At 43.7% G+C, this 71,812-nt stretch overlaps 2 protein-coding genes, 2 long non-coding RNA genes, 1 other non-coding gene and 1 pseudogene across 5 annotated transcripts; 4 read left to right on the top strand and 2 right to left on the bottom strand.

Moving 5' to 3' along the window:
• The first annotated feature begins 7,773 nt into the window (after positions 1 to 7,773).
• On the top strand, positions 7,774 to 7,880 carry LOC120687040. Its single transcript, XR_005680543.1, has one exon. It is a non-coding gene; the product is annotated as a small nucleolar RNA R71 (small nucleolar RNA).
• A 7,892-nt stretch (positions 7,881 to 15,772) lies between these two features.
• Positions 15,773 to 20,659, bottom strand: LOC120685270. Its single transcript, XR_005679429.1, has 4 exons — positions 20,544 to 20,659; positions 20,255 to 20,391; positions 19,040 to 19,349; positions 15,773 to 18,764 (listed from the first exon to the last, which is right to left on the bottom strand). It is a non-coding gene; the product is annotated as an uncharacterized LOC120685270 (long non-coding RNA).
• Positions 20,660 to 20,671: 12 nt separating this feature from the next.
• On the top strand, positions 20,672 to 22,428 carry LOC120685269. Its single transcript, XR_005679428.1, has 4 exons — positions 20,672 to 20,992; positions 21,116 to 21,556; positions 21,634 to 21,944; positions 22,068 to 22,428. It is a non-coding gene; the product is annotated as an uncharacterized LOC120685269 (long non-coding RNA).
• Positions 22,429 to 23,213: 785 nt separating this feature from the next.
• LOC120685268 (flavin mononucleotide hydrolase 1, chloroplatic-like) lies at positions 23,214 to 28,028 on the top strand. The gene is made up of 8 exons (XM_039967086.1): positions 23,214 to 23,538; positions 24,012 to 24,087; positions 24,853 to 24,904; positions 25,109 to 25,223; positions 25,287 to 25,357; positions 26,636 to 26,723; positions 26,805 to 26,926; positions 27,540 to 28,028. Exons 1-8 carry the CDS (start codon positions 23,327 to 23,329, stop codon positions 27,752 to 27,754), a joined length of 951 nt encoding a protein of 316 aa, XP_039823020.1. The 5' UTR covers positions 23,214 to 23,326; the 3' UTR covers positions 27,755 to 28,028.
• Positions 28,029 to 34,214: 6,186 nt separating this feature from the next.
• On the top strand, positions 34,215 to 42,701 carry LOC120686069 (receptor protein kinase-like protein ZAR1). Its single transcript, XM_039968229.1, has 2 exons — positions 34,215 to 36,019; positions 41,822 to 42,701. The coding sequence occupies exons 1-2, from the start codon at positions 34,447 to 34,449 to the stop codon at positions 42,475 to 42,477; spliced, it is 2,229 nt and encodes a 742-aa protein (XP_039824163.1). The 5' UTR covers positions 34,215 to 34,446; the 3' UTR covers positions 42,478 to 42,701.
• Positions 42,702 to 45,271: 2,570 nt separating this feature from the next.
• LOC120685371 lies at positions 45,272 to 53,447 on the bottom strand (annotated as a pseudogene).
• Positions 53,448 to 71,812: the final 18,365 nt, after the last annotated feature.

Genomic DNA, 71,812 nt, shown 5'->3' with positions numbered 1-71,812 from the left:
CTTGAAGTCAATCTTTTTGTATGCCTTTGCACATGTCCACCATTCTAAATCTTCTTACCCTTGAACCCTTTACATTATGGAGAAACTCTCATGATCATTGGCTCGGAAGGTAAGCAATCATTAGAAGGTTTTCTTAATTTGACAATATATGTATATACTTTGCTAAGCCTCACCTATAGCCCCACTGTATACTTGAGAGACTTTTGGGAGATGAGAGTTTGCAAATAATAATAGGATAGCCACTTATATTGAGAGACATGAAAGGACTTGTGCAAGAATTTTTGGTCTAACCTTTGTTGCAGGGGATTTTGCTTCTAAAAACTAAAAAAAAGAAAAACCTCCAAGGATGGCAAGAAAAGCAAGTGTTGTCGATATTCAAGTTGCCGGCTAAAGGTAAGAGTCGTGGAGTAATATTGGATGTTTTTAAACGCCCATGATATGATTATCCTCGCTGCTCCTCTGACCTTTGTTTGAAGAAATATTGTTAGACTTGTTTGCATAAGTAAATTTTGCAGTTTGAGAACTCTCGAGCAACCCATGGAAGGACTTGATGATTTGATTTGCTCGAGGACGAGCAAAAGCTAAGCATGGGGGAATGTTGGCGCTCCTTAAGTACCCATTTTATTATATGATTAGGAGTGGTTTTGATAAATTCTTCGGGATGATTCTTGTACTAACCCGCCACTTGGCACCCGAACTTGACCGTTTTCAATTTTGTCCTGGATTTTGGAGCATGTTGTGTTTTGGCAGAAAATTGGACATTTTCGGAGATGTTTTGACGCATGGTCACAACTGGGCTAAGATGAGGAATAAGGAGAAGAGGCCACACGAGAAAGATGGGACCGAGAGGGGCCAGAAAGGGCCCAGGCCGGCCGGCCTGGGGCCCTTTGAGCAACGCCGCCAAGGAAATGCCGGGTTGGTATGTCTTAACGTTTACAGAAAGGTCCGCAAGCGCACGGATATACCGTTGTAGCATTTCACCCGGAAGTATTCAGGGTATCGTTATTTATATCTTCCCAAGGGATGGCGAGGTTGTGTAAAGATGTTTACTAGTTACATAACCATGACATTATGAAATAAGGTGCAAACTGCTGATTATACATGGGTAAGTGATAAACAAAGGATAATCAGGGGTAATGTGACACACACAGAACAACCAACTCTTATGAATAAAGAATAAACAAGCACACCTAAGGTTAGTGGGAGCATAAGCAAACAGGTCCTAATATACTATTCATGTTAGCAGATAAGTTACGTTAGCCACATGCTTAGAACTGCAGGTGCCGGGAAATTAGGAACATCGGGGAGAATGACTCGCACTGAGAACATCCAGTCCTGTTTCACCTCTGCATGAACTCCTACACGATACCCGAATGTCGGGGAGTGTGCTAACCGAGAAGCAGCTTCCCGGCGGACCGACAGGGCTGTCACCTCCTGCGGTCTACCCTAGTCAAACCATGGAGCACCGTCATATCTGAGGGATCCCGCATACCCGGGCACCATGCCCGCATATGAGGTCACTACCATAGCACCCCCGGGTCCCCCACCCTTCGGATGGACAGGTAAGATGCTAAGGCAAGCTCGAAAGCACAACGAACCGATATCCTTACCCAGATCATCTGGTCTAAGCAAGCAACTAGTACAGTTTGATAAAGCACAGATCAAGGCTAAGCAAGCTAAGAACATACCAAGATAACCAAGAACGAACTCAGAATGAATAGCATAACGAAAGTCGCAATACAAAGCCATATGGCCGAGGATTGCTCGCTGACCCCGAGGACGACTGGATTCGCTAAGAGAAATGAAAAACTAGCCTAGCTCCACTACCCTAAAGAGTACAAGTCACAAGAGAGTGTGAGAGAAAGGCCTTCAAGTGGTGTGTGTGGAGGGATGCCCCTTATATAGTGCCTTGAGGTCGGTTCCCGCCAAAACTATACATGGAAACACTGAGAACCGCCTTCAGAATGATCAACACCGCCTTCCCGCCAAAATGCACCTGGACGGGAGCCAGGGCAGGTTCGGCCGAACCATGGGTTTGGCCGGTCCCACCTTGGCACCCTTGGCCACCGACTTCCTTCATGTGTGGGCCCTGATGTCGGTACGTCAGTGCCGGGGTCCAGTTGGTCGGTTTGGTTTGTGGGCCTCTTTTGCATGTGTTACGCAGGACGCGATCTTCTGCGACTTTGTCTACGTATTCTTCGTGTTTTCTTCTTATTTCGGACTTGTGCTCTTGAAAACATAAATCTTCGAAAACAACTGTGGAGCTAGGTTAGTGATACAAATATGTGAGTAAGTGGTATGGTTTTCCTTCTTTTATGAGTATAGTTGACGGTCATATTTCGCACTTAACGACCGTCAACACACCCCCAAACTAGCCTTTTGCTCATCCCGAGCAAAACCAGGCACTCGTTGTTGATCACGAGTTGATACGATGTCGAATTTCCAACTTATACTTAGGCACAACCAAATGCTTCTTACCTTGATTTTGAATAAGTTGGCCTTTGCTCTTACCTCTTACCTTACTCCTGTGGAGCTTATAGCTTCACCTCATCTTTAGCGGTTGAGAGTCAGAACGGTATCATAGAGTGCTCATTTTTCTTTCTCTTTAGTTCAACCGTCAAACCGGAGGTTTTGTAAAGTTTTTCAAAAGAAATTTATAAAGTTCCTCAGATGATCTCTCGGATCACTCAATGTGTATAATTCCTTATCAAGGCTTTTTATTGTGCCTTTCTTGCTCAACCTATCTCTAATGGATGTTTTTGTGGAGCTGTAGGTATGGAGGATTCAAAGGCATACCTTCTTCTCATATTTTTGCTAAGTCAAAGACTGGATCCAAAGGAAAAACAAGTCATAAACCTTGATCAAGATGTGCAAGTGTGTGGATATTTTTGGTGGATGGTGTATGAACTCCTTTGTATGAACCATCTCTCTTTTTCTTTCTTTTTGGATAAGGGGCTATCTTTTCTCTTCTTCTTTTTTTGACATGCCTAAGCATGTGGCATACCTTCTTTGGGTATGCATCTTTTTCTTCCTTTTCTTTTCTTTTTTTTTGACATGCCGAAGCATGTGGCATACCTTTGGGTATGCATCTTTTATTTTCCTTTTTGCATAGCCCCATAGCCTTGATATGTTTTTGAGAGAGAGGTGCCATACATAGACATAGAGTTTTATTTTGTGGATGGATGGGTATGTTGCTTACTTCTAGTGTAGAAGCATAGCATGTGGTGAAAATATGTATGTGATCTTGATCATGGGAGTATGAAATGAATCTCACTAAGGGTCACAACAATTTGACAAAACTCAATGAGATAGCAAGTTGCATATGTGGAAGGTTTTGCAATGAAAACAACATATGGCTTTGGATAGGAATTTCATATCATCGAGGAACTTTATTATATTTTTTTGTTTTCAAAATTAAATACTCCAGATGTCAAGTATCACATAAGAGAATATCATAGCAACTCTACTTAATCATATCATAGCTCACAACAACTTAGATTCGGATCATGCTTTTTGCTACCCACAAGTTTCAAGTTTAAGGTTTGAACTTTTAAGCCCAAAACTAGGTAGTGCATAAAGTTGTAACTAAGCATATGAAGGAAATTAACAGAGCAACTATTCAACATCTCAACAAGCAAAACTTACACCATGCTTACTACACATATTAAAGAAATATTTTTGGTGTTTTCTAAGTTTTGTAAATTTTTATTTGTTTTTAGTTATGCAAAAAAAATTGAATTTTCTAGATTTTGCAAATTTTTATAGGTTTCATGCAAGGTTATGAAAGCAGTAAAGATAAATGATATAAGTTACCTCTCATGGGGGTCCTCCCCCAAGCTAGCTTCAGGCTCACTACAGCTTGTCGGGGTTGAAACCCGTCCAGCGGCAGTAGGCCCTCCACTCCTCTTGTCGCTACAACTGCAACTGCTCCATGTTGTGGAGTCTCTCGCCTGTGTGACGCTGCCATGCTTGGGATGTATCGATGTGCTGGGGCTGCATTTCTTGTATGTTGTCACCCTGCACAAGCAGCTTACCTAGCTGCTGGGTGATGGCACCGAAACCTCGAGACGAGGCCGTCTGTCTAATGACATTCGGGGCTCCGCTGGAGCTGGAACTGGTGGACCGGCAGTCTGGTGCCTTCCATGCCCACTCCTCAGTGCTGGCACTGTGCCATGACGAACCACTGGCCTCATGCTGATGTGAGTGCTGTGGCTGCTGAGGCGGTGGTGTCGGTTCTACTTCCCTTCTGGTCCTGTTCCTTGTCATCCTGCCAGGCAAACCAGAAGATCTATGCCTACGAGCCCTTTCTCGTGGAACGAGAGGGATGGTTAGCAAATTGCAATTATACAAATGAAACTCCGCATTGGGCAGCGGAATCTCATTTGTAAAGCCAAGTAGAAGAAAATCAAAGAGTCATCCGGGCCTTTCTTGAATGTGTGACCTTGGATCAGATAAGCCTCATCGATATATGCACGGTTGCCCTCAATGAAAGGAATGAAATCCCCCTCTAAGGCACCGACACGTGTAGCAATATGAGTAATCAAAGAAGTGCACTCAATAGGACCCATCATCTTGAAATTCGGAAGCCATTGTTTAACCAAAACTTGCGCGGGGGAGATTTTGATCTTGTTGACCATGGCATATAATATGAGCAACTCATCGTTGCGCATGGGTCGGACACCATCTCTAGGAAAGAGAGTGATGGCTAGCCATTTGTGCATCAACTGAAGAGTTGGATTATGAATATCGTTGCACCGAGGTGCAAACTTGCCATGGACAACTTGACCCGAAATCTGGCCCCAAAATTCATAACGATTAAAACCGCGGCAAGCTTGCTCAAGAGAAATTGGCCAGCGTTTGTTGAAATCGAGGTTGCCGGCAAAAGTTTTCCAAGAAAGCAAATATTCTTTCCCGAAAAGTCGAAAATAAACCATGTTTGCCACCTCCCGAAGAGTGCAAAGAAATTGGATGGTGAGGAGTCGAGAACCATACTCCTCAACGGAAACGAAGTTATCCCATCCAATTGCATGCCAAACGTTAGAGAAGTCTTCGTACATACCTTTTTTGATGAGGAGATCCGGATCGAATGCTCGGGTGTGGACGAAGCTTCGGTTTTTGAGGAGGGCGTAGCCTTGTCATTCATGATCATCTCGCAAGTCGAGGTAGGGGCATCTTCTGTGTCAATTCCTATGGCCTCAGCTTGCAGTTCGGCTTGCATCTCTTCGTATTGTTCTTCTTCCTCATAGTCCATCGTGCTTGGTGTAGGCGTAGGTTCGGGAGTGTACGAGCTTGAGCCACCCCGAGAACGGGATGAACTTCCACCCGTCATCTTCTTCAATGCGCCGGAAACCTTCCGTCCTATGCCTTCCATGATGGAGCAAAACAAACACGCACAACTCAAAACGGGTTATGTTAGTGAAATCAGAATGAACGTTCTTACCCGCAGGTTGCTCCTTCTTTTCTTGCAGCAAAGAAATGAGAGAGAGAGGTCTCTTGAAATCAAATTTGAGCAAAAATCCAATGAAAACCCGAGAGCAAAGTTTGAGAGAGTTTGAGAGGGAGTGAGTGAATGGGAGTTGAGTGTGAGAGCTCAAAACTCACCCCTCGGCCTCTATTTAAAGAGAGAATGTCCGGACACCGTTGGAAGAGACATGCCTCAACGGCTAGTGACCGTTGGAGAAGGATGGGCCCACTAGCCGTTGGCAAGGGGCCGGCCGACCCTAGGGTTCGGCCGAACCCTAGGTGGCCCACCCTACTGACAGCCAGGGCCCACTGGCCTTCTAACGGTCATATGCTTTTTAAACTTTGGTGCTGGACAAACTTTGCTTCGAAAAGATGCTCAAATTTATTTTTGAAAGTATTTTAATGCTCGGAAATATTTTTGGATTTTTGTGAAAAATAGAAAAAGGTGCCAGAAAAGTTTCTAGAATGCATGAGTGTTTTGAAAATTCAAATATGCAGTGGGAAAAATCGAAAAAGTCGAAAAAGGCAAAATGGTGAAAAGAAAATATGAGATGCATATCGATTTACCTTCGGCAAGGGCTTGTCGTTTTGAGTCTGACAAGCGGGACCTTTCTCCTCCTTTGGTTACCACTGTTCGGCTCGTCCTAGAGAATTGGACGAGGATGAACTCGCGACCTTGTGCCACACCTTCTTGATTGTCTTTGTGGATCGTGTGGTCGTAGGATTTTGATTAAGAGACATCACTTCGGCTTATTCTTGTGTTCTTGGCCTGGATTTGATGTTGATCATTGAGCATTATTCCTTCTTGGGCTAGAATGGGAATTTTTCTTCTTTCCCATTGATGTTGAAGCGGATTTCTGCAACCCCCACATCGATGTGTGCTCCAGCAGTGCTCAGGAATGGCCGCCCAAGGATGAGCAGTGTTTCTTTTGATATTTCCATGTCGAGCACTACGAAGTCAACTGGGATGAAGTAGTGTCGAACTCTGACTGGAACGTCTTCAGCGATTCCTTCTGGATAGCGGACTGAAGAGTCTGCTAGCTGGAGGTGCATCGGTGTTGGCGTCAGATGCGTGAAGTTGAGCTTGTCGAAGACGACCTTGGGCATTACATTGACGCTAGCTCCAAGGTCACGCAAGGCATTTCCGAAGTGTTGAGTGCTAATCGAACAATTGATCGTTGGGCATCCTGGGCCTTTTTTCTTCTTTGGAGGTTGGTTGAGTATAGCAGCGCTACATTCTTCCTTAAGCTTGACAACTTCCATTGTGGGAAGCGGTCGCTTGTTGTTGATGATGTCCTTGATGTAGTGGGCGTAAGTTGGTACATGCATTACGTCCAGCAATGGGGTGTTAACATGTATCTTCTGGATCATCTCAACAAAACGAGTGAACTGCTCGTCCATGGTGGTCTTTTGTTTCTAGGAGGCAAACGGGAGGAAGCTTATATCAAAAGATTTCTATGGATTTTCTTCCTCGGGATCTTCAGAGTCATCATGTTTTGGAGATTCTTCCTCCTCCACTTGTGGCCTTGCTGCTTTCTCTCCATGGTTAGGATGCGGTGGATCACGAGTGGACTTACGACCCCTCGTGGTCAGCGCATTTATCTTTTCTGAAAAGGGAACAGCAGCAGCTACCTGCGCAAGTTGTGTTTCTATCATTTTGTTGAAACTTAATTGGTTTTTAAGAGCAGAAGAAAGAGTTTCAACTTTTGCATTTATACTTTCCAAAATTTTATCATTGGCAGCAAGCTTTTTGTTTAAAGATTCATTTATTTTAGCTTGGTCAAAGACTAGATCTCTCAAGGAGGGTTGGTTCAAATTAAAATTCGAATTGAAATTTGAGTTAAAGTTGTTACCTCCTCCTTAGAATGGTGGGCGTGCTTGGCCCCACCCCTGGCCTTCTTGTGGACGGAACCCGGTGTTGTTGTTGTTGATGTAGGCTGCGTCTTCTCGGCTCTCGGGGCAATCATTCCCCGAGTGTCTACCGTCACCACAAACTTCGCATGTTGAGTATGAGTTCATGGCATGGATGGGAACAGGCATCTGTTTCCAATTCCCTTCATCGAGTTTCTTTAGTAGGAGGTCCAGCATGGCGGCGAGCATGTCCGTCTCCTTGACGGTATGCATTCCACCCTTGGTTCTGGGCTGGGAATGTCCTCGTGTCAGCCCTGGTTGGAGACCATCTTTTCAATTAAGGCCGTAGCCTTGGCAATTGTGAGGTCCAGATAGGCTCCTCCAGCAGCGGCATCAAGATGGGCTCTGGATGTAGTCGTTAGCCCATTGTAGAAACTTTAGAGCACGAGCCACTCATCCATCCCATGATGAGCACAGGCAAGTATGTATTCTTGGAGTCTCTCCCAAGCTTCTGGGATGGATTCCATCCCCGTCTGCTAGAAACTTGGAATTCTACCACGCAGGGCATTTGTTTTACCAAACGGGAAGAATTTTGCGAGGAACGCCAAGGAAAATTTGTCCCACATGGTGACGACTTCCTTGTTCTGATAAAACCACTGTTTCGCTTTTCCCAGGAGAGAGAAAGGAAACAGGCGGAGCCTGAGAGCGTCAGCCGTAATGCCCCGTATGGTTACGGTCTTGCATAACTCTAGGATGTTTTGGAGATGGGCGTTGGCGTCCTCATTTGGCTTGCCACGGAATGGGCTAGCCTACACCGTATTTATGAGGCTAGACTTCAGCTCAATGTTCACGTCCCCAACATCAACGTTCGGTCCAGTTGCCACATTGGCAGCTGAGGGGACGGAGAAATCCCGGAGAGTCTTCTCAGCCATGGGTTCGGTTGTTGTTGATGGTGCTTGAGAATCTTGCTCGCTTGTCGACTGCGAGAGTGGAGGAGGGACGACGCGAAGTTGGACCCTTCTCACGAGCTTCTTGGGATTTTCAACAAAGTTTGTCGGCAAGGAGAAACCAGACATACACTACCCTATTTTCATCCAATCAGGAGAAAATAAAAAGATAAACACATTAGCCTGTATAAGCAGTAGCTACCTCTTACTCATATTGCCAGGTTTATGTGCTTAGTAAAATCTTTACACCTAGTGCCATCCCCGGCAACGGCGCCAGAAATGCTTGTTGGCATTTCTTAACGCAATCACTAGGAACGGGGTTGTTAAGCTCGTCCCTGGTAACAGCGCTAGAAATGCTGGGTTGGTATGTCTTAACGTTTACAGAAAAATCCGCAATCGTATGGATATACCGTTGTAGCATTTCACCCGGAAGTATTCAGGGTATCATTATTTATATTTTCCCAAGGGATGGCGAGATAGTGTAAAGATGTTTACTAGTTACATAACCATGACATTAAGAAATAAGGTGCAGAATTCTGGTTATATAGGGGTAAGTGATAAATAAAGGATAATTAGGGGTAATGTGACACACACAGAACAGCCAACTCTCATGAATAAAGAATAAACAAGCACACCAAAGGTTAGTGGGAGCATAGGCACAGATCCTAGTATATTATTCATGTTAGCATATAGTTATGTTAGTCACATGCTTAGAACTGCAGGTGCCGGGGAATTAGGGACATCGGGGAGAATGACCCGCACTGGAGAACATCCAGTCCCGTTTCATCTTTGCATGAACTCCTACACGATACCTGAATGTCGGGGAGTACGCTAACCGAGAAGCAGCTTCCCGACGGACTGACAGGGTTGTCACCACCTGCGGTCTACCCCAGTCAAACCGTGGAGCACCGTCATATCCGAGGGATCCAGCATACCCGGGCACCATGCCCGTATATGCCCGCATAAGATGCTAAGGTAAGCCCGAAAGAACAACGAACCGATATCCTTACCCAGATCATCTGGTTTAAGCAAGCAACTAGTATAAATTGATAAAGCACATATCAAGGCTAAGCAAGCTAAGAATATAGCAAGATAACCAAGAACAAGCTCAATATGAATAGCATAACGAGAGTCGGAATACAAAGCCATACCAGAGGCCGAGGATTACTCGCCGACCCCGAGGACGACTGGATTCGCTAAACAAATGAACTACTAGCCTAGCTCCACTACCCTAAGGAGTACAAGTCACAAGAGAGTGTGAGATAGAGGCCTTCAAGTGGTGTGTGTGGAATGTGTGGAGGGAGGCCCCTTATATAGCTTGGATAGGTCGGTTCCCACCAAAACTATACAAGGAAACACTGAGAACCGCCTTCAAGAGGATCAACACCGCCTTCCCGCCAAAGTGCACCTGGAGGGAACGAGGGCAGGTTCGTCGGTGACGTGGTCCAGTTGGTCGGTTTGGTCTGGTTTGTGGGCCTCTTTTGCATGTGTTATGCAGGACGCGATCTTCTGCGACTTTGTCTGCGTATTCTTTGTGTTTTCTTCTTATTTCGGACTTGTGCTCCTGAAAACATAAATCGTCAAAAACAACTGTGGAGCTAGATTAGTAATACAAATATGCGAGTAAGAGGTATGATTTTCCTTCTTTTATGAGTATAGTTGACGGTCATATTTCGCACTTAACGACCGTCAACATTAAGTCTATGAAATACCTATATAAATACGTGTATAAAGGGCACGACTGCGAATCTTTTGCAGTCCAAGATGCCGAAGGGAATGGGCCTATTAAAATCAATGAGATCAAGCAATATAGAAAAGCGAGGTGTATAACTGCAATTGAAGCTATTTATAGATTGTATCGTTTTCCAATGTACTCAATGTCACCTCCCATCCTGCAAATGCAAGTCACCTACTTGGCATGCACATGGTCCCGTTCAATGACACTGATAACCTTGAGGATGTAGCTCGAAGGACAAGGTCACAAAAGTCCATGCTTACTGAGTTCTTTAGGATGAACAGAGAAGATCCCAATGCCAATAGATATTTATATAGAGAATTCCCAGAGCATTATACATGGAATAAGGCTCAAAAATGTTGGAATCCTAGGAAGAGACGGTTCCACAAAGGTAGGCTTGTGTACACCAATCATGCAGAAGGGGAGAGGTATTATTTGTGTGTTCTCTTAAATCACGTCAGGGGTCCAACTTCTTTTACTTCACTGCATACTGTTCGTGGCGTAGTCCAACCAATATTCAGGCGAGCTTGTGAGATTCTTGGTCTGGTTGAAACTGGCAAATCGCTCGATGATGCACTGAGCGAAGCAACAATGTTTAAAATGCCTTGTGCTTTGAGAAAGATGTTTGCTACAATCATGGTGTTTTGTGAGTTTACCAACATTCGACATTTATGGGATAATCATTTTGATGCAATGGCCGAGGACTATCGCCACACCCATGCCAATGATGCAGGAGTGCTTCAATTAGTGCTGAAGGACATTGCAAATATTGTGAAATCTATGGGCAAGGATATAACAAACTATGGCCTCCCAGAACTGCACGAATCAGGTATTAGTCTAATGGTTTTTGAGAACATTGTATCAGTACCATCTATTTTGTTTATAATGTAGGTGTCTCCATAATATATGTTATGTATTGAAAGCAGCAGATAGCCTTGTTATTTAATTTAATATAATATTCGTTATACAAATTCAGTTTTTTGAGTAACCAGTGCAATGCTATATGCAACTTGTCAGTAGCTGTACGCATATCTATTCTAGGTGATTAAACACGTGTGTGTGTGTGTGTTCTGTGTGTACTTGGTTATACTTACGATATTTTATTGTTTTGTTGTTCATAAACACAGATGATCCATCAAGAGACTGTTATAGAGAGCTAACCGAAGAGAGGAAGATTGGGTACGACAAGGAGGATCTGAAACTCATAGAAACACTAAATAGTGAGCAGTCTCGTGGTTTTAGTGAAATATTAGATCATGTGGTTAAAAAAAAGAAAGGATTTCTTTGTTGATGGCCCTGGTGGTACTGGCAAAACTTACTTATACAAGGCATTATTGGCCAAGGTTCGTTCTCTCGGTGAAATTGCTATTGCTACAGCAACTTCTGGTATTGCAGCGTCCATAATTCCAGGAGGTCGAACAGCACACTCTAGGTTCAAAATACTGATAAAGTTAGGAGATAATTATATATGCAATTTCACCAAGCAGAGTGGAACAGCAGTTTAATTAAAGATAACTTCTCTAATCATATGGGATGAAGTCGCAATGACACAGAGACAAGCAATAGAGATATTGGATAGAACATTGCAGGATATAATGGGTTGCATCGAACCATTCGGAGGGAAGGTAATAGCATTTGGAGGTGATTTCAGACAAGTACTTCCAGTAGTTCCCTGTGGAACTAGCAGGGTTTTTTACCGACCGGTGGGACAAAACCGCCGCCCACCGGTAGCGGTAAACCGGACCGGTTTGACCGGTTACCGGAAAAAAACCGGCCAAATTCAAAATCCAAACCAAAAACTCATGTTCAACCGGTTCCTATCGGCTAGCCGACCGGTTTACCGGTTACCGGTCGGTTTGAGTGGTAACTAGCCAAATTCAATTTTTTTTCTTTTCTGGTTTAAATTCAAATGCCCGCAAATTATACTAAATGAATGTTTGTATAACATGTTTTAGCCTAAACGAACCCTCCAACACTCTTTTGTACTACTTTTACATTGTATTTGTATACTTTTGTATGCACGTTTTTTTGTTTAAGTTCAAATGCTCGCAAAGTACACTAAATGAACGAATATTTGAAAAAAATTTGACACCATTAGATTCGTCGCAACTTGAAGTATTTTTAGGAATTTTTTGAGAATTTTTCATTTTTTTAAATTCAAATTTGAATTTTGAAACCGGCCGGAACCGGAACCGGTCCGGACCGGTTTGACCGGTAACCGCAGTTTCCAGACCGGTTCCGGTCGATAAATTTAACCCTGGAAACTAGAGCTCAAATAACAGATGCTAAACTGCAACGTTCATACATATGGGAACACATGCATAAGATAAACCTGTTCAAAACATGAGAGCTCAGAGTGATACATGGTACTCAATTTTTTATTGAGAATTGGCAACAGAACAGAAGAAACATACACCAATGATTATGTGCAGCTCCCAGAAGATATTGTGATCGAGTATGAATCGGATCGGAGCAATGATAAGCTTATTGATCTCGTGTATCCAGATCTCAAAGGTAACTTTTCATCAGCGAAATACATGCGCGAGCGTGCAATTCTTTCAATCCGAAATGAGCATGTTGATGGAATGAACACTATGATGATTGATAGATTTCCTGATAAAGAGAAAAAATTTATAGTCACGACTGTTGAATATGATTCTCATAACGATTACCCTCTTGATTTTCTCAACTCAATCACGCCAAATGGATTACCACCTCATGAGCTCAAGATAAAAAAAAAATTGTCCCGTGATTCTCCTTAGAAATCTGGACCCTCACAGTGGGCTTTGCAATGGTACACGTTTAGTGGTGAGAGCCTTTGAAGATAATGCGATTGACTGTGAGATTGTTAATGGTCAACATGCTGGAAATAGGGTTTTCATACTAAGAATACCTCTATCCCCATCAGAGGTCATTACACTTCCATTCAGATTCAAAAGGAAACAATTTCCTATAAGATTGAGTTTTGCAATGACTGTTAACAACGCTCAAGGTCAAACTATACTAAATGTTGGAATATACCTCCCAGAACCGGTGTTCTCACATGGTCAACTATATGTTGTACAGTGTAGAGGTGTATATCGTAAGACAACATGGTTGTTAGCGAAACCTAACAAGGAAATTGATCCAAGCGGAAAACAGACTAAAAATATTGTTTATAGGGATGTTTTAGAAGGATAAACATGGTAAGTAATTTTCTCATTGTTAAAAAAATATTTTCAATCTAGTTTCTTATACTTCTTTATTTTCTCATGACAGATTGGGATGCAAACGCCGGGATGCACGTCCACGGTCACGGTGACACGTCTTCTGGTCTCTTGGAGTATTTAATCGGATTGAAAGATGACGTACGTCGTTAGCTTTGTTGTTTGGATCCTATACTGCATAACTTGGTGTACTTCTTTATAGTGTAGAAAAAAATATATACATGAATAACTAGAATTTATTTGTTTATGAAGTGAAGCAGCACCATGGGCATGTACACAATATTTTTTATGGAATGCGTGGATCTGAATAACGATATAATATATTCCTAAATATACATATAGTCCTAAATACTTCTTTATTAGTTTTAAAAAATATATCTCCGAAGATTACATGCGCCTACGTGAGATAATGTTAGCTGACCATGGGAATTGCAATGAGTAGATGAACCAATTGATTGCCCAGTTCTCAGCATTAATAAGCAATGTAATTTTCATAAAATTCTACTTGGATTTTTTATATTTGTAAACAAAAATATCGTTGCTTATTGTCCGCAAAATATGTGTATGTATTTCAGTGGCGGATATAGGATTTTTAACACTGGGTATGCCGCAACAATTTTTAATGTACAGTTCAGTAATATATATAATTTTGTTAGTAATTTTTAATTTTTTCATAGAATTTGGTTCATAAGAATAAAAATAAGAAACCAAGTTCTAAATTCAACCAACATGTGTGAAAGTTGCATGAACTAATTATGAATAGTTCGAACATATTAAGTTCAGAATATGCAAAAGAGAAACTTACAAATTTATAACTGTTTAAAGATGATTGCTTTTCTTCTTTTCCGATCTACGCTTTCTAAAGAACATGGAAATATAATTAGGCTAGTATTAATGGGAGTTTTATGAAGAATTTCATGATATTAAATTCTATAACACATCATCAATTTTGCTGATATGGCGAGAAGTAGAAGGATGGAGTTTCATGGGATAAGGAATGAGTTTTATCCTCCATGAAACTCACCTGGCACAGTTACTTAGTTGTCAATCTTGGTAACTGTACTCGAGACTGGCCTTATATTATCTTCATCCAAAATTAATTGTTTAAAATGCAATGTCTTTGTTCCTCTTAATAATCCTACAAATAAATGCTCAAGAGCATAAGCAATTACTACTGTGTAATACTCAACAAGTACATGTACACGAAACAATGGAAAAAGTAATCAGATATTTTACATAGTAGATAGCAGATACGAACCATGGTGTGGAAAGTCCTAGCCCCTAGATAGCACCTTGCCTGCACAGCTGCACTTTAATAGTTTGACTGGACAATGGGCAAGCGTGACCGCTTGAGGCTGGGAGCCACAAGCAGCAATTAGCAGTGGCCGGTGGCGACACCGCGGCAGTCTAGCGTGCACAGAAACGATAGAAATGTAACAAGTAGATTTCTTTTTTATAAATACATATATATTACATATTGCACAGTATTAGACTATAGGGTATGCCGTGGGCTCCGCCCCTGGTGTATGCCGGCGGTTCCTAATTTACGGTCGCCGGTAGATTCAATCCGCCCGGTCGACAGCCCTACTTTCCTTTTTTGGTATGTGTGCAGGTTCCTTTTCCTTTCCGGGTTCCGCGTTTTTCTTTTCCTTTCCAGGTTCCGCATTTTCTAAGCCTGAGCTGTTCCGCTCTGTGCGGCTTCATTTTTTCAGAAGCAATTATTTTTTCGGGATATGAAAAAATTGGGTGTAAATTTTGGGTGGGGGAAGTGAAAATAAGACTAACTTTTAACAAATAAAAATTTCAGGTAGTACACGAAAAAGAAAAAATATGTAAAAATATTTTTTAAAAAAAAAATATTACTTAACAAACTTTTCAGAACTGTGTTTTGCGTATATTGGAAAAGGTTTTGAGAATGCTTGATTTTTTAAAAAAAACTTAGAGTAGAAATTTATAGATAAACAAAGTTTAAAAGTTTAATAAGTATAAAAAATATAGTTAAATATCTTTACGAATTTTGGAACAAAATTTTTTTTGGGTAAATATTTTTAAGTAAAAATTTATTGATAAGCAAGTTTTTTTACTGATTAATGTAATTGGAACAAAATTAATAGTTTAATTGGTAAAGAAAATGTAATTAAATAACTTTACAAATTACGAAAACAAAACAAATTTTTTGAAGAAAAATTTACTGGTAGTTCTTAATAAAAAATTCACAAAAAATGAGGTGGGGTGGGTGTCAAAACAAATACGTGGAAACAAATATGCGCTAACACACAGTAAACACACTCTGGCACATATGGTATAGTATCGTAGGAAAGAAAATATCAGAGTACATGGTGTGGTTTTAAAAACTAGTATCTGTATTTCTTCTGCTGATTCTTTTTACTGTTTTTACCAATGCCTGCAAACAAAAGGAAAGGCTATGGGTCAAGATGAAGAAAAATTATGAAAATTAGTATAAATAGAGTAGTAAAAATTTAGAAGATAAATCTTTTTGAAGGTTAGCATTAGTAGTTACCTTTTGCTTCTCCTTTCAGTGTTGTTTCCCAAAAATATACCCTGGTGGATTTTTTAGAAAACAAAAACGAAATAAATACCAGCAGATTGAAAAAATATTAGAAAAAATAGGAAAAAAATATAGAAGAAAGGTGAAGTTACATGTTGCACTATGTTCTTTATCTAATGTGGTACAACCTCATTTTCCTCATGTGTGCAAAGACAATAAGTCACTGAAATGCTTTGTATATTGGGCTTCCATAATAGCTACACCCATAATATTTATGACTTGGTGCGATATGGATCCATAAACTTGCATTGAAAAACCAAAAGTACAATGATCGACCCAAAAAAAATTTTACCATCTTTATAATCATAGGGCTGAGAAATAAAAAGTTTTAATGAAACGATTAATCAGAATAAAGAAACAAGGGTGTGGAGGAGGAAGTCCATAAGTCAGAGATACCTTCTAGGTGGTGGGGGTGCTGGAATATTGTTTACAATGTACTGGTATGGCAAGTTGAAGTGATTGGCTCTAATCAGTTGAGCCAAGTATGGTAGGTGGATGTGATTAGCCCTAATCGGTTGAGCCAAGTATGGCAGGTGGACGTGATTGCCCTAATCAGTTAGGCCAAGTACGGCAGGCTAACGTGATTGGCCTTAACCAGTTGGAATGAGTATTGCAGATTGATGTGACTCACCCTAATCAGGTGGGTCGAGTATGGCAGATGGACGTGACTGGCCCTAATCAGTTGGATCGAGTATGGCAGATGGACGTGACTGGCCCTAATCAGTTGGGTCGAGTATGGTAGATCGACGTGACTGGCCCTAATCAATTGGGTCGAGTATGGCAGATGGACGTGACTAGCCCTAATCAGTTAGGTCGAGTATGACAGATGGGCGTAATTGGCCCTAATTATATGGTGACAAAGTGGATCCTGAAACCCAGACCACCCTAACTGGTTGGGACGAGTATGGCACGATGATATGAATGGCCCTAATCAGTTGGGCCGAGTATGGCTAGTTGATGTAATTGGTCCTAATCAGTTGGGCCAAGTATGGCAGGTTGACGTGACTAGCTCTAATTAGTTGGGACGAGTGTGGCTGGTTTGAAAATAACTGGCTCTAATCAGTTGGGACGACTATGGCAGATGGATATGATTGGCCCTAATCAGTTGGAACAAGTATGGCATGTCAATCTTGATATATACTAAAATCTCAGTAGGCAAAATCGATGAAGAAGTCAAAAACTGAAACACAGACGACCCTATCTGGTTGGGCTGAGTATGGCAAGTTAACATGATTGGCATATTACTGAATTAGCATTAAAAAATGTGAAAACAAAATACTGGATGTACATAAAAATAAGGGCCAAATTATGTAAAAAATTTTGTTAGATGAAAATTTGAACATAAAACTTTGTATCAAAAAGTTGAAAAAAGTTTAAGTGCACATGGAAAAAGTTTTCAGCAACAAAAAAGACAGGAAAATGGAAAACTTTGTTTGTCCAGATAAATACGAAAAATTTAGATATGGAAAAAGGTTTTCAATAAAAAATTAGATAGAGTGAAAAAATTAATTACATGTAAATATTTTTACAGGAAAGTTTTATAGAAAATTACTCATATATTACATAAACATGTCCAAAAAAAAGAAATATATATTGGAGAAGACAACAATTACTTTGCCTTTGCATAACTTGTCCATGCAAACTAATGGATTGAAAAAAAGTTTTCAAAGGAAAAAAGAATGCACATGGCGAACTTTGTTAGACCAGATAGATACAAAAAACTTTAGATATGACAAAAGTTTTCAGTAAAAAATTTATTCAAAAATTAGTCCAGAAAAATCCATAGGTACAAAAAACTTATGCAACATTAAAAAAGTTAAACTAAAGTTTATTCAAAAATTGTGTAACAAATTTTTAAGAAAACAATTGTACTATTGTAGGTAACTTATATAGAAGAATTTTATAAATAAAATTTTCCTATAGAACTTCCCCAGTAACTTTCCTATAAAACAATTATCTAGAAAACTTTGTAAAAAAAAACATTGCAAAGAAAAGTTTTGCAAGATATTTGTTTGTAGAAAACTTATCTAGAAAATTTCGACAAAAGTTATTTAAGAAAATGTTTACACAGAAATTAGCCTAACAACTTTTTATAGAAATCTTTCATGAAGAATTTCCTGGAAGAACTTTGATAAATAAGTTGCCAACCAAAGTTTTGTTAATAACCTTTAGACAATTTTTTTCATAGAAAATCTTCTTGAAGAACGTTAATTAAAAAAGTTATGAACACAACTTTTGTAAATATTTGTGAGTAGTAAACTTATCTAGAAACCTAGACAAACTTTTTTTAATAAAATATTTATATAGAAAAGCTATTGAAAAAACTTTTAAAAAATTTTGTACAAAAGACTTTTCACCAAACTTTGATGAGTATCTTACTTCACATAAATTCTCTTTATTACTTTTAAGCAAAAACTTATACAACAAACTTATTAAGTTAAATTTCCTGAAGTTAGGTAAAAAAATTGAACCTAAAGTTTATTCAAAAAAATTGTGTAACCAATTTTCAAACAAACAATTGTACAAACCATTATAAGTAACTTATATAGAAGACTTTTGCAAATAATTTTTTCGTATAGAACTTCCCTAGTAACTTGCCTATATAACAATTATCTAGAAAACTTTGTAAAAAACTTTGGAAAGAAAGTTTTGTATAATATTTGTTCCTGGAAAACTTATCTAGAAAACTTGGACTAAAATTACTCCATGAAAATCTTTACGCAAAAGTTTTCCTAACAACTTTTGAAAGAAATCTTTCTAAAAGAATTTCCTAGAAGAACTTAAATAAATAACTTACCAGTTTTATTTTTTATAGAAAATCTTCTGGAAGAATGTTAATAAGAAAGAGTTCTGCTTGTTTCTGACTAAGATACTGATTTCATCCAGAGCTTCTTGCTTGGCAAAATAGCTCCCAACTGCTTTGACGTACAGAAATTCTGGCCCAAATAAATGAGCAGCACAAGCCGCCTTGGTAGCCAGCAACTTCAAATCACCTGTACAAACACAAACTGCTTTATCTCTGACCACATCGCAAACTATCTAAAAGATAGCATGCCAGGGAGGCACATATGGTCAATACTGAGCTTAAAACTAGAAAGGTTACGTTCATTTCACATCAGCAAGCACTGTACCAGTGCATAGATGTCTATATGGAGAGTTTTGGGCAGCAAAAATCCTATGTAAATCATATCTCTAGATATATTAATTTGAAGTATACATCTGCCCATACATTTAAGGAAGGGGACCCTTTAAGGAATGAAGCGATTACCTATCAGGGTTTCTGCTGCATAGGCGTTTTGACTGAAATGATTGTGCATCCACCATCTGCATCGGAATTCGGACCTTCCATGATTCTCTTGTAAGTCGCTCAAGAAAGAATGAAGAAAATTTACTGAAAGCTTCCAATGCTTTATCTCCTTGGGCATTAGTACATGATATGCCATTCTCATAGCCAGCAGTCTTGTTAGAAAAAAGACGAAGGAAGCACTGTACAAGGTCCTCACAGATGCAAGCTTTCCCATTGACGGAATCTAAATGTAAAGCTATTGCCTCGAGTAGCTGGATGGTATTATAGTATCCTGGGGCAACCAGCAGAAGAAAAAGAGAACACAAACCTTGCTCAGAAAGTCAGAACACTTCAAATCTTAATTTTGCAGAGAAGTGATTTAGTGAACTTTTATAACCACCAGCCATATTGATGTTTAAATATTTTTTGCACCAAGCCAAATGTACACAGGATGTAGAATCCCTCCACTTGTAGAGATCCTAGGTTAGACTCCTCCTCCTTGAAAAATAAGCAAGGCAGGCTGCCTAGAAATCACTTTCTCAAGAGTCAAGACCCCACCTTGTGGGAGCTTTCATCACTGGATATGCCTTCTATGCAAAATATACTAAGACCCCTAAAGCTCTGTATATAAGGTCCTTTCTAAGGAAGCAAAGACGGGAACATATCAACCAATTACTCCTCCCTAGTCCCTACGATCGTAGATATATGCATTGTGTAACATTGACAGGATCTATGAAGTAGAACTTTGACTATAAATTTCTATGAGAATATTATATCTGAAACAAAAGAAACATTACAAATCATGAAAGCAATTCATGATATATATCTACTAACATCAATGTTATTTTGTCAATCCATCAAGTACTTTATGTATTGATCATATAACCTAAAGAAATATTGGAATGGCAATAGTCCAAAAATGACATATATTTATGACTGGTAGGGGTAATAGAATAACCAGTGTTAGTTAAAAAAGAAGAGCTGGTTCAAATAGGCATATTTCACATACATAAAGCAAGGGAGCGTCATTTTAGTGAAGGAAAAAACTACAGGTATATATGTTGTCTCAACATGATAGCATATATACAATCATATCGTGTTTATTCCAGATATATGGAAGAACAATTCAGCTAAGCTATTCAAGTAATATTGTGATTAGCAGAACAAATGTGGATGAAGGGGGAAAAAAGCCCACACCTTTTCTATGCATTTTGATAAGCCTCTCCATTGAGTAGCTACAAGTAGGATCTCTTATCAAAGCTTCCTCATAGCAAGAGGAAATGGTTGATACTTGGTTTTGATCAAAATACTCTTCTAGCAGCCTACCTCTCAACCTGCAGCACGGAACAAATTAATTTCAGTTATTTAAATCATAAAAGTTTGTTTTCAATATAGACAAGGAAAAGAGGCAGAAACTATGATAATTGAAAGATATCATGTAATATTAGGTATAAGGGATTAGATTCAAGGCAACACATCGCTTTACCTGAAAGGAAGGGCTGTAGTTGAACTGAGGCAGATTCTCTCAAGCTCGTCAAAAGTGCATCAGGCACAGCCGTCGAGCCGCCTTCGCGACGGCGAGCGGCACCGCATGTGGGGGGGGGGGGGGGGGGGGGACCCACTTCGCAGCATTGCCGTAGCCCTGCCCGGCCACGCCACTTCGCCGTCGCAGCCCCCGCCCAGCCGCGCCACTCCGCCGTCAGCCTCGCCCAACTGCCTCCTTGCCAACGCAAACGATTCCGATGCGACGCTGCGGGCGGCGCTGCTGTCTACCCCGGCAACGGTGGCGGAGGAGCAGGATGCAGTGGCGAGGGATGTGGTAGAGGTGGGGCGCGGGGAAGGCTGCCCAGGCGGGGATGAGCGACAGGTCGATGGGGACGACACCCGGTCGCCGCCTGGCGGTGGGGACAAAGCTAGGGCCGGCAAATTCAAAAGGTATGAGCTCTTATTTCTACTGCATTCGCCTTCTACACAGTGTGCCCCTCAAATGTTCGTCGAAATGCCGGTGCACTGGGCACACTTTGTTTGGCAGAATGCTGACCACACCCTTGTGTTCAGTGCGGGAGCAAATGGGAAAACATGGAATTGAGCAAGAGCTGGCCAAAGAGCACCGCAAGCGGAAGTAGTTTGAAGTTTTTGTTGGTGGGCTAGATAAAGATGCAACAGAAAATGACCTTAGGAAGGTTTTTTTGGTGAAGTTGGTGATATAACTCAAGTTCGTCTGATGATGAATCCTGTCACAAAGAAGAACAAAGGCTTTGCCTTCCTGCGATATGCAACTGTGGAGCAAGCAAAGCGTGTTGTTTCAGAGCTAAAGAATCCGTTGGTTGGTTTTAAGACCTCACTATTTTGTGTTTGTGTCATATCCTTTTCACAAGTGTCTTCATGTTCTATTTAATACTTTATTAGGTGCAGGGTAAACAGTGTGGTGTTGCTCCAAGTCATGATAATGATACACTCTTCGTTCGCAATATCTGCAAAACATGGATAAAAGAACATGTAAGATGGTTGAGAGTTGTTTTCATGATTTTTGTTTGCTTTTTTGTTGAAGAAATGACTTGTCTTGGCATTTGCAGTTGAAGGACAAACTGAAGAATTATGGAGTTGAGAATTTTGATGATTTACTACTGGTAGAGGATAGCTATAATCCAGGAATGAATCGTGGCTATGCTTTGCTCCAGTTTTCTACTCGACCTGAAGCAATGGATGCTTTCATGATATGGCAGAAAAGGGATTTAGTTGATGATTCCTTCGCTGATTCCTGCCCCCAAGTTGATGATGAAATACTGGCACAGGTGACCGATTTTGCACAGTAATTCCCTAAGTGGCTCTGCGGGTCAAAAAAAGAATTCCTAACATGGATTGTCCATTAGCTCTCACCTCCCAGGTAAATTCTCCTCTCAGGACAGATCCGTGCTCTCACCTGCCCTTCTCTACATCATTTTTGGAATAACCTGTTTAGTTTAGTTATTCCTGAGTTGATCCTCTGAATGTTTAAATTACCAACCAGGGTTGGAAAATAAGGCGGGAAAGAGTTCATGGTGAGAGTGTGCGCTGCTACAACGTGAGAGCTTAGTTCGATGAGCTCCTCACGCCTCACCTGGTTATGGAGATTACACCATTTCCCGCTGGACATCTTACAAATAATGACTACCGCAAGGAGGAGAGGCTTGAGATGGTGTCGAGACTAAGTGCTTCCATTCTAAAACTACGGACTGATTTTCCATTTCCCTAATATTTTCTTTGCCCAAGTTGTAAATTGTTTACCACTTATCAATGGGCCTGTACATTGATGCAATTGGCTAAGAACTGCTTGTATCCCTTGGGTTCTGCTCAGATTGCCTTTTAATTAACGCATCTTATCTCTATCATTTCAGAGTCCTTTGCTAAGTATAGGTATATTCAAGGGACTGATTCTTGGGTTTTATAGTGTGCCTAATTATCATTGTCTTAGTTCAGTCCTAATATTATGTAGTCTGCACGAGTGCTGTGAGTACTGTGAATTTTGATTTGGCCAAAAATTGGCTTGGTTTGCTAATGTAGGCTTCCTTCCTTTTGTTTGATAGTTGAGCTTCTAGGCTTTTCAGCTTCTCTCGGTTTCTTTTTCAATGTACAGAAATTAGGGATGAAAAATATACTTGTATTCATCATTGATGTCAAATGGGTGGCTCTTGATAATCAATCACTATGTTCAATTGGCTTGCCAGCCGACCAGTCAGTAGTGTTTTTCTCTCATACTAAATCAGCACCAACTATCAACCAGTCAACAGTACTTTTCTTTTATAACAAATCAATACCAGCCACCTTTTAAACTTTTGGTCGCTGGAAAGTGATTCTTTGCAGAATGTGGATTGTTTGAGATTTATCTTTTGTCCACCTAATTCAAATCTTGGTAAAGTTAATAGACCTCTTTGACTCTCAACGAATCTTTTAATTTTTTTAACTGCATTAGAAAAAAATTTAGCTCCTGTACCAAACGCCTAGTCACTCGGTAAGACCGTCCACAGTGGAAGGAGGAAATGAAGGAGCAAATATACTGTTTGACACTGTAGATATACTGTTTGGCACTGTAAACAGAGAGGACGTGGGAAACGAGGAAGGAGCAAATTTGCTCTTGCTCCCTCCGCTGTGGTCAGGCTAAGGAAACAAAAATCGTGACACGCGCACCCCATTTCGTCGTTTCTACTGGTCACCCTGAAGGGCCGGAACACGGCGGCGGATACTTTTCCGCCTGAACCTCCCCTCCTCCAATCCCGTTTGGCTGCATCCATGGTCTCCCTGCTCCCTCGCGCGCCCTACGTCGCGTACCTCCCCAAGCCCGCCCCGTCGCTGCGGCCGCCCCAACCCGCCATGTCGTCGTCCTCCGCCGCCGCCCCTGCGGAGGCGGCCGCCCAGCCGAGGAAGCTGCCGGTGCTGCTGTTCGATGTCATGGACACCCTCGTCAGGGACCCGTTCTACCACCACATCCCCGCCTTCTTCAAGTTCCGTTACACCCCCACCCACCGGGGCCAATTCTCGTCTATTTAGTTTGGGACGAGTATGTGTAGTGGTGTATGGGTGTTCGACGAAATAATTGTTAGGTTGTAGATTGTAAGGTGTTGAGGTTAAGTCGTTACTTCTGTATGTAGGAATCCGAGTTAGGTTCTGTTGTTCTGGATGTTTTTTTTTCTGAATGACCTTTTAGTGATGTAGAGCTGTGATAGCTGCATATGGCTTCATTAGGTGTAAGATTGCAGAATTTAGCAGTGATGCTTGGGAGGGATTAGTATGATATTTTCAGAAGAAATAGCTTAGTTAAAATGTGATTAGGTGTTGCTAACTATTTATTTTCTTTTTGGTCATGCTTTCTTGTGCTTTATTGCTCTGATAAACAGTGGTTGAGTCAATAGCCCATTGGCTTGCATGTCTTTGCGCTGGTGTTTATTATCACATTCTCAGGCTTCCCTTTTTGCAGAATGTCCTTCAAGGAACTACTAGAAAGCAAACAACCAACGTCATGGTCAGAATTCGAGAAGGGACTGATTGATGAGGTACACATTCTGGAAGCTTGACTTATTGCTCGGCCATCGTGATGTGTGGTATTGGTATTGACGGTACATTTGCTAGTGGTTTATGCTTGATGTCAGTAGATATTACAATGTGTAGTTTAAATTGGTCATGCATGTGATCGATTCATTTTTTGTTTGTGCATAGGCACTAAACGTTGGACTATTCCTGCTCGAATGTCTTCTATTTTAACAACATTTACAGATTTGAATGGCTCTCATTATGATAATGAAAGACTATGCATATTAGGGAATCCAATTGAAATGACTTTTGTTTTGCATGAGGCAAATTCGCTTTTGGAATCAAACTTATTAAAGAACTATATATTATATGTTTTTGCTTTTTTGTGGCCAGCAGAATCGGTTGTTCAAGCTGCCGCATTATTCAGATTCCAAACAGATGTAGCATTTTTTTTTTCAGGGAGCTGTGATATTCGTTGGTCCTGTTAGAGAGAAATGAACACTTTTTCATTGAAGTAGTGAAACTTCTTAGCCTGTTTTCTTCTAGTCACCTTCTTTAGTATACCTGCAGAGTCACAATAGTTGAAAAGATAATGGAAACACTGGAATATCTGATAGTTTTCATATTTCTTTGCTCTATATGTAGCTGAAATTGTGACCAAAGGATATCAAAAAGGTTGCACATAATCTGTATTTATTGACATGATGTGCTATTGAAATTATACACCAATTTCTCCTCACCACAGAATGCGGATATTACAGTTTTCTCATTATGTTTGATGCTTTCAGAATGAGCTGGCCAAAAAGTTCTTCAATGATGGCAGATCTTTTGATTTGGAAGGTGAGAAGGTCAAACTAGGAGTAACACTGTGGATACACATTGTTCCCCTTGTAACCCGCTTCCAATAGTAAAATTATGAACTAACAATAACACATCTTGATTTTGTACTTGCCAACACCTACTATGTATTAGATTTTCCTCGAACCATGGTTAATCAATCTTGTTTTTCTTTCACTTCAAATTAGTACTTTTAATTCCTTGCAGGTCTCAAAGAGTGCATGGTGAGGGCATATGAGTACATTGATGGTGTCGAAGATATTCTTTGCTGTTTGAAGAAAAATAACTATGAGATGCATGCTTTTGCCAATTATCCAATATGGTGAGTTTTATCTTATTTTGGCACATTTGTTCATGGTACATGATCCTGAGATGTGTTTTGTAGGTACAAGTTAATCGAGGATAAGTTAAAGCTCTCAAAGTATTTGTCCTGGACATTTTGCTCTTGTCGAACTGGTAAGGCTCTGCACTAATATTTTTTACTTGAGTGAAATTAACTAGAGGTCTTTAAACTTAGCCCGTATTCTTATCTAGGTCCAAAGACTCATAAACTGTATGTCTATGTCCTAAACTTGTAATTGTACAACTAATGGTTCAAATCACCCTAAGAATGCTTACTCGCTTATTTTCCATTAGTTTTAAGCATGTTCTTTCCATAATGATACTAGAATCGGTATCCAACAGTTTTTGTTCCTATGTCTCAATGCAAGTCCTAAAAATTGTTTAAGGTATGCCCAATTGCATACCCTGAAAACTTGGTAATGAAAGCGTAACTCAGATTTCTGTGGTATCCTCATGTAGCAGCACAATTCCCAAGCTATACAAAATATGTCCATAACCAAATATCGCATAGTTTATCTTTGTTTGTAGATAAAATATCTTTCTTCATATCCACATTAAAGAACTTTAAATGGCTAAATTCCAAGAACTGGTTCACCAAAATCTTATGTAGGACTAAACTTGTGGCAGATGCAATAAGTTCATTCATGAGCCCTTTCAAAGAGCGCAATTAACCATTTTCCTCCTATTGGGGGAATTGATCCTTTCCACTCACATGATGAGATTCACACTCAACAATTTCACCAAAAACACAATGGATGATTGGGCTGTATGAACTAGCCTTTATCGCCATGAATATACATGCATTCATAAAGATTGGGCCTTTATGGCCATATATGTATATGAGGTGCATGTTTCGGCCTTTGATTTGAGGTGGACAAGTGAGTTATATTACCTCGAACACACAAGCATGTCCTACTCATAACATACAGATAGCTATATATAACAGTGTCCTGCAGTTATCCATTTCATGTCAATTTAATGATAGGAAATAGCTAACCATTATGTAGATTTGTCACTTCCAAGCCTATAACTTTCCTCGCTACAAAGCTGAAGTGGAAGCTTTGTTGATGTTCCTTTCTATGGCATCTTGCTGGTCAAGAGAAACAAACTCTCTTTGTACATCTGTATGTGCTTGTATCTGATATTCTGATTTGTTTGAACTGAATGTAGAAGTTTTCGTTAAGCATATATCAGGAGATGGAATGCAGATGGTTCATGCATCAACTAGTTCTGCACTTCAAGTGACTCGTGTTAACTACAATTAAACAATGGGTCCATGGCTGCTTAATATAAATGCTTGGCCATTATAATCTTGTGTCATGGCTGCTTTATATAAATGTATCAAAATGAAAGTGCTTCCTTTATTCATGCGGTAGTACTATACCCATTCAGGAAAACGCAAGCCTTCGCCTGAATTTTATCTTCAAGCTATAGATCATCTCAATGTTGATCCAGCAAGCTGCATTTTTATTGATGACAGGTTAGTATATGTTGATGTGCTTCTAGTAACAATTATCAGTGATGTGGATTCCTTAACATGTTTGTGTATTTATTACTGCAGAATGGTAAACATTGAAGCAGCTCTTAGCGTAGGAATGGTTGGGTTGCAGTTTAGAAATGCTGAGGCTCTGAGGAAAGACTTGTGTGCTCTGGGAGTTGAATTACCTCCTCATGTTTGCGAAGGTGAAGCACAAGTACAATAAGTCTGCACCCTTTCTTGTCTCACGCTTAACAAAAGCACAAGTTAAATGTACATATATATTAATATTGCTTTGTGAGTTATGTCAACAAATTAATGTGCTCTGCTTGTCTGATTTATAAACTATAATGTCACAGGTATCCAATATTTTAGCAGTTCATTCTCTTAGCGATAAATAACCTTTCTTCCGCCAGTGATTAGAGGTGAAGAAAACTCATCATAAAGTTATGGCATCAAACCTCAATCGATAAACATTCATCAACACTACAACTTTAAGTTAAAAACACATCAGGTATTAGCTGACTTTATCATGAATGCTAGAGAGTTGTCTATCTTGACAGCAAAGCAAGAGAAACTCGACCTTGACTTAGAAATGGGAATGTAATTCTAAACTTTAAATTTGAAATGTATGTAAGATTTGGAAATGGAAAAAGTCTATATAACCACCCCCCCCCCCCCTATTAATGGGGGATTACAATCAGAGATTTAACCCACCCAGGATGGTTTTGCTATAGTGACATGGTTTTGTCTTTTCTTTTTCATTTATTTACGCTGAATTTTTTAAAAATTATAGTAAATTCATTGGTTTTGCTATAGTGGCACGGCTTGGAGGAAAGTACCAAAACAACATAAAAAAGGGTTCAATTCACTGTTTATGTTGGGGGCTTGGATTCTTTGGAAATACCGCAATGCTTGTGTCTTTGATGGATCAGCTCCTTGCCTACAAGTTGCCCTACAAGCTTATAGGGATGAACTTCATCTATGGCAAGCTGCAGGTGCTAAGGGCCCTCGTCGGAGGCTGGGTGGATTAGCTGTACCATTAGGGTGTTGTGGTCAGGTCCTACCTTCTACCTTTTTCATGAAATTGTCTCTTTTTTGTGTTTTTCTACCATCACCCACTCTGGCCCAAGGTGTGTGATTGGTTATTGCAATTGGCTAATTCTCTCTTCTTAATACAAAAGAAGATACACAGAAGATAGTCTGGAGGCTCAAAGACAGTTGTAAATGTACTCAAGTTAGCTGGAAGATTTTTTTATTAGCTCGAGATCTACCGTAGCTCGCTTTATACAAGTGACCCTTTTTTAATTATAGTGTGACCCAATTTTTTAAAGGTGATTACGAATAGTTGACAATCTATTTATTTCCTTGGTTTCCTTAAGTGTGTTTTCAAAAACTTTACTTTCCATATATGTGTCATGGTCCACGAAATGTGACAGGTCGATCAAAATTGTCGGTGAGTGTAGACATGTAGGTGTTGCTCACTTTTACATGTTTTGCCGCATTAATTCAAATTTAATCTGTCTCGAAATGGCGACGCCTGTGATGCAAATATCAATTGAGATGCCTATTATTTTAAGGAGTCGGCTAAAATACGGCCGGTCGTAAAAACAACCATCCGTATGGCCTGACTATTTTTAGTAAAAAATTGAACCGTCAACTTTCCCACTCCGCACCCTAGGCCCACCTCCTCCGGATTCGCCCGCCACACTCCCTCCCTCCGTTGCTGAAAATTGCCCAAACACAAGTTGGCGTCTACCCCGCCGCCGCCATAGACCCAAAGAAAAACAGAAAAAAAATAGAACTCCGAAGAGGAGACAACGGCACGATGGCCACATCAACAAGATAGTGTCAGGCAATAAAGTGCAAAAAAAGACTGTAGAGATGGGATGATAGCCGAAGACCAAACAAAAGAGGTGCGTGTGTATCTATACAGACCAGATTTTTTTCAAAAACTGCTAGAAACTTAGGGCTCCCTGGCCAGGAGAAATAGATCTAGAACACATTATTGTTGTATCTACAAAGAGATAAACTGCAGTTGCCATCTTGTGATCTACACATTGAAGAATGATCTGCTTGATCCTGTGTGAAAAATCCTTGACCTCCACATTGTTGGTCTCCCCCCACCTCCTCCCCTTTTGTCAGGAACTAGAAAAAAAATAGTGTAGATCAGATGCTGCAAAGTCAGTTTATTATTCAGGCAGTAATGTTAAGAAAAATTGCTTAGACAAAGTGCTCAATTATGCTTTCCTGTTAACACATTATTGCTATTACCCCAAGTTAGTGGTATTCTAGTAGTTATGCTTTCCTGTTAACACATTATTGCCCAATAAAAATGCCAATGTTAGTTTTTATTCATGCAGTAATGTCGAGAAAATTGCTTAGGCAAAATGCTCAGTTATGCTTTCCTGTGAACACATTATTGCCATTGCACAAGTTAAATTGTATTCTGGTAGTATGATTAGAAATTGCTTATACAAAATACTCTGTTATGCCTTTATGTGAACACATTATTGCCCGATAAAAATTCCAAGTTGGTTTTATTCTGGAAGTCATGTTTAGAAAATGCTCGGGCAAAAATAGTTGGTAGCACACACTACTACCTGCATATTGATTATGAAAAGATTATGTGGCTTGCAGGAACCATGGATTTGAATGAGTTACCCTCTGAATTTGATTGTGATTTTCTGGATGAAGTTGGCACAAATCCTTCCTATTGCACTCAGCCAGCCTTTGGTGTTGCAAGGCCACAATGTGATGAGCAGGGGCAGAGCCACCAAAGCCATAATCATATTGGTGCAACACTAGTTGCTAGTAGTATCACCCAAAATGCAAATGATTGTTCTGTTAACAACCAAGAACCTAGTGTTGTTGCTGGTGATGTTGTGCAAGATGTTGTAAAAGAGGGGCTAGCAGATATTGTAGAAAGATGCATTGCAAGATGAGGTTTGGTTAACACCTCCAGTACCTTAAACTTTTGGCACCATAAAGGAGTCTCGGGAGTTCTACAATTCCTATGAAAAAGGGTTGGGTTTTCTATCCGTAGAAGCACTACACGCTTATCATGTTTGGCACATGAGAAGCAGAAAGTTCAGTTTGTTTGTAACAAAAAAGTTTGTGGCAGGAAAGTGAGTGAGGAACCAGCAATTGAAGAATCTGATGATAGCAATTATGAGGTGCAAAAAGCAGAGTCTGAACCTGTCTGAATATGATGATATAAAAATGCTTATATCTTAAAAAGTACCTATTACAAGCCATATTGTTGCCTATCTGGAATAATATTCTTGCCTAATCCCTACCTATATTATTGCCTAAATCAGGTCTGAGTTATTTGCCTAACAGTATGATCCTTTAAGGTGAACACATAAAACACAGCAAAACAAAAAGATACAATGAGCTGACAACACATATTGTTAAAAGAGTGCCAAGATAAAACTGCAAATTTGCAAATGCATAATAAATAAACAGCTTAACCATTACTTAAAAATGCTAGTAGATAATAGAAAAATTGCTCAACTGAAAATGAAAGGAACGCTAGATAATTCAATAATCTAAAATAATCAGGTAACTTGACAGTGTAAAACTCACTGCTCGCCCTATTCAAAATAGATACTACCCAACAAGCCAACAATCAGATAACGATAACCTATGAGATAAATTGCTACTTGAACAATAAACAATCGGGTAACATGTATACCTGAAAATTACGGCCATCACAAAGAATATGCCAGGAAGGATGTTGCTCAACCTCGGGTAAAGTGCAGAAAAGAACCTGCACATGATCACTCAGCATATGTCAGGAATGTCAAAGCCAGCAACAAATCACTCATGCTTCAGAACCAAGATGCGCACATGCTTCAGCTAGCACCTCTCAATAGTTCAATATTGGAAATTCCATAATAAAAAATAGTTCAGAACCAAACCGTTCATCAAATATAATTGTCAAACAATCTCAACTACCAATATTTCCCGCAGTAATCTCAATTGAACTGTTGCTAAGAAAATTTACCAAAATGTATGTGGCAACTGAGTTGGGTGAACTTCCGGACATTGCTGCTTGAACACAAACGGCAGCAGCATGAATATGGCAGCGACAAGCAGAACAAACTACCTCCACATCCACCACTGCGTCCCTGATTGGCTCCAGCAGCACCCTGGCATGCTTGTCTGCACCTCCAGTGCACTAGACAACTACACCAAAAGTTCTAAATCCTGAACAGACTTGAAGCAATAAAAAAATGTGCGCACTGCAGAATCCTGAATCAACATGTTGATGTACTGTTTACAAATGCAATAACCCTGATATATCTTCACTCCCTATCCTCTAGCTCCAAATATGGATCACTTGCATCACTGGGTTTGTATGAGCCCTCTCTAGCACAAAAATAACAAGAGCAAATTGATCAGTAGAACCAACATTCCAATCATCCACACAAAATAAAAATGGTAAAATCAGAACCTGTGAGGCTCTCCATGCCTAACCCCTACGCCCAAATCTTAACCCCGTGTATGCCTGAATCCGGGAGAGTGAGAGGGGGAGGGGGAGGAGGAGGACCCATCGTTGCCGGGAATTGACAACCAGCCATCGGAGCTGCTGGAATCACTGGACAAAACGAACTGGGGTCTGGGGGTAGGAGGGGATTGGGGCAAGGGAGCACTACTCACAGATATGAGGATGACGCGGCAGTTGGAGAGCTGCCTTGTGGGGTGCTAGAAGTAGGCTCGCCCCTCTGGCGGCGGGATGCAGATCCCCATTACTGCCGCCGCTACGCTGCCCTTATCACTGTTGGAGTCGCCGAAGCTGAACAGCACCACCCCCATCCCCGCCATCTTATTATTCTTCCTCTCCCTCTCCGCCTCCACCTCGGTGCCAGGGGCCGCAGCTGCAGAGGTGCCCGGCCGGACCACACTGCTGGCAGCGGCGGCGATGGTGGCAGGGCCCGGCATGTAGCGCAGCTTGGCTCACCGACGCGCCCATCACAATGTGCCAGAACGAGAAAGAGAGAGAGAGAGAGAGAGAGGAAGTTTCTGCGTGGATGGAGAACCGGAGGTGGAAGGGATAAGGTCTTGCGTGATAGGCTAATAGCCCTTGGATTATAGACGAGCCATAGATGTAGGCGGCCGTGAAGTCAGATTAAAATACGGCCAGCCAGTTAGAAGTCATTACCTTATTTTAATACCTTGCATGCCTATCTATCCTCAATCTTTGAACCACTGCCAAGGACCCATTCAATACATGATGTTGAAGGCGGTGATATATTATGGCAAAAAACATGTACGCATCACAATTCGCCTTGTGCGGATGTATCTTTTCCATTGCTCATTCCTCTCCATCGACTTTTACAGGTAATTGAACTGATGTGCCACTCGCGTAGCTTTTTTTTGTTTTACGCCTCCTGATTAGATGGATTGCTGGGTGTTTACACCTGTGTTGCTGTCGTTCCTTTACGGTTGTTGGAATGATGCATGTGCCTATTCTCATAATCAGATGATAATAGTTGAGAGTCCTAGGTAGCTATCTAACGGTGCATGAGTAGCCAGGTCGATCGTGTGAGCGATATGGTTGATGAAAGCAACCGCACTCACAATGATGGCTTTGACAGATATATGTATGTAAAGGAACTTCGAAAGCTGATATGAGTGGAAAGAAATCGGTAAAGAAACTTCAGGAACACATTTCTAAAAAAAAGTTTCAAAAGAACATGTCGTGTCAGTTTGGACCTAGATGACATATCTTACAGAAAATTTATGCACCTAAATATGCATTTTCAAAGTTCATAACTCTAGATCTAGAAAACATTAGATGATAAGTTTGAGGACCATCAATGTATTTTACTTTTTCACTGCACTCTCATTTTACACTTGGTGAAGTGCATATGTTCTTGGGGTTGCTGGTGGCCACACCGCCAGTGTGGAACACGACTATAACTATAAGCGAGCGCGAAACCGCTGCTCCGTATCTTTTCTTGCCTCATCTAGCAACAATGATCGAGACGACAAATTCATGAGCCGCCGCGCTTAATTAGCTTCCTCTGTACTCAGTCATCGATGAGCGAGACGGGAGTGTTGCATGCGCTGAAAATGGCTCCGTTTGATTTGTGCTATGCTAGTGAATAATGATAGTTTGATCGCTAATTATGGTATCAAACAAAGCCAGTTTACAAAACCAACTTCAGAACCCCCGCGTTAGTGATCTTGAAGAATTTAATGAGGCCTTTGATCGTGCGATTAGAGTATAGTTACTGTAGCATCACTATAGCAAATCATCGGTTAATTACCGTCGTTAGATTCGTCGCGAAAAATTACACCTATCTCTGAAAAAAATTTTGTAAATAGACTTTATTTAGTACATCATGCATGCAAGATTTTTTTTATAGAATGAAATAGTGTGGGGAAAACAAACAATAAACACAGCACACGCAACGCGCGATGGTGGAGCCTGAAGCATTGAAGCGTGTCGAGACGAATGTTGGGGCCGGTCGTGGGCGCCGGCAGCATTGATGCTTGTCCTGTTCTGCTTCTCTCCTTAAATTTTCCCCCTTTACAAATGATAAAAAAGGAGATTCTGAAGAAACTATGTAGAAAAAACTAAGTTGAACGATTCTTTTGGAAACTATCACTTGAACCCGTTTCGTTTCCCCCAGGTTCCCGAAAGCTTGTGTTCCCATATTCTCTGGACAGAAGAAGTTGTCGTGGAAACTCAGATGCGACAGTCTTTTTTTTTCTGACAAACTGTTTACAACAAAATATAGAAGGTTATTAAAAGAAATTTAAACTAAACGAAAGAAAACCGGGACACGCGCGCGCCGGGCGTGGGCTTCCCGTGGCGGGTGGTTATGCGCGATCGGTGCAGGTAGCAGCTGCCTGCTGCCCTGAGCGATTATCAGATATTCTGATCCGACTTGGGGACTGGAACTCTGGAACTCATCCCATCAGGCGATCAGCAGCAAAGCAAGCAACAGGCGCGGCAAGCAGGCACCAAACAAGGCACTCGAGCCGAGCGCGCAGGAGTTTCTTTCCCAGCCCATCAGCCTCCTTCCCAGCGCCGCAACCGCAACCGTAACACGCCTCCTCCTCCTCATCATCATCCCGCCACCTCTCGAGCCCACACCACACACCGCGGGTAGCCTTTTCCTCGCACAGCCAGGGGGCATGATGCGCACACAGCTCACGCTCCACCTCAGCCTTTGCGTCCCTTGTACTCCCCTCCACCGCGCGCGCTCACTTTTCCATTGCCGCCTCCACCACCCGCCGCTTGCCCCTCTTCCTTCTCTCGCATGCGCAACCACCCTCCTCACTACCTTGGCCATGAAAGCGCTAGGCTAGTGACGCCGTTGCTGCTGCTCCCGCCAGCAACCTTCACCGGCTTGGCCACCAACCCGGTTTCTGACCGGGGCTTGTGGGGCCCACCTGCCATGGGCCGCGGCCCCGCGACGAAAAGGAAATAGCACAATAATGCACACTTGCACAGTGATGCTAGCCGAACGCATGAGCAGATACACCACGCTCGGAACAGTGGCCGCGCGGGCAAAGCGTTCTGTTCAGTCCTACGCATGCAGCTTGCTTACTTCATCAATGCCCGGTCACTCCACATGATTGCCAATGCCATGCTAATTGCCAACCCTTAAATACCATAGTGACAAGACGCAGCCACTCAGGTTACCTGGCACCGCAGCCATTGCAGAGCACAGAACCAACCGCGGCGGCGAACGCGAGCTGTAGACAGATGAGGAGTCCGCTGCAGTCGCTCAGGACCGTGCTCCTGCTCCTCCCGCTGCTCCTCGCGCTCCGGCCGCCGGCAGCGGACGCGCTGTCGCCGGACGGGCTGGCGCTGCTGGCCTTCAAGTCGGCGGTGACGGACGACCCGTCCGCCGCGCTCTCCTCATGGTCCGGCGCCGACGCCGACCCCTGCCGCTGGGTGGGCGTCACCTGCGCCAACACCTCATCGGGCGGCCCGCGCGTCGTCGGGCTGGCCGTCGCGGGGAAGAACCTCTCCGGCCACGTGGCCCCCGAGCTCGGCTCCCTCCCGCTCCTCCGCCGGCTCAACCTCCACGGGAACCGCCTCACGGGCGCCGTCCCGCCCGCGCTCGCCAACGCCACCTCCCTCCGCTCCCTCTTCCTCTACGACAACCGCCTCGCGGGCCCGCTCCCCGCCGCGGCGCTGTGCGCGCTCCCCAGGCTGCAGAACCTCGACCTGTCCCGGAACGCGCTCGACGGCGCGCTGCCGGCGGAGCTCGCCCGGTGCGGCCAGCTGGAGCGGCTGCTGCTCGCCGAGAACGCGCTGTCGGGCGGGATACAGGCGGGGGTGTGGCGCGGGATGCCGCGGCTGCAGATGCTGGACCTGTCGTCCAACAACCTCTCCGGCGCCATCCCGCCGGAGCTCGGCGGGCTCCCCGCGCTCGCCGGCACGCTGAACCTGTCCCGCAACCACCTCACCGGCGGGGTACCCCCCGAGCTCGGACGGCTGCCGGCCACAGTCACGCTCGACCTCCGCTTCAACAACCTCTCGGGCGAGATCCCGCAGTCGGGGTCCCTCGCCAGCCAGGGCCCCACCGCGTTCCTCAACAACCCGGGGCTCTGCGGCTTCCCTCTGCAGGTTCCCTGCCGCGCCGCGGCCCCGTCGTCATTGTCCCCACCGCCGCCGCCGTCCTCCGCCACGTCCAGCAGTGGGGCCGGGGGAGGCCCCCGGCAGCCGGTCAGGACCAGTCTCATCGTGCTCATCTCGGTCGCCGACGCGGCGGGCGTCGCGCTCATCGGCGTCGTCGCTGTCTACGTGTACTGGAAGGTCCGTGACCGGCGCCGTGTCGCCGGCAACGACGCCAAGGACAAGGGCGACCACGAGGAGGAAGGGCGCGGCCTGTTCCCGTGTCCGTGCATGCGCGCCGACGCGTGCGCGGACTCCTCGTCGGAGTTCTCCGACGAGGACGGCGGCGACAAGTGCAACGGCAGTGGACGGGGAGCAGGGGAGGCTGGCGGGGAGCTGGTGGCGATCGACAAGGGGTTCAAGATGGAGCTGGACGAGCTGCTCCGCTCCTCGGCGTACGTGCTGGGGAAGGGCGGGAAGGGGATCGTGTACAAGGTGGTGGTGGGCAACGGGACGACGCCCGTGGCCGTGCGCCGGCTGGGCGGAGGCGCCGCGGCGCCCGAGCGGTACCGGGAGTTCGCGGCGGAGGCCGCCGCCATCGGGCGGGTGCGCCACCCCAACGTCGTGCGCCTGCGCGCCTACTACTGGTCCGCCGACGAGAAGCTCGTCGTCACCGACTTCGTCAACAACGGCAACCTCGCCACGGCGCTGCGCGGTAAGTGCCCATCCCGTCCCCTGCCTTGGCCTTCGCGGGTACTCTGCATTCAAACTCGCTCTGTTTTTCTTGTGCTCGTGGTGTCGGTGGGCCCACATGTCGGTGAAACGGATGGGTGTGCCACGTCCATTGAGATCTACCCTCGATACGTACTACCGTGGCAGACGTGAACAAATGGAAGCGTGGCTGTATATGGTTTCTTGGATTGTGGCTTCTCCATTGCGATCGATGGAGACAAATTGATGACCATGGACGGGAATGGACGTGGTCACCTCCGGTTAGGAACCGAACGATTTCACTGGAAGCTAGCTAACGAAGGACACCCAACTTCCAATGGTGTCAACGAAATTGGAAGAACACGTGAGTGCCGTGACGTTGGTCCCTCAGCGCGCAAGTAGTTTCATCCTACCTTAGCCACCCTTGGAATTTCGTTTTTATGGTAAAGTCAAGAGAAAACTAGATCCACGGCTTAATCCGCTAAACGATGTTAGTGCGATAACCAACCAAGGATGGCATAAAACCTCGATGGCGGGTAAACGTAGGATTTTTTTTTTGAAGGAGTAAACGTAGGATTTTAGCCCCATAGGACCTTTTCGTTGTAAGTGGGGGTGCCAAGAGGGGAAAGAAGCACATATGGCACCTGTTGTTGCATACATGTAGCACCGTCGGAACTTACACATATGGCATTAGAGACAAATATAGCATCGGTGCCAATAAAATATTATATGGGAGGCCCTCCTACCAGCTGTAGGAAGCCAATAAAAATGCGGCCGACCGTGGGGCGTGGGGATAAGAGGGCCCTGTCGTGATGTGGGATAATATGAAGCTGGCATAGAGAATGGTAATTCAGCCCATTCATAAGGTACGGTTAACTTTAGTTTGTAACTGTAGTTCGTCGATGGATAATATGATGGAGGGAGACCATTCATAAGAGATGCACTCCCTCCATCACCTCTTATTTGTGGCTCGGGAAGAGTGACTACGAGGGAGTCGTGCTTCCGGAGCGTTAAAAAATGGAACAGATGGAGTACTCGGACTGAAACCACCAAATAAAAGGCAGCTGCACTCGATCTTTTGGCCAGAAATGATGGCAAATGTAGGCCGGTCAACAATCTTGCAGTGTCGCAGGCCTGGTTTATAGATTGTAGAGCCTCTTGGAAATATGCTGGCGTGCGGGAAAAGGCAGGGAGAAAGAGCAGGATTTGTGAGAGGGGGAAAGGAGCTTAATTACAAGCGTGCACTACAATATTTGGTGAGCGATAATTCTCTATTATATGAGCTATGAACACACTTCAAAAGGCGCAAAAGCTGCTTTTCAATGCTACTACCACGGGGTGTTACTTCCTTCATTCATTTTTTATAGCTATATTTTACCTTAACGCAATGACCAAGAAAAATAATCTTATTAATCATATAATAAATGCAACACATGTTTTTTTACCATCCAATGTTTTAACTGGGAACTCCTTGTTACTAGTGCTATTTATTGATATAGCCCATGCCAATTGCAAATATAGTTATTATTTTTTAATATTCTCTAAGTGGTTATCCAAATATAGACATATCTATTCCAGATTTCTCGCTAGCCAAAGATAGATAGCGAAAATGGCTCTCTAGAGTGAAATGATATAGAAAGCGATTTTATGGAGATGATTCTTCAAATGATGATTTAGAGAGTGAATTTTTTAAAAAAAAAATTCTTGGAGAGTCACGGCTCGGCTCGGCGGTCAGTGTCCCTGGCTGTGTTTAGATCCGTAAAATAGTGGTAAAAAAAGGCACATCGGACACTGCAGCACACTGTAGCACTTTTCGTTTGTTTGTGGTAATTGTTGTCCTACCATGACCTAACTAGGCTCAAAAGATTCGTCTCGTCGTGTACATCAAAACTATGTAATTAGTTTTTTTTATTTATCTACATTTAATGTTCCATATATGAGATAAAAGATTTGATATGATAGATAAATAGTGAAGTTTGGAGAGAGAAATTTTGAAAGTAAATACAGCCCCTGTCGCCTTCCTGTTCCTGTTGGTTCGCCGAACGGATTTGGCCAGGCTTTGCTCGGTGGAGAAGGCCGGGATGCTATCCTGCCCATCTAGCAAGCTGCGGATAGCTGCAGTTGACACTTGGCAGGTATTGGGAGGTACAAAACATCCAGAATTAAGGTTTAATTTGATTTTTAAGTAGCTGTCACATTAAATGTTCGAATGTTAATTCGAATGTTCAGATATCAACTTAGTATAAAACTAATCACATAAGTTGTATTTAGGGTTTTAGATGAATTTATTAAATATAATTAATGCATGATTAGCTGATGAATATTGTAGTAATTAGTGGTCATATTATGAACTAATTAGGTTTAATAGATTCGTCTCCTGATTAATTCATGATTTATGAAATTATTTTAGTAATAAATTTATATTTAGCACTTCTAGTTAGTATTGAAATATACTATGTGTCGGAATTTACTATGACTGAAACCGAAAAAAAAACTAACCTGATCTAAGAGCTCCACCGGACCACCAAACGAAACCCGGGTTAAAAGGTAGTCTTTTCCGCCCGACGTACTGGCTGACCCAGGAACAGGGGAAGCCGATAGCCGAAAGGCAGCTGTGTCTGCGCCGAGTCCTTATTTTGGCCTCGCTACCGCGTAGTAGGTTGTAGGGACACCGGCAGGCTGCAGGGCAGTCATGCATGATAAGGATGGATCCGGATGCCTGAATATTCGAATTATTCGTATTCGTATTTACTTAAAATGTAAATATGGATATCCGTATTCATATTCGATTTTAATATGGATGTCATATGGATGCGTCCGAATTCGATTTTGAGAATTTTTCTCTATCCGATTCCATATTCGTATTCGAGGAATATCTGATTACATCCGTATCCGTTCGTATCCGCAAAGAAAAAGTGACTAGTGAAACAATCTTAAACTTATCTTTATACCTAATTACTTAATGATGTACACTATTTAAATTATTTAGAAAGCTAGATAACTAATAATATATTTATTAAAATTAGTAATGATACAAAAATTAACTTTAACTATTTAATATATTTATTTCATGATTAAATTTATTTATACAAGTCAAATTAATTATTTATTTAATGATAAAACTTTTTTTATATATATCTTAATTATTAAGTATTTAAATATTTATTTATTTTACCTTTAAAATTAGTATTATATATTTAATATAAAAGCTATATATAGATAATTATATTCTTGTTTTATTAGCTATCTTCTAATCCTTTACTCCCTACTTGTATAATAATTTTGATCTACTATGAAATTATTGACAAAATAAACTGATACTTGTGATAGCTCTATGTTTCAAGACGAGAAGGTATCCGGATTCAAATCCGGATTCGAACTATCCGTTTTGTATTCGTATTCGATGAGATCTGCATTCGCATTCGTATCCGGATTAAAATGTGGTAAAAGGTGACATTCGGATCCGATTTCATCCGTATCCGATTCGAATCCATCCTTACATGCATCTTTGCAGTTGGGCTGGCCCTACTATTTGGTGGTCCGGTGCGAAGAAAATGGAGGCCACTATAAAAATACAAGATTCTTCCTCCATTCAGTTAGGATAGCTATATTTCTAATATTATAAAGTTCAAAATGAATTACTATATTAAGTTTTTGCCTTGAGAGTCCGCAAATTCGCAAATCGATTGTTTAGGCCCTCAAACTTGTTCAGTTATATCATCCCGGTCCTTAAACTTAGAAATTACCCATTCAGATCCGCAAACTTGTTCAGTTGTGTCATTCCGATCCCTAAACTTGGTTTTGAGTCTCATCTGGGTCAAAACAGGGTGATCTAAGAACTCTATATAAAAATAATAATTACCAAAATTTTCACATAAGCTCGAATGAAGATAAACTTTATGTCAAAATTATAGCCCTCGACATTGTCTACAATTTTGTAGTTGAAAAGTTTGTTATTTGAAGTTTTTTAGTGTCCAAAAAGTTTAATTTTAAATTTTAAATTTCTAAATATGTAGACGTACAACAATATTTTGTGACCCCTAAACAGTTGTCATTCAAAAAATTTTCAACTACAAAGTAATAGATCGCCTTGAGGGCTACAATTATGATATAAAGTTTGTCTTCACTTGTGTTTATATATGAAAAAATTATGAATTATTTTTTGATATAGAGTTTTTAGATCATATGGATGAGACTCAAAATCAAGTTTAGGGAACGGGATGACACAACTGAACAAGTTTGAGAATTTAAATGGGTGATTTATAAGTTTAGGGACCGAGATGATACAACTGAACAAGTTTGAGAACTGGGAAACCCAAAAAAATAAGTTTTGAGAATCAAAACGCTCGATTTACAAGTTTAGGGACCTGAATGATACAACGGTACAAATTTAGAGACTGGTGATGAACTTTACTTTTAAAAAAAGATTTGCATGTCTCCGGTAGTATACGTCCCTCCAGGAAGGGAAAAAGACTATGGTGAGTACTGTACATCGTAGTCCCCCATCCGTACTTGCTTGTAAAAAGTGGCCATGCATGCCTGTGAAAAAGCACGGCGGCCCTAGCGTAGAAGCCCAAGCAATGATCTGCACCTGCACGGCAGGGGGCAGGCAGTAGGGAGGGGCCCTTCCTGCCTCTCCGGAGTGTGGTACAATACAGGACGGCAGTTTCCCTGCTGATCAACTGACCGTACATGGTTACCTTCAGGGGTCCAAGGGATTGCCCACTGCACACTGCATGACAACAAGCTCAAGATGCAGTGCTGCATGCTATACCTGTTTGCTGTAGGTAGCGAGTGAATGTGGCCATGGCTTCGTATTCATGGCCGTAGTCATGGAGTACCTACTCCTGTTTCCACCCGAATCATCTCCAGCGACCTTTGCCTCAGACCCATCCATTTCAGTAGTTGGTGTGTTCATCAGTGCGAGCATGTGACCCGGATTTTGCCGAGCCACACAGTCACTGGCCTCTGTGTGCAGGGCAGGCTGGCAAGGCACTTTCCATTGCTTTCCCAATGCCCCTTCCAAGTTTCCAAGTCTGATGCCTCGAACTTGAAACGGTTGTGTGAACGCCAGAATCCGGGGAAATCCCAGTGACTATTCTGCTTGGGCCGGCAAGGGGTGGCTGAGATGTTGTTGGTGCTCATTGTACTTGGCCATCAGAGCGCGAGAGATGTATTGTTTTGTTATCTTATTCGTATTTAAGAAACAAAGTCTGAACTAAAAATTTTGTTCTCACTTAAACTCCTTATGAAGCATGGCAAGAGCTAGGAACGTCGATGCTTATAGAATCCAGAACCAGAAAAAAGAACTAAAAGATTTTGAACACTTTTAGAGGGATGCAGTCAATAGCATTTACAATTTTTATTTTAGTTATAAGGCACTTAAAACTTCTCATTTGGATATTAAGTTATGCAAATGTTCAGCTTAATTCTTTTTATTGAATTTCAAGGAAAACAACATGGTCAGTGGCGGACCTAGAAATTTTCTAGAGCCCGGGCCAACATATATGTGTTGAGAAGGTTCTACGTATTGGGAGTCCTATAGAAAGGCTCTGCTGTGCAGCACTGCAGCTCCACTTGCACTCGCAAAAGTGAGTCCGGGCACGTGCCCAGGGTCGCCGGGCCCTGGGCCCGCCCCTGAACATGGTCATGATCATCAAGTATCAAGTGTGACCTAATTTTTTAATTATCAGAATGATCTATTTTATCTCATATAGACTTCACTAATCACTACTGTATTTTTTTACATCAACAGAAAAAAAAACTCAAATCAGCTAACCAACGTCACGCATGGTCGTCTGTGCAGGCCGATCCGGGCAGCCGAGCCTGTCGTGGTCGCTGCGGCTGCGGATCGCCAAGGGCGCGGCGCTCGGGCTGGCGCACCTCCACGAGTGCAGCCCGCGCCGGTTCGTCCACGGCGAGGTCAAGCCCTCCAACATCCTGCTCGACGCCGACTACAACGCGCTCCTCGCCGACTTCGGCCTCACGCGCCTCCTCACCATCGCCGGCTGCACCGACGTCTACTGCGTCTCGGGCTCCGGCGGCATCATGGGCGGCGCGCTACCCTACGCCAGGCCCGCCGCGCTGCCGGACAGGTCCGCCGCGTACCGCGCCCCTGAGGCCCGTGCGCTGGCGGGGTGCGGCCCGCAGCCGCCGAGCCAGAAGGCCGACGTGTACTCGTTCGGCGTGGTGCTGCTCGAAGTGCTCACCGGGAAGGCCCCCGAGCACGGCTCGCCGCCGGAGCAGCAGGAGGCACCCGAGCTCGTGAGGTGGGTGCGGCGGGGGTTCGAGGACGCGCGGCCGCTGTCGGAGCTGGCCGACGACGCCGTGCTGCGGGACGCCGGCGCGAGGAAGGAGGTGATCGCGGCGTTCCACGTCGCGCTCGGGTGCGTCGAGGCGGACCCGGAGCGCCGGCCGCGGATGAAGGCCGTGTTCGACAGCCTCGACAAGATCGGGGCGTGACCTGTCCACTACTGGGTCAAAAATGGTTCTACACTAATTCTGTATTTTTTCCCGTAATTGTACCTATCATTATTGCTCTTCCCTTTGTTTGTTTATTTTTTCCATTTTCTCCACTTGGATGCTATGATTGTAGAGATATACTGTATCGTACGGGAATGGATTATTGAATACGCTGAAGAGCTGCATATCGTTCTATTAATAGAAAAGAACAATACAAAAAATCATTTAATCTACGACGGAGAGAATTCGTCATAAATCGCTGAAAAACCGTCATAAAGCAGCACCCCCTCGCCGACCACGAGGGAGTGGAGCAGCAGCAACGCCTGCAACGGCAGCAGCTGGCCGGCGCGTTTTAGGACAACCGACAGTCCCAAGACAGCCATAACCGAGCTCTGTCCCGAATCGCCAACACCACAATGTTATACTTCGAGGAGAAACCGACCCCTCCGGAGGACGTCGTTGGGCACGCCTCTGTGGCGTCCCCTTCGCCTTGCGCGATATCGCGCAAGGCGCGCGGTGGAGCTTCACATCGGACACCGTCGTCAGGCCGGCGGGCACCGAGCCCATAGGCATGATGGCCCGCACGAGCTACTCCGTCCCCCGACGGAAGGATCCCTTTCCAGCCTCCCCCGGGGAAGGGACGAGGCTGAAGGCCAGCTTCTTCCGGGCTATACCGCTCGACCAGCTATGGGCTCAGAAGAGGAGTGTCAACGAGGCTTTGAGCCGCCTGAGAAGGGGCGTGCCAGGATAGCGCGCGAGCTCGCCCGCAGGAGGAGCGGCGCACCCGTGCGTCCTCGCGATCGGGAAACGAACCCGTGTCCCCTCCCGGAGTGCTTCATGACCTTTGGCGGTCCACCGGCGTGCGAGTCCCGGCGAAAGTAGAAGCTCACGCACCGCAAGAACTACGCCAATGAACCGGCCGCGCCCTCATTCCTTCGGTGGTCGGACTCGGCCATCACCTATGACCGCTCCGATCATCCGGAGTGCATCCCGCGTCCAGTGGGGTGTTCGCTCGTCGTCGATCCGATTGTTGGCACGAAACGGCTCACCAAGTTGCTGATGGATGGGGGCACCGGCCTCAACATTATGTACTCCGAGACCCTAGACGCCATAGGGGTCAACCGTTCACGCATCCGACTGAGTGGTGCACCTTTCCACATCATCATGCCGGGGAAGCAAGTGGTGCCGATCGGGCAGATCGATCTGCCCGTCACCTTCTGGGATCGCTCCAACTCCAAGACAGAGACACTGACCTTCGAAGTGGTGGACTTCCGCGATGTGTACCACGCGATCTTTGGGGCGGCCATGCTACGCGAAGTTCATGGCCATCCCCAACTACACTTACCTCAAGCTCAAGATGCCAAGACCCCAGGGAGTCATCACCGTCAGCACCTCTTTCCAACACGCATACCTATGCAACGTGGAAAGCTGCGAGTGCGCAACGGCGGCGGTGGCCTCCGGGGAGCTGGCCGACATCTAGCACCAGGTCGTGGAGGACACTCCCGACTCCAAGCGCGCCACGGGATCTTTCGAGCCAACGGAGGAGGTCAAGGCGATCAAGATCAACCCAAACGGGTGCGAGGACAAGACGGTGCACATCGGCACCTCGCTCTTCGTCAAATAGGAAAGCGCGCTAGTCGACTTCTTCCACGTCAATAGAGACATCTTTGAGTGGAAGCCTTCGGATATGTCAGGCATCCCGAGGGAAGTTGCCGAGCACTCCTTGAACATCAAGCTGACCTCCAGGGCGGTGAACAGAGACTACGCCGCTTCGACGAGGAGAAGCGTAGGGCCATAGGCGAGGAGATAGCGAAACTCCTCGGTGCGGGCTTCATCAAGGAAGACTACCACCCCCGAGTGGTTGGCGAACCCTGTTCTTGTGCGAAAGAAGAGCGGGGAAGTGGAGGATGTGTGTTGACTACACAAGTCTCAACAAGGCGTGCCCAAAGGACCCGTTTCCTTTGCCCCGCATAGACCAGATGGTCGATTCCACATCCAGGTGTGAAGCCCTCTCCATCCTTGATGCCTACTCTGGCTATCACTAGATCATGATGAAAAAGTCCGACCAGCTCGCCACCTCATTTATCACTCCTTACGGCTCGTACTGTTACGTTATGATGCCCTTTGGACTGAAGAACACTGGTGCAACGTATCAGCGCTGCATGCTCAGATGCTTTGGCAAACTCATTGGGTGGACCGTTGAGGCCTACATGGACGACATCGTAGTCAAGTCCAGGAAGACCGACGACCTAGTGGCCGACCTTGAGGGGACTTTCGCTCGGCTACGGGCAGATATGGTAAGCTTAATCCCGAGAAATGCGTTTTTGGGGTTCGGGGGGGGGGGGGGGGGGGGGGGGGTTGCTACTAGGATTCATCGTATTTAAGCGTGCCATCGAAGCCACCCCGGACAAGATCGAGCGTGCCATCGAAGCCAACCCGAACAAGATCGAGGCCATCCGCACGATGGGTCCAATCCGGAACCTCAAGAGGGTCCAGCGAGTGACGGGATGTCTTGCGGCCCTGAGTTGCTTCATTTCGCAGCTCAGCGAACACACCCTTCCTCTCTACCGGCTCCTAAAGAAGACCGAGCACTTCGCTTGGACGCTGGAAGTTACCAATCATCATAGCACTTCGCTTCTGATGATTGGTAACTAACTATTTGGTTCGGAAACAGCTTTTATAATCTACAAATTTGTTGGACTTGATAAATATAATCAAGTGTATAATGATGATCAAATGTTTACACCAGAGATCAATATTCACGTTCAAAACGGAGACCATTAACTCGACTATATGCAGGATGGTGGGACACAGTTACATAGCTAGAGCATCCAACGGCGACCAGACGCCTGAACACACTTGTGTTAAAGAAAGGTTCCTAACACAACATAGTGAAGTAAAAAGGAAGTAATATGAAACTAAAAGCCTCAGGAGAATGCTAAAGCCCCAATGTCCAAAATGGAGGCTTGTGCAGAGCACCAGATGCAAAAAGTAACCATATAGAGATTACTCGACCAGCGTGCTAAACATTCATAAGGTCTAATAGACTTGTTTTGCCAGACAAAAGAGCAAAACAGTTGCAACTAGATACAAACGGATGATAAAACATTCATGCATATTTAGCTCTACTGGGCTATGATTGCACACCTAGTTAACTTTAGTTTGAAAGTTTCGTCCGGGCAAGCAGCATATTTACACTTCAGAGATATAGCTTCAGGCTTCAAGCTCCTCATCTGTGGCTGCGGCAATCTCCTCTGATGCATTCTTATCCAGGTTAACACCCTCCTCGTGTCTATCTAGTTGGGATCCATTTTGCATTATCTTTTCTCTTAGCATGATCCATTTTGCATTATCTTTTCTCTTAGCATCATCATCAAATCTTCCTGGACATCTCCATTCTCAGCAAGATAACGTTTGATGCCATCTTTGCCTTGGAAAGTTTGCCCATTCATATGATAGAACACGCCTGATTTTGTTATAAACTTGTGCTTGCAACCTAACTCAATGAGCTCTGATTCACGGCTCAAGCCCTTGCCAAACACAAGCTCAAGCTGTACAATCTTAAATGGAGGAGCATGTTTGTTCTTCACAATCTTGACTTGAATTTGCGCACCAATAGCCTGTTATGTGGGAACTGGGTTAGGGGACAGCTTATACTATTCTCAAAGGTAAATACCAACAACGCCATAACCACATGATTGGCTCAATCGAGTAACAATATATTTCGTAAGTACTCCCAATTCCTGTATTTCTACCATTCTAAAATTAATTTAGCTGGCCATAACCATGTTCGGTAATTTCACCATAAAATAATATTACTAGATGCCCTATTAGCAAGTCTAAAAATATTTCCTAAATTCGAAATTAAGCACTATGTTGCATCTGTAGCAAAAGAACACAACGCACTGAACAAGGTTCAAATAGAACCATGGTGCTTTACCTCTTCACACTTTTTTATAAGACCTATCCTTTTGGTGTTGATGCGAACAGAAGCATAAAATTTCAAGGCATTTCCTCCACAAGTTATTTCTGCTGGTACTCCAAACCCACTAAATGTGCTCAGCTTTGATCTTACCTGTACACATGCCCAGAAATAAATTTTTATCACAGACAAATATGGGAAACAAAGGACACCATATTAAACAAATGAGCACATTTGAGAGGACTGGAGGAATGTTGAACAGGAGGTATTTTGGTAAAAAACTATTAAGGAACTACACATTTAAGAATCAATTTCACAACAAATATCCAAACTCAAAGCACAACAAATAGCTTGTAATTTATATTTTACATTCTTAATTTAGTATGACCCAAAACATCACTTATTTGTAACTGGAGGGAATAGTTCCTGGCTATTTAGCAATATGGTTGCCTAATAGTTATCTTTTTTTTTTGCTGCTGATCATTACACTGTTATTCTGTTAAAACATGACACCAGTGGCTTACTGGCTGTTAGAATGGAAAAATAGAGTACATGCTCTAGATAGCAGTATGCCCTGGAACACTAGTTGTGTGTTTAAAACATAAAAATTAGAATGGCTTAAAATTTCGGGACTGAAAAAAATAGAGTAGCATCCAATTGGTGTAATTGACACTATTAAATATTGAGCAAGGATTGTATTCAAGATTCTAGAGTAACTTTATTCAGTATAAACAGAGGCATGCACATAAGTTATGGAAACAATTCATCAGTAACATTTTGCTCATCAAGAAGCTTGTTTCATTAATACTAGCTCAGAGTAAAAAAATAGCAAACCTGATTAATAAATAACAGGATTGTCCTAGAGCGAGAGAGTGAATGGCTCAACTTGCGAAGAGCTTGACTCATGAGCCTTGCTTGAAGTGCAACGTGTGCATCTCCCATCTCACCATCCAGCTCAGTTTTGGGGACAAGTGCTGCTACCTGTACATATAGTTATGCTGTGAGTGTCAGCAGTAAACAACAGCATTAAGTTATTTTCATAGGTAGTACACAATTCTAGAGATTATCAAGTGTGACAACAAAGAGCATTGAAGTTATATGACAAGAAAGAGCATTGAAGTTGCATGGCAACAAAGAGCATTGAAGTTATTAGCTACAGAAGTCAGTAGGAAGATATGTTTTTGAATTATTATTACTTAAGATCAAAACTGTGTACTTCAGATCCTATCAGTATCTCCCAAGAACTGGAACGCGACGCATTAGGCAAAGGCAAAGCATTGAGTGCTGAAGGTACTAACATTCTACGTACACTGTCCACAACCACAACATCAATAGAACCGCTTCGAATTAGGATGTCAGCAAGGCCAAGAGCCTGTTCACCACAGTCAGGTTGAGATAGTAACATGTGTTCTGCCTTCACACCTATAGATTCTGCTAAGGCTGGATCCAGAGCATGCTCAGCATCAATAAAAGCACAGTTTCCTGAAATAACATAAAACAATGTCCTGAAATCCAAGCATGATATACAAAACATATCCCAATGAAGCATGCAGGAAATTTTAAGTGTTCATGCAGCACCCCTCTTTTTTTTTGAGGGGGGGGGGGGGGCATTAATTGTCACTATAAAATATATGGTGCCATCTCTCCATCAAAGCTTAGAGAAAACTAAGAAACACGCTGTCTATGTATCTCTATGGAACCTCATAAGCTATCAATTCTTGTATGGGAAAAAAAATCTGGTGATTAAATCCAGTTTTTCACTGTTTAGATTATATGCTATTTGAATGGAACAATATGCACAATACTTTCTTTTTCAATACAGGTGCATAACAGAAGTAATTAATTATGTTAAAATATATTTGCAACCATATCTGTAACGAATTTGCATAGCGCGCATGTGTGAATAGCTTATTTATTAAACTACAAGAAGAAAAAAAGTACATATGGAATCCCTGTTGATTTGGTTATGTGTCAGTACAGAGCAAATAGTGGAATTTCTTATTATCTCATTATCTGTATAGTGAAGCAAATTATAAGGATATTATTAAGTTATCATGGTATAATAGATATTGCCAGAATCTCATTAACTGGAGTGGTAAAAATTTTACCTACATCTTCAGCAATCACATTGAAAAACAATGCAATTTTACATAATCTTCCTCGAAAGAGGTCTGTTTCCACATGCATGCTAGATAATATATGGTGTTACTACATGAATGGAGTACTACAAATGCTGAAATGCCCATTCAACATCATTCCTAGATGTGCAATGACCGTCAAAAGTGCTGCACTTGTCCTTTCATAATTCATAGCAATTATCTCTAATAAAAGAGATCATATGATATAGAACAATTGAGAAATCGCCTGTAGTAAATTACTTATTCACAAGGCATTCTATACTAAATTATAAACACATATGAACCCCTTATTGTTTCCCCGCCTTTGTTTTTGTAGTTTTGGAGTCGAAGAGATCTTCATGGTGAAAGATTGTTAGCAACAGATGCTAACACAGATGACCCAGCCATTAGCCCCCAATACTGGTTGTATTACATTTCTTACCATTCATAATAACTTAAGAAGTATGCCCCAGCCAAAAGAGACAAACTCTAGTAAAGGGCAATAATTTGTTTCAGGGTAAGCACTTCACACAAGATCAGATGTCAGGAAAGCTAACTTACCTCCATTCTTCTGTGCTTCAGCTATGACATGAAGTGCTAAAGTTGTTTTCCCTTAAGCCTCTGGACCATAAATTTCAACAACCCTTCCCTGCTCATATATGTACAAGATAAATGTAAAATTTATGAATGTAAAGAAAAGAGCATAAGTAAATGCAAAATAAATCCTATTTGTGATAAAGGAAAAAACTTCGGAATTTTACCACTTAACCAACAGCAGAAGTAACAATGTGAATGTCCTTTGCTAGCTGATCATTAACCTTGATTTAACATTCTTCTCTATGTATGATTTGACTTACATATTAACTTAGTGATATCTAGCTGGTGGTGCAATCACCACAAGCGTCAGACAAATCACATTATCAACAATAGGTCAGTGAAATGGCAAATGTAAATCATGCAGTAATTATATCCTGTATCCCAGGTCCTACTCTTAACCAGTAACTACCTATAACTAAACCTTATTCTCTGTGTGCTTAAACTTACATCTCAATTTAGCGAGTTTGCAGGTTGCTGTGAAATTACAACTTATTGTATAACACAAGCGTAGCAACATGATGAATTAGGCCAGTACACTGGCAAGTCATCATCTAATAACAAGGCCTTTCTCCGAAATTTCTGAATGGCAAATAATTATGCAGATAAAATAATTAGCATCAGCAGCTGACCTTTGGAAGTCCACCAATTCCTAAAGCTGTGTCCAAGGCAAAGGATCCCGTGGATATGACAGGAACTTCTTTATGACCGTAAGCATGATTTAACCACATTATTGACTCCTCACCAAATGCAGATGTAATTTGGTCAAGAGCTTGCTGTAGCGCAAAGTCACTTTGCTTCATATTTTTGTCGCCATAATCATGTTCTTCTGCTTTTTTTTGTTCCCTCCCTAACAAGTAGATAATAAAACATTGTGTCAGTGGAAAATTCCTGACTGAAATAATCAGTAAAGCCAATGAAAACTTGACACGACATAATCTTTGTTCTCTTAAACAGAGGTTCGTGTTATCAAGAATCCACCGGCAAACACAAGCATCATAGAAAATTAAATTTGACAGGATATAGAAGGTTGGAAAGCAATAAATATCAGTCCACCACCAGCATTGCAAAGTATAAACAGAGATGTACATTCAAGAGAAATTGCACAGCAAATTATGTTGGCCCAAAGAAATAGTAACTAAAATTTTAATCAACAATTACAGATTTTCCAACTTTGCCCAATTTTTATGCCTGATTCTGAATAGCATTTCCACACCTCGGGGAGGCTTTGAAGAGGATGAAGGGAGATAAAGCGATGGGCCCTGATGGTATCCCCATTGAGGTGTGGAGATGCCTAGGAGATAGAGCAATAGTATGGTTAACTAAGCTTTTTAATCTCATTTTTCGGTCAAACAAGATGCCGGAAGAATGGAGGAGAAGTATATTAGTACCTATCTTCAAAAACAAGGGCGATGTCCAAAGTTGTATTAACTACCGTGAGATTAAGCTGATGAGCCATACGATGAAGCTTTGAGAGAGGGTTATCGAGCATCGCCTAAGAAGAGTGACAAGTGTGACCCAAAACCAATTTGGGTTCATGCCTGGAAGGTCAACCATGGAGGCGATTTTCTTAATACGACAATTGATGGAGAGATATAGGGAACAGAAGAAGGACTTGCACATGGTCTTCATTGACCTTGAGAAGGCATATGACAAAGTACCGAGAAATGTCATGTGGTTGGCTTTGGAGAAGCACAAAGTCCCAACTAAGTACATTACCCTCATTAAGGATATGTACAAGGATGCGACGGCGTTTGTCCGGACATGTGATGGCAACACCACTGATTTTCCTATTAACATAGGCCTACACCAGGGGTCAGCATTGAGCCCTTATTTATTTGCTTTAGTGATGGATGAGGTCACAAGAGATATACAAGGTGAGATCCCTTGGTGTATTCTCTTTGCTGATGATGTGGTGCTAGTTGACGAGAGTAGGGCAGGGGTTAATAGGAAGTTAGAGCTGTGGAGACGCACGTTAGAGTCGAAAGGGTTCAGACTTAGTAGGACCAAGACTGAGTACATGATGTGCGATTTCAGCGCGACTAGGCATGAGGGGGGAGACGTTAGTTTAGATGGGCAAGTGGTGGTCCAGAAGGATACTTTTCGGTATTTAGGATCGGTGCTACAAAAGGATGGCGACATTGATGAAGATGTTAGACATAGAATTTCAGCTGGCTGGTTGAAATGGCGGCAAGCTTCTGGCATCCTTTGTGACAAGAGGGTGCCACAAAAGCTAAAAGGCAAATTCTATAGGACAGCAATTCGTCCGGCGATGTTATACGATGCTGAATGTTGGCCTACAAAAAGGCGACATGTCCAGCAAATGAGTGTAGCAGAGATGCGGATGTTGCGGTGGTTTTGCGGGCACACAAGGAGGGATAGAGTCCGGAACGAAGTTATTCGGGATAGGGTCGGGGTGGCATCAATTGAGGAGAAACTTACCCAGCATTGGCTGAGATGGTTTGGACATGTCCAACGAAGGCCTCCTGAGGCGCCGGTGCGTAATGGGGTTCTTGAGCGGGTCGATAATGTAAAGAGGGGTAGAGGTAGACCTAAACTGATGTGGGATGAGTCGGTTAAGAGAGACCTTAAGGATTGGAATATCTCTAAAGAGATAGCTTTGGATAGGAGCGCTTGGAGACTAGCTATCAATATGCCTGAACCTTGAACTTATTTCTTTCGGGTTTCATCTCTAGCCTACCCCAACTTGCTTGGGAAAAAAAGGCTATGTTGTTATTGTTGTTGTTGTTGTTGTTGATTCTGAATAGCATTTATGTGTCATCCATACAAGACATGTTACAAAATTCATTTCAGGTCACCTAAAACCTACAGGCAGTGTCCTTATACTACGGTACTATCACAAGATAATTTTGTTCATTCTCAAACATACCAAAACATTTTACTCAAAGAATGGTGCAAAAGCGTTGCGGAAAAAATGTCATGTAATTCAACATCTTGTTTACATCAGTTAACATAATAATATGATACAAAAATATTACAGGTGGAAGAGAAGGGATTCAGAAATGTATCAAACTGAAAGTCACATCACTATTTTAGCAAGGAAAAAAGTAACATATACACACCTTCTGCAGACAAGCTCTGTAGATGAACTGTACATGACATATTTTGATTGCGGCATACCTGAAAAACAGTAAGAAGATGATGAATTAGGTACAAATTGGACATTACTTTCATTAACCAATAGTTCTTCTGCTTGTTCAAAATTTGGCTGAAAGTGTTGGATTACATATCCAGTTTTTCACAAATTAGCAAAAAAAATAGGATTACATTTGCCTCACCTTTGCAAATAAGAAGCAGGGATGACCACACTTATGAAAGAGTAACTACTTAAATCCGATGATAGTCGTGATATAAACAGAATGTAGTAAAAATCAAGAACTATAGGATTAATCATGGATCAAAGGGAAATGATTAATCTCTATCTCTACTAATTCTAAAGCAAGCAATGATTCCCTGATCCATCAATCGGAATCCTAATCTCTATTTCTACTATTTCTGAAACAAGCAACATGTATGGATTAATCTTCAGCTGTAGCAAAGCACATGCATTTTTGCTAGTACAGGGCTATTGGTAGAGCAGCACATGGTGATTTCAGGACCACAAAGTTCAAGTTAACACAACCACAACACGACAAACAGCACGAATGGAATAGCACAATACTGTACCAAAATATAAATATAGAGTGTACACTGAGTTTGAAATCAACTACATACTACAATGATGCTCGCCACTGTCACTGCTATCCTAGTTTCGACATGTGAGTACAGGGTTCACGGTCCATAACCACATGGTACCAAATGCCAATTTAACACATGCTGCACACAACCGTGTCTGGGACCTATCTAACTGAGGAGGTTCCAATTTCAAATAAACGCCACCAGTATAGAACTCCATCCATCAACGCACTTTGCCTTAACCGAAGCAACCAAACACGCAAACCTAACGATGCCTGTGAATCCCCAACCCAACTCAGAAGGGAAACGGGCGCCCAATTCGACGACAGCGACGAGGAATTGGACCCAGCCCCCCATATGTACTTGATTCGAATCCAAAATCGAATCATCTGGGTTCGATACCCATGGTTAGGGATTGAAACTCAAAGAAAAGGGAAGGGTCGGGTTGGGGTTTAGGAGCTGAAGGCGGAGGAAACGAACCAGCGCGGAGGATGCGGACGAAGGGGAACGGGCGGAGAGGAGTCGGCGGAGGAGGGGCTGGCCGCGCCGGAGAACACTCGCCATGGCTCCTGCAGCTTTAGCGGATGTGCTGGTGGCGCCAGGAACAAACAAGTCGCACCCAAAAACAATTGCTGTACTGAGGAATTTCGATACTAGGGCTCACCTCTTTTCACATTAAATTCACAAGTCTTTTAAAATATAATACTGGCCGTGCGAATTTTTTCGAAATGAGGGATTTCGGTTTTTTTATTTCACAAATTTCGTTAATGTTTCTCTTTTCCTAGGCACATGAAATACCCATTTTACCCTTGATCGGATTGGATTGATGTGCAGTCTCGTTCTTCTTTCCCCTGCTCACGTCTTGCCTTAATCTGTTCTCTGCCGTTTTCTTCCCTCTCTTCTCCCACGGAGCAACCAGGACCGGAGCGCCGCCGCCCGCCGGCCGCCGCGACCCCCGCCCGCCGGGCCTGCTGCTGGAGCACCCCCTGCCACTGCAGGTTCTTGCCGCCCGCCGTCTGCTAGAGCACACCCTGCTACTGCAGGCCATGTTGCACAAATCGAGCTCCGGGGGAGGGGGGATCGTGCGGTCATGGCCGTTGCCATCTTCCTCTGCGGCACGGCGTTCGTGACCAGCAACTCAAGGTGTGCCTTGATTGCTAACAAAAGAAAAAATGTGACCATTCATAATGCCCTGCAACCACATCTCTACAGGATGGGGTACGCCTTCTCCAGGGACCGCCCGCCTGCCCGCCGGCGCCGACGCCGGCGCTCCTGCAACTGGCGGTCCGAGGGCTGGCGGCCTACTGGGGGCGGCGACGAGTAAGCCTGCAGGCCTACAGGGGTGGCAGGATGAACGGGAGAGACAGAGAGAGCACGGGAGAGAAGGATTCGATCTGGATCAGGGGTAAAATGGGGATTTCATGTGCTCAAGAAAATGAAATCTTTAACAAAAATCGAGAAAAAGAGTCGAAATTCCTCGTTTTGAAAGAATTCGCACGCTGAGTGTCATATTTGAAAGGCTTATGTATTTAATGTCAAAAGAGGTGAGGCCTGCGAATTTGATGTCAAATATCGAAATTCCTCTGCTGTATTGCTGTTGGCAGCCAAAATTGCACGGCCGACCGATCTGACCGGTCGGCGGCTCTGTGTAATTCGAGTCTGGTTAGATTTTTTTGTAGAGTCTGTTTGTAATCCGATTAGGAAGTGATACGTCCTCCCCGGCCTATAAATATAAAGGCCACGGCCGATTGAGATCCTACTACCCAATCGAATCAATCAATTTACACTTTTTCTATTTTTTCTCAAACCCTAGCTTTTCCAATCTCGTGCTTTTCTTTGCTCGTCTCTATGGCGTTCAATGACGTCTTGGGTGGCCTGTTGATTCCAAGACAACCTAGATCTGCGAGCTCCAACGAGGTCCCTCCCGTGATTGCGGCTCTTGGTCTTCGCGAAGCTCTCTGCGCCCGACTGGTCTGATCGGTTGGCACGACCAGTCTGAACGGTCACCGGTGTGCTTCGTCAGGTTCTGATTGTTGCGATCCGCGCGTTCTAGTGCTTGTGTATTGGCCAATTTTGCGTCAACATACTTTTTGGCGACTCCGCTGGAGACAGATCTGTATTCATCGGACACAATGACTGGTGGATAGTTAACCCCTCCAAGATAGATCTCACTCTAGTTGATGTCAAGTATGAGGACATATCTGAAGAGAGCCGCAAACAATTCGAGGCTACGCTCCAGAAGGAGCAGGAAGAGGCCAAGAAGAGGTTGCTTGCATGCTATGGGAAGACTCGGCAAGGTGTGTTCGAGAAGGATAAGTTCGTCATGTCCACATTCGCGCGCGCCACCGCTGAACCCATCTACTACGGCTATAGCTACTGCTTCATCTGATTCTACTCCAAGCGATGTAAGTTTTACATTTGATTCCATTAAGCAGTTTGCTGAAGGCTTTTTGGGTAGATTCGAACAGTCGCAAAAACTTACACAAGATTTACTTATCGACTTGAATCTACAAAATAGGGGTAAGAAGCATGTTAATGATTATTCTAATCTAACCCCTAATCCTAGTTTTTCGGTCGCGCCAACAGAAAATTATCAGTATGGGATGCCACCGAATTACTTCGTGGGATAGACACCACCGCCAGGCTCAGTTCGGCCGTCCAGGGCCGAACCGGTCAGATCGGTCGCCCCGACCGGTCAGACCGGTGCCTCGGCGGGCGGACCGGTCCGACCGGTGCCAAGGTGCTCGGTTTTGCGTCACAACCACCGCTCGCGCCTCTTCCTACTTCGGTTGCCCCTAGCCTAGAAGAAGAATTGGCCGAGTTTGTACTGCCGTATACCATGAAATCATACGACGAACCTTCGTTTCCTCCACCGTTGCACAAGGATGTTTGGGATGATTGGCTTAGAGCAAATCCACAGTATGCCACACAAACGATGTCCACCACTGATCCTGCGATACATCATTTTAGCCAAACATCTACTGGCAACTATGAGGCCGATCTTCTTAGGATGAAAGAAGATCTGGCCAGCATGTTCAAGTGTAAACTTGGTTTAGACGTGGGTAGGAGTCGACTTTACCAAAGGCCGTATGTTGATGCTTTCAATTTGATTCCTTACCCCGCTGGTTGGCGTGTTCTCGATTTTATCAAGTTTAGCGGTGATGATAACCGGTCCACTTGGGAGCATATCATCCAATATATTGCTCAACTTGGGAAAGCAGGTTCTAACGAATCTTTGCGCGTTCATATGTTTTCTTTGTCTTTGACTAGAACGGCTTTTTCTTGGTTTTCGTCGTTAGCCCTGAATTCGATTCGTTCTTGGGACGAATTAGAACAAAAGTTTCATGATCATTTTTATAGCGGGGATAACGAAACTGAATTGATGGATTTAACATCGGTTAGGCAGGGTAGAGATGAATCTATCCATGAGTACTTTAAAAGATTTAAAGATATCAAAAACCGATGCTTTAATTTGTCACTTTCTGAAAAGGATTTGGTCGATTTAGTTCTTGCTGGTTTGCGTTCTAATTACAGGGAGAAGCTTGATGGTTTGGGTTTTTATTTCTTAAATCAGCTTCAGGTAAGGGCTTTAGGCCAAGAGTCAAAATTTAAAAAGGAAAAAGATACCTACAAATCCCATCATTCAAACACGCATATTGTTGAATATGATTCCGATTCATCGGACGATGAGGATAAAAAGGTATACGCCACTGAGTTTGTTTGCCCGCTTCGGCCAAACCATGTACTTGTACATCTCTTAAGCCGACTCAAAGGAATCGGCAAGAGGAGCTGAAATTTACTTTCGATGTGTCCAAGTGCGATCGTATTTTTGATAAATTATTACGACTTGGGCATTTAAAGAGTACACATGTTATACCGCCGCTTGAGGAGCTAAAGCGGCGCGCTTATTGCAAATTTCATAACTCTTCATCTCATGCAACTAATGATTGTAATTTGTTTCATCGACAAGTACAATCGGTCATAAATGAAGGACGATTGACATTTTCGGAGATGAAGATAGACAAAGCTCCGTTCCCAGTTCACACCATTGATCTCAACAATGCAAAGGTGCTGATTTGGCCGGATCAAGCCGAAGGAGCAAAGGGCAAGAATGTGATCATCGGTGATGAGAGGCCGTTGACTGTTGAGAACAAGATTCTGGCTAGGAAAGTGATTCAAGAGAAGGCTCCTGATAGGAAGAAGATTTTTAGGATCATACTTAAGCCTCGCACGCTAGGGGAGCAAAAGAGTTCTTCTTCAGGCGACCGGTCTGCTGCTCAGCCGAGACCGGTCAGACCGGTCCTGGTGGCCGGTCAGACCGCCCTGACGGTCCGCCCCGAACATTCAAGCCTAAGCATCCGGAAGTGGGTACGTGGAAGACTAATCAGCCAAAGCTGCAGGGTAAAGTTGCAAATCAGAAGCCTACCTATGGTCAATTGCTGAACAAGTACTCAAAGGCCGTTTGAAACGACCGGCCCCTAAAAAAGTGATCGAGGTCACCTCCGCGTCAAGGCGTACCTTCATCTCTTAGGGGAATCAAGCAAGCACAGGAGTGATGTAGTTACTTTGTTCCCACCACAGCAGATGTAGCCGATGTATGCTACTATGCCATGGGCTCCACCGGCGTCGGACTCTCAGTTTCCCGCATGGGAGAATGGGAGATTTTGGATGCAACGCTATCTGATGCCGTATCCACCACACTTCCCGGGTGAGGGAAGTTCCAGAGGGCCTGTCTTCGACAGGTTGAAGCAGCCGGTTCATGACTGATTGGGGCAACACCATTCTGGTCAGGGGTAGAACCCCGGACCGGTCATTCCGGTCTACCCCGACCGGTCAGACTAGTCTCAGCAGAGACCGGCCCAAGTTCGTCCTATGCGCCAAGAGTATCGCATCAAGGAGAAGAAGGACGAACCTGAGCCAATGCAAGTTGATTCAGGCTCTAGTCAAAGTTGTGCAAGTTGAAGGCGGTAGAGGAAAAGATCAAGATGCACAAAAGGGACCGGGTATTGTGGAGAAATAAGTCAGCGTTTCTCAGAAGTTTGTGTTGGCCAATGATCATGAGGCCAGCAGCAGCAACCTCAAGGACCAGGAGAGGGAGAAGTACTTTCAACCTAGGTGGTGCCCGCCGGGGTTGACACATACTCAAAAGAGGTTGCAGCGTCTTCGCCGCCAGGAACAGAAGGAAAAAGAGACAGAGAAGTTGAGGGATGAACAATTCGAGAGGTACAGACCAAGGATCCCTTAAGGCAAGGTGTGGCAGGTCAAGACAGCTGACTAGCCCACAGGATCGGTCGGACCGCTCCAGCCGACCGGTCTGACCGGTGTCCCGGACCGGTCTGATCGCTCAGAGCAACCAGTCAGACCGGTCGATCCTGAGCTTGAGCAGAAGGCTGAAGAAAGCTTTCTCGCTTCGGCTCCAAGCGCAACAGAGGTTCCAGTAGCTCCTTCAGTACTAGAAGACAAAGAGTTGGTGGATTATGAAGCTTCTCCGGAATGCACAAACATGGAGATCAATGTTGTGCGTTTTTCTGATGATTACTGGGCGATTCCGGAGGAAGAGACTGCTCATCTGGACTTTGGGCTGCGCGAAGCTATTTTTCAGAAGCCCAAGGATTCAGATAATCACTTGAAGGCTGTCTACTTGGGGGGGAGGGGCATATCAATGGGAAGCCAGTTTCTCGTATGCTTGTGGACAGTGGGGCAATTGTGAACTTGATGCCCTATTCACTTTACAAGAAGCTCGGCGGGATGCACGAAGAACTAATCAAGATGAACATGATGACCAGCGGCGTTGGAGGAGGTGATCCCATTGGTGCCAAGGGGGTTGCTTCAATGGAGTTGACCGTTGGAAGCAAGACAGTTGCGACGGTGTTCTTCGTCTCCGAGGTGCAAGGTAATTTCAACCTCATACTTGGGCGTGATTGGATTCATGCCAATCAATGTGTACCATCTTCCTTGCATCAGTTTCTAATTCAGTGGATCGGCGATGAAGTTGAGGTTGTGCATGATGATGCCTCTTCTTTTATTTTTGCAGCCGTTTCCGAGCTCATTGGTGCGCATGATCACATCAAGTGCTTATTGGGGCTGGACTTGAGCGATTACGACTTGATCAGTTGCACTAAAGAGGGTTTTGTGTCTGCTGTTCTAAAGCTGATGGAGAATCGCTACATTTACTTCTATGATGCAGCAGAGCGACAGTACAGAGCCGACCGGTCAGACCGCTACCTCTGACCGGTCAGACTGGCCGACTGGTCAGACCGGTGCACTAGACCGGTCAGACCGGTCTAGCGCAGACTGGTTACAGCAGCTCGTCGAGCACTATCGGGACAAGGCGAACGATATGTGCGAGGCCATTGAGGACTTCGGTGATTTTGATAAATTAGGCCAAGGTTTTACGTCAGCTGATCCTTTAGAAAAGGTGGACATTGGAGATGGTTCTATTCCTAGGCCGACTTTTGTAAATGCAAACTTATCCGATTATTGTAAAGCCGATTTAATAAAGTTATTAAAAGAATATGTCGATTGTTTTGCATGAGAATACTCTGAGATGCCTGGTTTGAGTCGTGATTTGGTGGAGCATCGGCTGCCGAACAAAACCGGTTTTAGACCGTATAAGCAACCTGCTAGACGTTTTAATCCTGTTATGTATGACCGAATAAAAGAAGAAACTAATCATTTATTATATGCTGGATTTATTCGGTCTTATCGTTATGCGGAGTGGATCTCTAATATTGTGCCCGTTGAAAAGAAAGATTCAGACAAGATTAAAGTGTGCATTGATTTTAGAGATCTTAATAAAGCTACTCCTAAAGATGAATATCCTAAGCCTATAGGTGATATGTTGATCAATGAGGCTTCTGGACATTGTGTGATCAGTTTTCTTGATGGTAACGCGAGTTACAATCAAATATTCATGGCCGAAGATGACACGTCTAAAACGGCCTTTAGATGTCCCGGTTTTGTTGGTTTGTTCGAGTAGGTTGTCATGACTTTTGGATTAAAGAATACTAGTGCTACTTATCAAAGAGCTATGAATTTGATCTTCCATGATTTACTTGGTATTATATTGGAGGTCTATATTGATGATATTGTGATTAAATCGGCCGGTTTGAGTTACCATTTGGCTGATTTACGACTTTCTCTTGAGAGGATGCGTCAGTATGGATTGAAGATGAACCCGCTCAAGTGTGCTTTTGGAGTATCGGGAGAAAAGTTCTTGGGCTTCATTATTCATGAAAAGGGCATAGAGATTGATCCGAAGAGAATTGAAGCCATGAAGAAGGTGGAGGCTCCTGCTTGCAAGAAGGACTTGCAAAAGTTTCTGGGCAAAGAAAATTTCTTGAGAAGGTTTATATCTAATTTGTCCGGAAAAATAGATGCTTTTACTCCTATTCTTCGGTTAAAAGATGAAGCTGAATTTACTTGGGGGGGCTAAACAGCAAGAGGCTTTTAAGAAAATCAAGAAATATTTTTCTTCACCACCGGTTCTCAAGGCGCCTAAGAGAGGTATTCTTTTTAGGCTTTATGTGGCTGCAGAAGACAAAGTTATTGGTGCTGTTTTGACTCAAGAAACCGAAGGAAAGGAGTATATTATTACATATGTTGTCCGGCGGCTTATTGATGTGGAAACGAGGTATACTTTTATTGAAAAGTTGTGCTTATTATTATATTATGCTTGTACCAAGTTGAGGCATTGCCTTTTATCAAGTAGTTGCATAGTTATTTATCAATCCGGTGTTATTAAGCATATGCTACAAAAGCCGATTTTAAGTGGTATAATCGGAATGTGGGCTTATGCACTTGTTGAGTATGATTTGGCCTAGAAAACTTTGAGAGTTGTTAGAGGCCAAATTATAGCAGATTTCATTGTTGAACATTGGATTAATGATGGCATGATTTGAAAGTCGGCTATGTTACTTGTACACCATGGAAATTGTTCTTTGATGGATCAGCTTGTGATGATGGTCAAGGGATTGGTGTTGTTCTTATTTCTCCGAATGGCACTGTTTTTGAGTTCTCAAACCGGTTGGAAGAAGAGCGCACGAATAATCAAGTTGAATATGAAGCACTTCTTTTCGGCTTGGAATTCTTGGAATCAATGGGCGTTAAGCATGTAGAAACTTATGGTGATTCACTTCTGGTGGTGCAGCAAGTATCCAAGGTATGCCAATGTTACAATGGATCTTTAAATGCATATCTTGATAGATGCCTTGATATTATCTCTTGCTTCGATGAGTTTGTAATTCGACATATTCTGAGAGATAATAATAAGAAGGAAAATGCTCTGGCTCAGCAAGCATCTAGCTACAATGTTACTAACAAATATTTTAACTTGAGAAAGCCGATGCGAGCGACAGTCGAGTTACTGGTTCTGAACGAACCGGTCAGACTGGATGCTCCAACCAGTCCAGAGACCGGTGTCAGGCCCTGGGCTATTGGGCTGCTTATGGGCATAGAATGTTCTAGAGTAAGGGATAGCTCATGGATGTACCTTACCTTTCTTGTAACTACCCAAATAGGCGTAGAACTAGCTGCAGTACAAAGGAAACTACCCGATTGTATTGTAGTAGGACTCCAACTGTACTCGGCTAGGACTTTCCATGTAACCCTGTCCCTCCGGATATATAAGGGCGGGCTGGGACACCCTCAAAAAATAGATCAATACCTAAGACAATACAAGCAACCACACAGGACGTAGGGTATTACGTACCTCGCGGCTCGAACCTGTCTAAATCCTTGTGTTCCTTGCACCATCGAGTTCCAGAGCAGTCAATCCCTACCTACAATCCTACTGCTAAGGGTACCCCTGAGCAGGTTTGGCGGTCAACACCGACAGCTGGCGTGCCAGGTAGAGGATTCTGCGAGTTCATCAGCGAATTCGATGGCCGGATCAAGCAACGCCAACAACATGCCTGAGGGCACAACTCTCATTTTTTGCTCTAGGGCTTGCACGGCTGATGGATCGGGCAGCTTCTCCAGCCACCTCGTGACGCCCAATTTGCCTGAGCAGAAAACCACCAACCAACCTGCCGAAATCTGCAGGACTACAGAACTCGACGGAAAACAAGCTCCACTGGAGCTTACCTCGGATATCGCAGAAAACGTATCGACTCCAACTCGAATCCACGAGTTAGCCGAGTCCGATACAATCTCTGATTCCGAAAATCTTCACTTTTCCGAAACCCTCGGAAAATACGTGGCTTATCTCAAGTCAATCAAATGCCCTAAGATCGTCAACTCAGAACTAATTGATGGAGTAGATTGAGTCTCTCGATCGATAGAAGGGTGCATCAAGCTTGCAAAATGGGCTCTCGGCTCATAAAAAACACAGCAGAATCCAGAAACATTGAACCCACCACATAAACGGTCGGGAGATATGCTCTCTGGGATCAATCGAGTAGATTCTAAACTCATTGACTACATCAACATAGCTGAAAGTACTCTGCAAAACAAGAAGCAAAACTCTGGAGGAGAATTCTGCGGAAAACTCAAAAAGGCAAATCCCGGCTTGCTCGGATGGGACCATGTTCTTCCGAGAAATCCTAGAGTCCTTCACTGAAACCTGCTCACAAGTGGACTCCTGAACCAACTAATATTTCTGATCCTCTATTCGATCAAGATTTTGACCTGTTCATGAAAAGCCTTGACAACCTCGAACTAGTCGACGATCTCGAGGATTGGTCAGACAGTGTCGACAATGTCCACCACATAAAGAGCTAGAAGGATTGACTCCTACACAATCGTGGCTACATTGGATGAATGAGAATGCCCTCCGCGTAGAGATGAGCATCCCGCTTCTCGCTCACCCAAAGCACACATATTCCAAAATCGGTGGCCTAACTGATTCTGACTCCGAGTACTCCTACAACTCGGAAGATGAACTGGATGATCTAATCCAGTACAGTAAGGAAGTCGAATCCAACTTGACTAAGAACTCCAAGTCCGATCAGGACTCCCTTCCAAACTTGGTCATGTATGCAACGCCGCAAGGATGGATAGTGCGCCTGAAGGAGACACACCCCCAAGTTCTCAAGGCTCTCAGCCCTCAGCCAATAGATCTCCCTTTCCAGCAAGGCATCCCGATAGATCCGTCAGCAAGCAAGCAAGACCAAGACCTCCAAGATCTCTGCCGAGAAATCCTCGTGGTTCGCATCTCTGAGTACAACGACTTCTAAAGAATGTAAAGAAAATCCCAGTTGTTCCTGGTACATTTTTTGCTGCGAATCCGCCAAAGCAGGTACTTGATAAGAGTAGTCGATTCATAGAAATCGAGTACTTTACCATAGTGTAAATCTGATAGGATTTGCTTTCTGTAGGAGGACGTGGATCGCTTTAAGAGTAGTCCTTCGCTACCAGGCATTTATTCGCCCTTTTGTTATTCTAATTTCCTCGATCTGTTAATCAATTCTTGGTATGCTCATATGAGATTTCATATAAATAGTACTGATATCCAGATTTGGTTGTGCAGATGAGGCAACGTCTGGGGAATGGATTGATGGAGAGCACAGCCCCACTCCAAGTGCTAATGCCCAGACTGAGCACCCAAGGAGTACTCGATCAGTGGCGAGGAAGCGTAGCAGCTCCTCCAAAACTACTAGCGACAGGTGAGTAGCTAGTTATATTTGCAATCGAGTACTTTCTAGTTGTCGAATTGCAAATTTTGATTTGTGTTTTTTCTTTTCCAAGTCCGGCAGCTAAGATGCCACGGACCTCATCATCTGGGGATGATATTGCGGTGGTACAAACTGTCCCCTTCACCACAGTGGACCCATCAAGTGGGATCGGGGCTACTCATTCAGCGAGTAGTTCCGATATAAATAAGACCGTCGATGCGGGTAAGCTGGCCATGATAGCAAAGCCTGCCCGCAAATTTGGCATCAAGGAGTTTGACCTCATAAGAGCTCCTGCGTAAGTTCTTTAGAACTTGTATATGTAGGATCTGTCTTGAATCTAGTAGTTTGTAACTAATTTGTCTTTGCAGAGATGCAGTCCTAGGAGAGGACATGGGGGAAGAGAGCCACTTGGATTCTCAGCCGAAGCTGGGGAAGCCCCCGAGTACTCCCGATATGAGTGCTCATGATGCGGAGGCTATGGTCGACTCCATGCTTCTGGATTCTCCTTTACCTCATTCTGAGAGGGCCAACGAGGAGATCTCGGAAGGTGGTGGAAGCGGCAAGCTTCCGGAAGGAGAAGGCGAGAAGCTTCCTGAGGGAGGCGATAATAGACAGCCTGCGGAGACCCCTGCAGGTAAGCTTGTAGTGCCTTGTAGGAAAAGTATCCTTTTATTTTCCCTTATTGTAATTTAAGTAGCATGTTCTTCCTTTACATTCCCAAGTCACAGGGAATACTATAGGAAAAATTGAAGAAGTGCCCAAGAGGGCTGTTACAGAGGTGGTGGCGAGTGCTTCCCAGGTCACATCGGGAAGCAATTTTCCAAGAGAGAATGTGGAGCTAGCTGTCAAGCTGCTAGAAGTAAGTAGTCGAATACTTTGAGTACTTTTGGGGTAGATCGAGTAGTATTCTGATCTTTTTGTTTTGCAGGAAGCACTGGGACGAATGAGTGTCCAGTCTTCAGTTGAGATAGAGCTAAATGCTCTCAAAGAGAGGGTTAAAACACTCTTGTTTGAGAAGACTACTCTTGAGGGGAAGCTGAAGAAGCTTTCCCAATCAAAGAAAGGTTAGTCTTTAGCGTTTGATATGTACTCGACTAGTAGATCTGCTTAGTGTTTATAAGATTTTCTTTTTATTGAGTACACAGCTTGTGCGGAATGTTTAAAGATTCAAGAAAGCTTGGTACTGGATCTAAAGATTTTTATGTACCGCAACGTTGATGAAATAGAGAAGCTTAAGAAGATCAAGGACGACTCTGACTGTGAGGCCGCGACGGTGCTGCAACAACTCAAGACTTTATCAGAGTCTCGAGACTCGATGCAGCGAGAACTCGTGGAGCCCTAGAGGTGACGGAGGCCATGGATATCCCACAAAAGGATGGAGACGAATCGCTCACGTTGGCTGGGAGGCTTCACAGGGTGCCTAGAGCCTTCGAGAGGTTTGTCTCTGACATCACCTGTCAGTACGTAGGTCACGTACTTGGGCTGGTGAAGTCTTATTGGCCAACCACTCGTCTGGACGCCCTTGGACAAGGTGCCAAGGCTGATTGTACGGAAGATCAATTCCGTGAGTATTTGGCGGAAACCTCCAGGGTGGCTGATCAGATTGTAGAAGCCTTGAGTAGGGCAGAGTCTCCCAAAGCTTGTCTTGTAGTTGAATTGGTGTGTGAGCCAGAAGTACTTTGAACAAATGTTGGATATTTGTGTAATGTTTAGTACTTGGAGGTAGGATTATGGAATCCTTTGTTGTGTCGAGTAGCTGCACTCGAGGGTCCTGAGTGTAGGCGGCATCGCGCGCACTCAGTTATAATAGTAGATACGATGCATTGTATCCGTAAGTGCCTCGGGAGGCATTCTCGAATAGAATTGAATCTGTATGGTTCCGAAACCATGATGCTAACCGGTTAGGATTGAATCCCTCGGGATTAACCAAGTGGGAATAGCACTATGGGGGTGTTCAAAGCCGTAGCTTAGTATGAGTTTCCTTTTCAAAGGAAATGTTTTATTAGCGCGTAGCTATTGTGGACTTTGTTGTCCAAATCGGGGGGAGATCTCATTTAGAGTATCTTTAGGAGTTTTAAGAAGTTTCTTGATAGATAAGAAGATAGGAAGCTCTCAACAAGTACTTAGATTACTAAGGGAGAACATGAGTTCTTTTTGTATCTCGAGCAAGCGAGTAATACCCGTCAAGTACTCGAGGCAAAAAGATTCTGTAACGGAGATTCCTGTAGTAAACTAAGCAAGGGGAAACTTGTGTCAAGTTATTTTAGAGTATCAAGAACTTATCTGTACTCCTTGAGGGGTTTTCGTAGTTGACCATTTAGGATGGACCTTGTTTGGTTACCCAGATAGTATGCAGCTGTTTACGAAAATGGTCCAAACTACTCGGTCGTATCGAGTAGTATGTCCTATTAATGGACTGGATTGGTTTCTGGAATAGGACTGTTAGGATTGAACTCCGTCGAGTTAACCAAGACGTGAATATTCTAGAAACATCTCAACCTTACTCGAGCAGAGCGAGTAAGGTGTCCTTTTAACCAAAGACTGGAGTAATCCTTAAGACAGAACTGTTAGGTACGAACCCCGTCGGGTTGCCCGAGACGTAAATGTCAGAAAGATATCCAAAACTTACTCGAGCAGGGCGAGTAAGGTGTCCTTTTAACTAAGGACTGGAGTAACTCTTAGGGCAAGTCTGTTAGGTACTAACCCCGTCGGGTTGCCCAAGATGAAGGTGTCGAAAGAGTCTCCAAGACCTACTCGAGCAGGGCGAGTAGGGTGTCCTACCGGAGGACTAGAGTGTCTTTTTAGGACAGAACTGTTAGGTACGAACCCGGTCGGGTTGCCCAAGATGTAAATGTCACAAAAGCACTCAAGTGAGAATCATAAAAACTACTCGATAGCTGCTCTAGCTGAGCAAGGCTTTCGAGATGGGGTACTGGTCGTGTGAGCGAGAGCCAAGTAGTCAATATAGGAGAAATCAACTTTATTTGGATTTGTCGAAATTACAATAACTGTAAAGTGACAGACTCTGACTCTTAAGACCTACCCCTTGCTCGTTGGACATGAGCAATGGTTTATATAACTGAATAAAACTTATTCGAAGATAGTACTAGTCGATATGGGGGTCGACTAGATTTGGAGTAGAGCTAGTCGATGCAGAGGTCGACTAGATTTATTGGTGGGGTCTCCTTCAGGAGAGGTGCCCCAAGGGCCTTGCGGAGTGAGTCACATTGGAAGATCGTGTGAGAGCTCTTTTGGTGGATAAAGCACTTGCGTAGCAGTACTTTGTTGATCTTGTTTCCGCTCTGAGACGATTCACCTTGATGTTGGGTGCGTGGTTTACCTTGAGGGTGGGTACTGGTGGTCGCCGGCTTGTACTTCTTGAAAGATGCGGAAGCCTTTGGCGGGATGCGGAAGTTGGAAGAAGGGCTGTATGCCTCGACTTCCTCCCGTTCCTTTCTTCTTGAGATGATGACGTTGCATGCATCGCGCCCAACGTTGATCACACTGCGGAGGTCGCAGTTGGAGTAGTCGTAGTTGTTGCCTTGTTGTTCTTGTAGGGTGTTAGCGAGGCGTTGACGCCTGAACGCCCTCTTCTAGTTGAGCAGGCGATGATGCTCATAGAGATCTTCTACTGGATGCTGTTTGTCCAGTTGGACGGTGACAGTCACCGCTGGGGGGGAGGAGGAGGTAGATCCTCCTTGGTAGTGACTTGGGCTTCTGTGATTGTAGGAGTAGTTTCCATGCTGCCAGAAAGGTACTCGTTGAAATCATCAGAATTGTAGTCGTCGAGGTTGAGACGCTCCGTGGGATCGCCCTCAGGTTCTTTGGTGATACGAACCATGAGGATTTCACGACAGAGGTTTTGAATTTCTTGGTCTTGTTTGCTTGAGGACGGGTCTAGAGGAGTGCTCTGTTGGTAGGGCAGATCCGCTGGCTGTGTGCCGGAGGCGTTGGGATCTTGTGCTATCCTGAGATGCACTGTCCGTCCTTGCGGCGTTGCATATATAATCAGGTTAGGAAGAGAGTCCTGATCGGACGCGGGTTTCTTAGCCGAGTTGGACTCGACTTGTTTACTATACTGGATTAGGTTGTCCAGTTGTTCCTCCAGGTCAGAGGAGTACTCGGATTCGGAGTCGGTTAGCGCACCGATTTTTGAGTATGTATGCTTTGGGTGAGCGAGAAGCGGTATGCCCATCTCTACATGGAGGGCGTTCTCGTTCATCCAGTGTAGCCATGATTGAGTAGGAGTTAGCCCCTCAGGCTCCTTAATCCAGGGTTTATCATAGATTGAGTCACTGGATTGTTCTGGGGCCTTGGCTTTTCCTTTTTTATGTTTGGCCAGTTCCCAAAGAGCGTCAACATGCTTGGTTGGTTTGGCCATGGCGTCCATGAATAGCTCGACATTGTCTGACCACTCTTCAAGATTGTCAAATGGTTCAAAGTTCTCAAGACCGTTCATGAAGCGATCAAAGTCTTGATCGAACTTGGACTCGACTGGTTTCGGAGTCTGAGTGTGAGCAGGTTTCGGTGAAGGGCTCTGAGGTATCCTAGAGATAGACAGTCCCATCCGAACAAGCCGGGGGTTTGTCTCACCAGCTCCCCCGCAGATTCCTCCTCCCGATTTCTGCTCTTTGTTTTGCAGAGTGTTTTCAGCCACCTTAATGCAGTTAGCAAGCTTTGAATTTACCCGATCGATCCCTGAGAGCATGTCGCCCGACCTCTTCTGTGGCGGGTTTAGTGCTTTAGGGTTCTGCTGAGGCGCAGATGAGCTGAGAGCGGTTTCTGCAAGTTTGATGTAGCCCTCTATCGATCGTGAAACATGATCTACTCCAGCAAGTAGTTCTGAGCTTTTGATCTTGGGTCGTTTGATTGTCTTCAGATGAGCCAGGTATTTTCCAAGAGTTTTGGAAAAGTAAGGCTTTTCGGAGTCAGAATTTGTGTTGAACTCGACCAAACCAAGAGTTCGGTTTTGAGTTGTCACGTTTCCTGGGTTGTCCGAGTCGAGTTCGGGTGGAACTCTTTTCTTGTCGGGATCCGCAGTCTTGCGGATGTCGATGAGTTGGGAGCAGGTTTTTGATTTAGGCGAGTTAGGCATGACAAGGTGGCTAGAGAAGCCTCCCGTTCTGTCAGCCGTGCAAGCTCAGGAACCGAAAACGAAGGTTGTGCCTTCCGGCACGTTGTTGGAGTCGCTTGAGTTGGTGAACTTGCTGAATCCCCTACTTGGCGCGCCAGCTGTCGGTGTTTACCGCCAAGCCTGCTCAGGGATACCCTTAGCAGTAAGGTTTGTAGGTAGGGATCGACGGCTCTAGAACTCGATGGTACAAGGAACACAAAGATTTAGACAGGTTCGGGCCGCGAGTTTGCGTAATACCCTACGTCCTGTGTGGTTTGTATTGCCTTAGGTGTTGATGATTGTTTGGAGGGGGTCCCTGCCCGCCCTTATATAACTGGGGGGACAGGGTTACATGGATAGTCCTAGCCGAGTACAGTTGGAGTCCTACTACAACATGATCGGGTAGTTTCCTTTGTACTGCAGCTAGTTCTATGCCTATTCGGGTAGTTACAAAAGAGGTAAGGTACATCCATGAGCTATCCCTTACTCTAGAATATTCTATGTCTATAAGCAGTCTCGCAGTCCCGGGTCTGACAGACGCTGAATCCAACTAAAGACTTCTTCATCCGAGCTCTCTTCCTCCGAGAATCTTGATGAATCAGTTGTTCCCTGATACTGGAAACTAAATGTATCCCGAGCCTGCAGCGGCTGAATTCTTCTTTTCATCCAGTCGAACACAACAGCCTCCCCAGTCAAATTCTTCTGCCTAAGCTCAGAAATCCTTGCGAGTAGTTCAAGGATTTGGCTGTTGTCGACTGGTTTCTTGTTGCACTCAGGCCGTTGGGACGGAGGGCCTGGAGTAATTGCTGGTAGGGTGTCCTATTGGTTTTCTATGTACAACCATTTGGGTTTCCAGTCGATTACCTTGTTACTAAGCTTATAGGGGATATATACTTTCTCCTTCCCCTGTCTAAGCTGCAGACCCGCACCACCTACTACATCTAAATCGTTGGAATTGGGCTGGGGTTTGAGATGGAAAAGAAACCGAAAGAGCTCAAAATGGTGCTCGATGCCTAGAAAAGCTTCACATAAATGTACGAAGATGGAAATATGAACAATAGAATTTGGGGTTAAGTGATGCAGCTGGATCCTATAATAATGCAGGAGCCCAGTAAGGAAAGCTGAACAAGGGAGCCCCAATCCCCGTTCAAAATAAGGGGCAAAAGCTACGATTTCGCCCGTATTTTCATACGGACGATCTTCACCCAAGGTAGGACGCCATTGGATGACGGATTTCTCCAGCAAAAGACCGTCAGATACTAGGGTTTCCAAGTTGAAGTCGGAAAACTTACTTGGCACCCATCCCTCCTCGCGGGTTGGCTCTGCAGCCACGCCCTTGCCCTTGCTCGACTTCTTGGGGGCCATCCGGAAATCTACAATGGCTAAACCCTAAAGGATTTGAGAACGAGGGAGAACAAGGAGTTTTAGATCTGGAGGCTTGAAGGAACGAGCAAGAATAGATCTAAAAACAGTAAAAAGTGGGGAATGGCGGCCGGTGGGGTAAAACCTAGTTTACCGTTCTATTTTATAATAGCAGCGGTGGCAAAATGGTAAATACCCAAAAGGGTAACAGTCAGTTACCAATTACGGTAAAAGCGGGATTTTTGAGACATTTCTTTTTTCTGAGATTACACTCTGGAAAAAGAAAACACTCACATCCCTTGACAACTACTCGACTTAACCTCCTTCTACTGGGATTACATTCCAGAAAAAAAGAAAAGTACTCGATACAGTACAGCTACTCGATATTACAACTCGAGTATTTCCTTCTAAATAGCTTTACAGCGACTCGGACCTGCACGCACTCGTCCTGGATCTCCTGGAGCTTCTGATCGAGGCCTGCTGCAGCTAGATCGGCCCCAGGCCATGACAAAGTACAAACTTGTTATTCCCACTAAGGGAATAATGATACTCGTATTCTGGGAGAAAAGGTTCAAGAGTAAGGAGGCAGATTACAGTAATTGCCTCGCAAGATCTCTTGTAGCATCTTGCAAAGAAATTTCTCCTTTCTCCCTGAATACGTTGTGACAAGATTAAGTCTTCTCACCAGAGATGGCAGTTCTTGGGCACCCACAAATAGGGAATCCCAAGAGTATGACACAACTAGATGCCACTCATCCCCTGAAACTCTGTCTCATTGGAATATGCAAGGACATGATGTCCAGTATGGATCTGCTAAGAGAAGCAGTGCTGCAGGATGAGGTAGCAGGGACTTCTCTTGTCACTCGCAAGTTCTCTTCTAGCATCTTTTGCTGGAAAGCACTACACAAAATTCAAGAGGGCGAGAGCAAGAACACCATGTGCAAGTCATGGCTTCAAAGTGCTGGTGCTTCTGGCCTCTCACCCACCTTTTATAGCCGCATGGGGCCGTACTGGAGGACAACCCGTGATGCTACAGTGGCAGCACTCACGGGGTGCAATAATACAGATTTTCTACACAGTAATTTCCCATGTGAGCGTACAATAAAGAGATAAACATCCCGGGTTTTATTTTTGAGGATGTCACGGGTGCAATCAGTGTGGCATATCCAATCATATCATTTTTATGGGAATTTACCCGAAAAAGGGGTCTTTTCGGATATCGGATTTGATTGAACCTACAAATATTCTTAGGAATAAAATCTGATGCCACGATTTAGATCCTTAATTCCAAATCTTTGCCCAGGGGCTACCCACAAGACACGGGATTTCGATTTAAGGCTCGGGGACTGTGGGATATGTGCATCATAGATTTATTTTTCAATTTTTTTTGTAAAATAAAGAAAGAAAAAGACTGAAGTGACCTTTAGCCTGATTATGAGATTCAACCTAAGGCTCGGGGGCTACTCCATTTGGAGCGCGAGTACTTTGCGCACCATATATGATCAAGATTTGGAGACATGAGCACCTCACAGCCTCGGAGCAACCGGAGGTACTTGGAAGACTACTCGACGTATCAGAAGGAAGGCTTAGGAGTAACCAAGAGGACATTCTGACTACTTGAAGTACTCGAAGACGCCCTGCCAAATACTCGATTCCTGCAGGACTCGGCTGCGAAGAGCTCGGGGCCTTGTCAGGTCCAGGACAACGGGACTAGCTTCTAGAGTAAGGGATAGCTCATGGATGTACCTTACATTTCTTGTAACTACCCGAATAGGTGTAGAACTAGCTGTAGTACAAAGGAAACTACCCGATTGTATTGTACTAGGACCCCAACTGTACTCGGCTAGGACTTTCCATGTAACCCTGTCCCCCTGGATATATAAGGGCGGGCAGAGACCCCCTTGAAAAATTTGATCGA

Source organism: Panicum virgatum, chromosome 8N (genome assembly GCF_016808335.1).
Source record: "Panicum virgatum strain AP13 chromosome 8N, P.virgatum_v5, whole genome shotgun sequence".
NCBI lineage: Eukaryota > Viridiplantae > Streptophyta > Magnoliopsida > Poales > Poaceae > Panicum > Panicum virgatum.
Note: the sequence above shows the minus strand (reverse complement) of the source record. Positions and strands in the feature narration are given on the sequence as shown.

Coding starts and splice junctions, on each gene's coding strand:
- LOC120685268 (XM_039967086.1), top strand. CDS start 23,327: ATGGTCTCCCTGCTCCCTCGCGCGCCCTACGTCGCGTACCTCCCCAAG. Junction 24,088..24,852: donor AGAAGGGACTGATTGATGAG/GTACACATTCTG, acceptor TGATGCTTTCAG/AATGAGCTGGCCAAAAAGTT. Junction 24,905..25,108: donor CAGATCTTTTGATTTGGAAG/GTGAGAAGGTCA, acceptor AATTCCTTGCAG/GTCTCAAAGAGTGCATGGTG.
- LOC120686069 (XM_039968229.1), top strand. CDS start 34,447: ATGAGGAGTCCGCTGCAGTCGCTCAGGACCGTGCTCCTGCTCCTCCCG. Junction 36,020..41,821: donor CCTCGCCACGGCGCTGCGCG/GTAAGTGCCCAT, acceptor TCGTCTGTGCAG/GCCGATCCGGGCAGCCGAGC.